Genomic DNA, 72,089 nt, shown 5'->3' on the forward strand with positions numbered 1-72,089 from the left:
AAAATCAACAAGCTGACATCTGGGAAATCATATCTTCTCTTCAGGTGGATGATGTCAAAAAGGGGGAGAAAAGAAAGAGAGTTGATGATGCAGAGGTTGCTGGTGATAAGAATAAGAGAGCTGCTGTTGAGGGGGAGAATCAAATTGAGGGGGAGCACATTGTTGTTGATGAGGTTGTGGTTTCAGAAAATGTGGTTGAGAATGTTACTGTTGGTGATGAAATTGTTGCTGGTGGTGTTAAGGATAAGGGTAAAAATGTTGCAGCTGTTGGTGAGATGATTGCAGAATCTGCTGGTGATATTTCTGAAAATCCTGCGGTCTTGAATGATCTGAGAGCTAAGTTGAATAAAAGGTTTAGATTTAGAAGGTATGAAGGAGAAGTGTTGAAGGTTGAAATTGATAGGACTGAGTATGATGGAGTGTGTTTGTTTCTGACTTTATCTCATGCTTCTGATAAAAGATTAAGGGTGAAGTTGAATCAAATATTGAGGTTAGGATTTTGTGAATGGAGAGGAATTGCATTTGGTTTGAGAGGTTGTGAAGGTGACAGGGTGATTTTAAGTGAGGTGTTTAAGAGGATTTTTATGTTTGTGCATCTGGTGTTTGAAGAAGGGTTTATTAGTTTGAAGGATTATGAAGTTTTCTGTGAAGCCTTTAATTTGAGAAAGAAAGAAAGAAGGGTCAAGAGGATAGTTGATACATATGCTGTTCCTGAACATATGGAGTTTATAGATGATTTTTATGTTGAGTATTTGGATGCATTGCTGGTTAAAACTTCTAATGGAAGGAGAATGTTGATTAGAGTGGATCAGTTTGAGGATGCTAATATTGAGCTGCTATTAAGTTTGATGACAAGGTGTGAATCTCTGCAGACCTTACCTTTTCGAAGAAAGTTGTTGATGCACTTGTACAGCAAGATCAGTATGATGAAGAAGATCTCACACATGAAGCATAAGTGCAAGCTGATTGAAAGAGAGGTCAAGAAGTTGATGGGTTAGTAGCTTGAATTGTTTTGACATCATCAGATAGGGGGAGATTGTTGGGAAAGTTAATCTGATGAGTCAAAGTATTTTGCAGATTTTAGAGTCTGATGATGTTAGAGTCTGAGGAGCAGATGATGTTAGAGTCTGAAGTTTTCAAAAGTCAACTGCCGAATGATTTCTTGTTGATAACGCCATTTGAAGATTCTGGAAGATCTCTTTTATATTTAGAAGATATATGATGATGCGTTTTTGTGTTTATCTTCCAGAATTAATCTCCTTAAGTTTAGCTTTGATCCTTGTATATCTTTTCCTATTTTGTAGAGTAGTTTGTTAAGAAACCAAATCTGGAAGATTTGGTTCTTCTAGTATAAATACACGTTTATGTTTGCAGTTTTCATATATATATCAAAAAACACGATTGTGCTTAATATATTATTGGTTTTCTTCTAATTCGTGTTCTCTTAATTTTCTGCACTTTAATTCCTATTGTTTGTGTGAAATTAAGAGTCTGGTGTTCATAGTTGAATTACTGTGAACTAATACGTTCATTAAGTGGGTTTGAGTGATCTTGATAGAATCACTACTCGGCTAGTAGTCTTGTAGAATTACTAGCGTTGTTTGGGTCCTAATATCCTAACAACTGTTGGAACAGTTTTTTTTTTCTCGTTTTGTATAAATGTCTCCATAATCTAACAAATCTCCCACTTGAAGACTTTGAATAAAACTCCAATCATATCAATGAATTAACCAAGAACATTAAACCACCTTCGATTACCGCCAAATACCATTTGGGACACGCACGCTCAACACATTCTTCGGATGAGTAGACTTTCGATAAAAGGTCTTCAATACTACTTGTTAAACTTGTAACACCATTCACATCTCTAGCTGGGGTCTTCTCTCATCAATTCATGAGAAGACCAATTGAGGTAATGCAAAACCTCAATTTCTCCGTCGTAACCACCTTAGTAAACATATCGGCAGGATTCTTCTTACCAAGGATTTTCTCCAAGAATAAAGTGCGATCATTTATATGTTGTCGAATAAAATGATACCTTATCTTGCTGTGTTTCGTTCGACTATGAAACACTGGATTCTTCCCAAGATGAACCGCACTTTGATTATCACAATACAAGACGCAATAGTCTTGTCTTTTACCCAACTCACCTAAGAAGTTCTTCAACCACACTAGCTCTTTAGAAGCTTCCGCAATAGCCATGTATTCGGCTTCGGTGGTTGACAAAGCAACACTCTTTTGCAATCGAGATAACCAACTAATCGCCGTCTTTCCCATTGTGAAAACATAACCTGTAGTGCTTTTCCCCGAATCATCACATCCACCCAAATTAGCATCCGCATAACCTCTAAGTATGAGATTGTTTTTGGAGAAACACAATCCCATATTAGAAGTACCTTTCAAATAACGAAGCAACCATTTGACCGCTTCCCAATGCTCTTTTCCCGGATTAGACATATAACGACTTACAACTCCCACTGCTTGAGCAATATCGGGTCTTGTACAAACCATGGCATACATAATACTACCCACGGCCGATGCATATGGAACCTTTTCCATATCCTTCTTGTCTCTTTCCGTCTTTGGTGATTGACTTTTCGATAACTTTAAGGTGCTTCCCAAAGGCATAGAACGGGCCTTTGAATCTTCCATGTTGAACCTCTCTACTACTTTCTCAATATATTTGGATTGAGACAAGTATAGAGTACCCTTCAAATGATCACGCACAATACTCATGCCAAGTATTTGCCTAGCACCGCCAAGATCTTTCATCTCGAATTCTCGGGAAAGTAATCCCTTCAACTTGTTAATTTCGGACATGTTTGAACCTGCAAGTAACATGTCATCAACATACAACAATAAGATTATGTAAGAAGACTTGAATTTCTTCAAGTAGCAACAGTGATCCGCTTCACATCTTAAGAAACCAATCTTCTTCATAAACTCGTCAAACTTCAAGTACCATTGCCGAGGTGCTTGCTTCAACCCATACAAACTTTTATTTAGCTTACAAACCCACTTCTCTTTACCCTTTACCTCAAAGCCCTAGGGTTGCCTCATGTAGATCTCTTCAACAAGATCACCATGTAAGAATGCAGTTTTTACATCTAGTTGCTCAAGATGTAAGTCTTCGGATGCAACCATAGAAAATACCAAACGGATAGTAGTCATTTTAACTACCGGTGAAAATATCTCTTTGTAGTCAACCCCTTCCTTTTGTTGAAAGCCTTTGACTACCAAACGAGCCTTGTACCTTTTCTTGCCATCCATCTCATTCTTGATTCTATATACCCATTTGCTTTGCAATGCCCTTTTATCATGAGGTAACTTCACTAGTGACCAAGTCTTGTTCTTCTCAAGTGATCCCATCTCTTCTTTCATGGCAAGTTCCCATTGTATGGATTCTTTTGTTTTTCTTGCCTCAAAGTAACTTTCGGGTTCACCATTCTCGATATAGAGCAAGTAGTTTGCTGATGGAGAATACCTAGGATTAGGTTTGGGCACTCTAGTCGAGCGTCTTGGTGTAGGAGTAACCGGAATGGTTGGACCGGTTTCATTTGTGTCCTCCTCATCACTAGAACTCGCACTATGTTCGGAATCATCACCGCTTTCCGAATCATCCCCATCTTTAGCATTTTCCGACGCCTCACCGTTATTTGGCAATTCATTGTTCCCCGTACTCCCACTAGAACCTGCAAGATCATCAATAGAAACATCGTCAAAAGTAACTTGACTCGGTTTAGGACTCCCCGTTTCCGGTTTGCCATAGACCGAATCTTCATCAAAAGTAACATCTCGCGAATGAATTACTTTTCTAGCTTCGTTGTCCCAACAACGATAGCCCATTTCATCCGACCCGTAGCCTATGAAAGTTCACTTCTTTGACTTAGCTTCAAGCTTGTCTTTATCCGCATCTTTGGTCTTCACATATGCATTACACCCAAAGATCCTAAGGTGACCATAACTCACCTTCTTACCTTGCCATTCTTCCTCGGGAATTCGGAAACCCAACGGTGTTGAGGGTCCCCTATTTATCAAATAAGCCGCCGTGTTAACCGCATCCGCCCAAAACATTTTAGGCAAACCGGCTGATGATGTAGCGTTACACGGACAGAATTTCGACTTACACACTCAAACGATCTCTATCATAAATCTTATTATTATCATAATTTAAAATTAAAATTAAGATTATTGTTATATCTTATTACATTAACATTATGATAGAGATATAGAATATAGATATTGATAATTGATATTGATAATAGATAGATGGATCGAAAAAAGGATAGAAAAAATGATCGAAAAAGGTATCGCTCAAATTACGTTTACATAGCTTTTATAGGCGAATTTATAAATTGAATTTTCACTTATGACCCCTGAACTATGCTCAATTAACAACTTTTTATTATTTAATATTATTCTTATTATGAATTATTTAAATATTATATTTTATTCTTGTGCATAGTTGACTCATAATTTTTACACCGTTGCGTCGAGCGTTGAGAGTTGGTTCATGTCCCGGTTCCGGATTTTCGAACGTCCTTGCGTACTATTTTATATCGTGTACTTTGCGTTTTGTAACTTGTACTCTTGTCATTTTTAGACGTTCCTCATCAATAATTTGAACCTTTTTGATTGTATCTTGTACTTTTTAGCATTTTGGACCTTTTTGTCTTCAAATCTTCGTTTTCGCCTTTTGTCTTCGCACTTATTAAATATAAACGAATATTACTTGAAAATGGAACAATTGCAACTAAAAACTTGTCATTCTTGGGGGATAATGCTATGAAATATATGTTCCTTTTTAGCCTTATCAATATCCCCACACTTGAGCGTTGCTTGTCCTCAAGCAATACAGTCTTGAAATAATATAATACATCACACGAATCACTTCTTTATTCTTCACACTTTGTACATCAGTGATTTCAATACGGCGGTATGAACAATGGTAGTAACCATAGAACCATGGTTAAAGGTGGGTGTGTCATCCACAGTTGCCTCGGGTTTAGGTCAACGACACTTTCAATCAAATAGCCGATTTACTTTCGGTTTCCAAAGCAAAGTGCACATTTGAAAGGTGGTTTACAGTCTCACATGACTATAAAAATTTAGATCCTTTAGGAAATAGGATCTTTATGAAAACATTTGATCTTTTGAAAATTCAATCCCCTAGATAAGTTTTCTGATTTGATCCACCATTGGTGTTGCAAAATATATTTGTGGATCAATATTTTGGCTAAAAACATTTAGGTTCGTGTAATCCACTGCTATCCCGGTATCGGAAAGCACACATCCAGTTTACTTGTTCCGTATATTACCTTTCGGTAAACTACCGTCCGGTTGTAAAGGAAAGCGATGAACAAGAAACTGTTAAGGCAATGTCCCGTGACATGCAGATGATTATGGTCTTATTAACGTGTCGGATGCTAGAACTATCCTTGGTAGGAGCAATAGTAAAGATCATCCTATGATTTTTCGGTCTGGCACAAGGTCCTGTCTCCGACCATGCTATGCAACCACCGTTCTTACGGTTGACACCCGATTTGGTTCAGGTGACCTAATGAATTCCAGATGAATTCCTAGGATTTTACGTTCAATGGTAATGAACGCATTGAAAATGGGTTTTCAGAAAACAAATCGGTTTGTATTTTTGATCAAAATATTTTCTCGTTCAAGCCCGAGTTTAGATATCATTGAATTCCATGAGTTTGAATTCTCAATCTTTAAGGTCAATCTCTAGGACTGAGTATTATCAGTCTTAAAAGCTGATTTTTAATCTTTAAGGAGATTATCCTTTTCTGGGGATCTGATTCATTAGTCTTATCAAGCTAATTTGCACGGTGCCTCCCCATTGTACGAGATAAATCCTTCTCATGGTTAGGATAAATCTGACCACTTGGCGACCCTGTTTGATGCTGAGGTCCGTGGATTTCCTGCTGATTTTAGAGATGACTTTTCTAGATTTTTCGTCAACCTACAGCTGGTCTGGACGACAACTTCATGACCTAAATCAAGAAGCGCGTGTCTTTTTCGGAAGACTTTACTTCCTTTTAATGATGGAATTGATTCATCGTGTAGATCCATCTCTTCTTTTAAATATATTACAGTAAATTGGGTAAAACTGATTAGTATCGTCCAAAGCAAAAGTACCTGCAATAATCTTGTACAAAGATATGTGATAGATAGTTTTTAATTTAATAACTTGGTACATTCTCCCCACACTTAGTTTCTTTCTTTGCCTTTTTATTCTCCTTTATTCCATTTTAAATGAATTCAAGCATTTTAGGTTGTTTCTCAATTTATGTCCTTTCCGAGGTAACGATAATTTCGGTATTATCACCTAGTTTTCACCGTTCATAAATATGTATAAACATGATTTTGACTTCATTTAGTTGAAAATTTTTCAAATTTTCACAAAATTTGGCAATTAAACCAAGTGTAAACCCGAGAGAATTTATAACCCTTCCCCACACTTGAGATCATGCAATGCCCTCATTTGCATGAAATCAGACTATAATTTAAATTCATGAGGGTGATTAGCGTAGAAAAGTGATTAAAAATACCGAGTTTGTAAATACAAAGCTCGTCGAATGATAGATGGCGCCTCATCGTTCATTCCTTCATTTGTTATATCATATTTGTTGTTTTGCGTCTTGTCGTCAAAATTAGTACCTTTTGCTGAACTTTAATGACAGTCTTTGAAAGTGCGTTGTTTTACCCTGTTTTGTACATAAGATAAAATACAAACATATATATATATATATATATATATATATATATATATATATATATATATATATATATATATATATATATATATATATATATATATATATATATATATTTTGAAGTTTGGTTTATAACCCCACTTTTCAAAAATTTATAAAGTATAATATTTTTGGCATACTTTAAATCAATAAAATTAAAAATAATGATAACAAAATTTGTCGCCCCGCCCTCGGGTAAAGTAATTTCGGCTTAATGACCTAGTCTTCAACTCACGACGAATTTTAGAAATCATTTTTTTCAACTTAATGAATTAAAGTAAATTTTGTTTTTAAAATTCATACAAAACTTAAATTAAAAAAAAAACATATTAATTTTATATAAAACCTACAAAACAAAAATTCAGAATGGAGGGAGAAAACTAGTTCTTTAGTGTCTGCTAGCGGAAAAGACCAATCGGATTCCATTCTCGGAACTACACGAGAACAGAACAACTAACTCTCGACAACATTTTCCTTTTAGAACATTTGAATCTCCCCACACTTAGGTAGCTGTGGTGTCGAAATTGTGATTAGCTTCATCGTCAATTTCTCTTGGTCCATAATCAACTTGCATATCTGTGACTTTTTCTTTAAGCCATTGGTCGGATTCATGTGTTATATCCACAATTTCAACTAGCTTTGCCTTTTCTTTAGGCGACAGATTGGATACTAATCGGTTACATAACTTAAAGTTCCCCTTGGTTCTAGCATCGCGAATCCGTTTAATAAGTTTCTTCATTGAACTGTTAATAACGGGGTCATTTAATTTCGTATCAATAACGGGGTTCTTTGTTATCATGTCATCATTAGGTGTTACTTCATTTTCCCCACACTTAGGCGTTCTATTATTGTTAAGCATTACCGTTGGAGTTGGTAAAACCACATGGTTCTTACCAATTGTTTTTACTGGTTCAACGGTTTTGGCTGGTGGAGATTTAGACTTTCGAATCATAAAGGTGATCGATTTGTCACCACTTTTAAGTGTCATTCTTCCATTTCCTACATCAAATAACGCCTTGGTGGACGCTAAGAATGGCCGACCTAAAATTAGAGGAATGTTTGGGTCCTCTTCTATGTCAATGACAATAAATTCGACTAGAAAGGTTAAATTGCCTACTTGAACGGGTAGGTTGTCAGCAATTCCAACTGGGTGCTTAATGGTTTGATCAAAGAGTCGAACACTCATATCCGTTGGACTTAACTTACATACACCTAATCTTTTATATAATGAAAGAGGCATAACACTCACACTTGCACCTAAATCTGCTAGTGCATCATACATGACACAATTACTAAGTAGACAAGGAACAATAAATTCACCCGGATCACCTATCCTAGGAGGAGGTTTTGGTGGAACTGTCTTCACCGGGTTTATATTTACGGCTTTTGTTTCTTGCACTTTCTTATTCTTTTTCTTCTTCTTCTTTCCAGAGGTATCACAATCTTTATTACCTATCACTTGCTCATACTCAACTCCTTTTCTTGGAAACGGGATGGGTGGTTTGTATGGTGCCACCATTGGCTTTACATACTCGGGTGGTGGTGGTGTAACTTCTTCATTGTTACTCTCATCTAAAACCTTCCCATCTTCTGGTGCTGGTTTTTCAGAATTTGTTGACACCATGTTAACATTCTCATTCCGAGGATTTACTTCAGTATTACTTGGTAGCTTTCCTTGTTCCCTCTCACTCATCATGCTAGCAAGAGTACCTACGTGTTTTTCAAGATTCAAAATGGAAGCTTGTTGAGTTCTTAATGACTGATCAAACCTCTCGTTCGTTTGGGTTTGAGTTTCAATAAATTGTGTTTGAGATTCAACTAGCTTGAATACCACGTCTTCCAGATTTGACTTTTTCTCTTCGGTTTGTTGTGGTGGTTTATATAAGACAGGTCTTTGTTGATTGAAAGTGTTGTTTTGAGTTGGTTGGTTATTCGGACCTTGTTGGTTATACCAGTTATTTTCGGGTCCTTTTGGATTGTAAAGAATGTTTTGATTTCGATTTAAGTTTAGCCTTGGCGGTTGATAATTATTTTGATAATTATTTCCCGGCCTTTGGTTCATATAGGAAACATTCTCTCGTTGTTCCATCGTTTGTTCAATGTGACAGTCTTTCATTAAGTGTGGTCCACCGCATAGCTCACAACTGATTCGTATTGCGTGAATATCTTTATTCATCTTTTCCATTCGTCTCTCGAAAGCATCTATTTTTGCGGAAACAGAATTAAAGTTATGGCTAGAATCGGCTCTAGCCACTTTAGATGAACGAAAAATATCTTTTTCTTGGTGCCACTCATGCGAGTGGGAGGCTGTGTTATCAATAATTTTGTAAGCTTCAGTTGCGGTTTTCTTCATAATGGAACCACCAGCTGTTATGTCGATGTCTTTCCGTGTAGCAACGTTGACACCTTGGTAGAATATTTGTACTATTTGATAAGTGTCTAAACCGTGTTGAGGACATCCTCTCAACATCCTTCCGAATCTTGTCCACGCCTCATATAATGTTTCATTTGGCTTTTGCGCGAACGTAACAATTTCTCCTTGAAGTCTCACGGCTTTAGATGCCGGAAAGAATCTTTTAAGAAATTTCTCAACTAAAACATCCCATGTGTCAATCGCCCCTTCAGGTAACGATTCTAACCAATCTTTGGCTTCTCCCTTTAAAGTCCAGGGAAACAACATGAGATAGATCTGCTCATCTTCCACTTCTCGGATTTTGAATAGTGTACAAATTCTTTTAAACGTACGAAGGTGTTCGTTAGGATCTTCATTCGGTGCACCACTGAATTGGCATTGGTTAGTTACCATGTGTAGAATTTGTCCTTTGATTTCATAATCTGGCGCATTAACTTCTGGCTTAATAATGGCGTGACCTTGGCCCGTGCGTGTGGCTCTCATTCGATCTTCCATACTTAGAGGTTCCGTTACTTCCATAATTGAATTTGTTGAATACGAATCACTAGAGGATTCTGATTTAATGGTTTGTGGCTCAGGAGGAATAATTAGTGGTTCAAGATCTTGGAATTGTCCTTGAATATGCTCCGGGTTCTTAATTGTGAAGTCGGGTTCAAAAGATGGATTATCGGAAATTTGAGTTGGAGTTCTTGTTTGACTAGATGACGATTCTAAAGAAAAATCAACGGCGACAATATTTGCTAGATGTCTTGATCGAGTTACAGGTGGTGAACGTATGACCGGCGGCGAACGTCTTGCTCGGTGTATTCACTGAATATCCTATTAGTTTTTTAAAAAGGAAAGAAAAATTATAATAAGTTATCCAATTAATAGACTTTTCTGATTTTGCCCACGTTTCGAATAGCCAAAAGATGCAGCAGAGGGGCAGGATTCGTTTGGTCTCAATATAATTGAGTACTGTTTGGCTCCAATAACCCGGTCCACGTACAAATCCAACTATTACTACGAACCAGAAAATTTTGATGTCTATCAATTTAACCACTTAAAATAAATTTTCGTAATTTTAAGAAATTTAGAGAAGAAGTAGAAAAAATTCTAAGTCCTAAAAACTAGAATGGCGAGAAATAAGAAAGAAATAGATTGCGCGTCGAAAAATGTCGAAAAATAAAAGGTCGAAAAATAGGCGTCGAAAAATAAAAATAAGAAAGTAGCGCGAAAAACGGCGTCGCAAAATTCTAAAGCACCTAAATCTTAGTCTAAGGAATAAGCACTTAAGGGATTTTACGGCAAAGCCTAAAAATTCTAGAAATAAAAATAACTATGGCAAAACTAAACTTAATACTAAAAATTGTAACTATAGTCTAAAAATATAAAGGTAATAAAACAAAAAAAAACAATTTTTTTTATAGACAAAATCTTAAAAAATATATATTTTTTTTAATAAATTTTTTTTTTTTTTACTTTTTTTTTTTTTTTTACGTTTTTTTTTTTTTTTTTTTTTTAAGTTTTTTTTTTTTTTACGTTTTTTTTTTAAAAACGAATTTTTTTTTTTCTAAAAAAAAAACGTTTTTTTTTTTTTACAATTTTTTTTTTTTTACGTTTTTTTTTTTTACAATTTTATTTTTTTTTTTACAAATTAATACTTTTTTTTATAATTATTATTTTTTTTTCAAAACTTTTTTTTTAATTCATTTACTATTCATGAATAGTAAATGAAAAGAAATTAATTAATTTACTATTCACATGAAAGCGACATGATAGAAATTATTAATTACAATTTACATAATATACCCCTGAAGTATTTAATAAATACGACTTTTTAAAACTTTTACGATTCAAAATATATTCTAAAATATTATTATATTATTATATTCTATTTCAATATTATTATATTATTATATTCTATTTCAATATTATTATATTATTAAATTTTATTTCAATATTATTATAATTAAAAATATAGCGTTTTAGCGCTCCCCGGCAGCGGCGCCAAAAACTTGATGATGTAGCGTTACACGGACAGAATTTCGACTTACACACTCAAACGATCTCTATCATAAATCTTATTATTATCATAATTTAAAATTAAAATTAAGATTATTGTTATATCTTATTACATTAACATTATGATAGAGATATAGAATATAGATATTGATAATTGATATTGATAATAGATAGATGGATCGAAAAAAGGATAGAAAAAATGATCGAAAAAGGTATCGCTCAAATTACGTTTACATAGCTTTTATAGGCGAATTTATAAATTGAATTTTCACTTATGACCCCTGAACTATGCTCAATTAACAACTTTTTATTATTTAATATTATTCTTATTATGAATTATTTAAATATTATATTTTATTCTTGTGCATAGTTGACTCATAATTTTTACACCGTTGCGTCGAGCGTTGAGAGTTGGTTCATGTCCCTGTTCCGGATTTTCGAACGTCCTTGCGTACTATTTTATATCGTGTACTTTGCGTTTTGTAACTTGTACTCTTGTCATTTTTAGACGTTCCTCATCAATAATTTGAACCTTTTTGATTGTATCTTGTACTTTTTAGCATTTTGGACCTTTTTGTCTTCAAATCTTCGTTTTCGCCTTTTGTCTTCGCACTTATTAAATATAAACGAATATTACTTGAAAATGGAACAATTGCAACTAAAAACTTGTCATTCTTGGGGGATAATGCTATGAAATATATGTTCCTTTTTAGCCTTATCACCGGCATGTAGTCTCATACTCTTAGCCCTTTCATTTAACGTACGATTCATACGTTCGGTGACCCCATTGTGTTGCGGTGTCTCCGGTACCGTTTTCAACATTCTAATACCGAGCTTTGCACAATGGTCTTTAAACTCAAGACTACCATATTCTCCTCCATTATCCGACTTCAAGCTCTTGACTTTCAAGTTAGTTTCATTTTCAACCATAGCTTTCCACTTCACAAAAGTATTAAATACATCGGATTTAGCTGTAAGAAAATAAACCCATACCTTTCGAGTGGAGTCGTTAATAAAGGTGACATAATAGCGAGAACCTCCATGTGATTCTACATTGGTTGGACCAAACACATCCGTATGAACGAGCTCCAATTTCTCCAACTTAGGTGCATTCCCTGATTTCCCAAAGGTCACCTTCTTTTGCTTCCCATATACACATGGTTCGCAAAACCCAAGTTCTACCTTTTTCAAATTCGGAATTCTCCCACTCGAAACAAGCATCTTCATACCCTTCTCACTCATATGCCCGAGTCTTCGGTGCCATAGAGTTGATTCGGACACAACATTAATCGTAGCAACCACCGTGTCTTCATCAAACACTTCAACCATATAAAGAGTTCCCCTTTTATGTCCACGAGCCACAATACTACTACCCTTAACCACCTTCCATTGGCGGTTTTCAAAAGTAACTGCGTTACCTTCATCATCTAATTGACCAACAGAAATAAGTTTCCTTTTCAATTTAGGAATGTACCTTACGTTCTTCAAAGTCCAATTAGAACCAAGAGTAGTCTTCAAAACAACATCTCCAATGCCCTCTATGTTGAGTTGCTTGTTGTCCGCCAATCTCACCTTGCCTTGATATGAACGAAAATTCTTCATCATGCTTTTGATATGAGTAGCATGAAACGAAGCTCCCGAATCCAAGATCCAAGACTCCATAGAATTTTCACAAAAGTGCATCATCACTTTCCCCATCGGCCAAGTTTACACCTTTCGTGGAACCATTTTTGCAATTCCATTGAAAGTGCCCTTTTTGATTGCAACCCCAACAAGTAACTTCACTTCTATCTTTCGATGGATGCCTCTTCTTAGACTTCTTCCTACCCTTCTTCTCACCGCGTTCAAATTTTCTACCACGGTTGTCGGTACTTAACAAAGAACCGGATGTCGATTCTCCCGAGTTTCTTCTACGAGTATCTTCACCAAGAATCAAATCCCTTATAGCTTCAAACGCTAGCTTAGTAGTTCCCGTAGAACTACTAACCGCGGTAACCGTACCCGACCAACTTTCCGGTAATGATGAAAGCAAGATAAGTGCTTTTAGTTCATCATCAAACTTAATCTCTACCGATTCAAGTCTTGAAACGATATTATTAAATTCATTGATATGATCCGTTGCACTTGTACCTTCCTTCATCTTAGTATTAAACAATTGACGCATGAGAAATACCTTATTTGCAGCTGTAGGTTTCTCATACATGTTAGAGAGTGTTTTCAAGCAAGCAAACGTCGTCTTCTCATTCACAACGTTGTATGCAACGTTCTTAGCAAGTGAAAGACGAATAGTACCCAAAGCTTGACGATCCAAAAGCGTCCAATCGGCATCGTCCATGCTTTCGGGCTGATACCAGTTGTTAGATCGTATAGCCCAAACACAATGTCCTGCAATATAAGCCCAAGAGTCCATCCTTTTCTAAAACCAATTGGTATTAGAGAGACTTCCCCTTAGACTTATATACATACATTTGTTTTTGTCTCCCTCCTATGTGGGATAGGTTTGCACCCCAATAGTTGTCAATGTGGTAGCACCTCAACTCGAGAATCTCACTATAAAGACTTATCAAAGGAAGTGTCGATATCTGGTTTCCGCACCCAATCTTAAATCCTTGTTATGTAAAGGTTATGCTTCCTTGCAACTTAATACAGATGGTTTCCATTTATTGGAGAAGGCGCATCTTTGTGTATCTAGTCCGTTCACTTCAGATGCTTATAGAATTGTGTGGCTGCTTGAACAACTTCACAATGTCAAGTATCTCACACTTAACTTGGAAGTTGCTGAGGTATTTGGTACTATCTACAATGTTTATCATGCGCATCTTTTAATGCTTTAAAAACTAAAACAATACTCTATTAATTTTGGATACAATAAAGTTTTAGATTAAATTAGAACAAAGTTATAAAGAAGCATGTTGAAGGTGTTTATATGGTGTATATTGATTCCATCTGACTACACCACTCACATCTCCAACATATGTGCATTTTCATATTCACTTGATCAGTTTATATAAAATAGTACAAGTTCTAGATAACTAATACATACTTATGAGGATAGATCACACTGAATGTTCTTGGCTTTAATATATAATAATATCTTCTCTTATAATATATTCTGCAGCTTTTGTCATCTTCCATGGAACTAATATCGCATCAACCTGCTCCATTTGCAAACTTGAAGAATTTGTCAATATATCCGGAAAAACTTGAAAAGTGTGAGCTTTGAAAACAACAAGTTACTATATCCACTCTCGTCAATAAGTATTTGCTAGGTGGTTGTCCAGGAGCCAACATTAGAATGGTTTCACGCGAGGTACATACACCAACTACTAACCTTTGTATCTGCTATGAATTATACTTGTTACAAAATATTATGAAGACTAGTATGGCAATTGTTAATAATGTGTCTGTTGAGCCATATACATACGGTATATATTTTTTTGATAGGAAAGTTGTTGGCATCAAATACTCTCATTTGCCACGCACACACCCACTTTCGGGCAGGAAAACCGAACCGCATTACATGGGGAGGGACTCGAACTTGAGACCTCCCCGCCCTCATCCCAATGCACAAGTACAAAGGGGTGAAGCACTGGAACACTAGAGTGGATTCATATACATACAGTATATAACCATGAGCATGCACCTATTCGGAAAGGGCAATCCTTTTATTTCTTATCTTGGTTTTGTGTCATGTTTAAGTGTCTATTTTATTTCTTTACGGTTTAATATAAACAAAACTACACAGATAGTCAATGTGGTAAATCATTTTTCACAACTATTGTCATTGATGTTTGCAAATCTTGCACGTTTAGTCGCTCCATCTAACTACCTTCAAGGGCGGATCTACTTCTACTCCAGTGGTAGCAAGGGCTACCACAGAAATACGCAATGCAGTACAAAATATTTTGGACTTTTAACGAATGATACCACTGGATAGTGTAAATTTTCTTGTATGACACCACTGAATATTGTAATTTTTTTTTGAGCTTTTAACTAGTGACACCACTGACTACGAATCTTAGTTCCCCCACTGACTACCGTTAAATCCAATCATATTGCCAGACATGCGAGGGTAGTTTAGTCCTTTTATTTTTCCCTCTTTTTAGCTCTTCATCTTCTTCAACCAAATATTCACAAAAACAAACCCCTCTAACTAAATATGTATCCACCTTCTCATGCTTACCAACTCCCATTCATGCTTCACATTCTTCTTCATTTATGCCCAAAAATTTATACCCTAATAAAATACAAATCAAACACCAATTTTATCAATTTCTTCACAAAATTGAAGAAACACGTGCAAACAAAATACTTACCCCCAAGATGGATGTCACCACAAAAACACCATTATCAATTGTCAACTTACTAACATCAAAAATTCCACCACCAAGACCGAACACAAGGATGTTTTTTTAACCATATTTTTTTAAAACCGTATACGATTACAATTGTCACACCTTTTCGTGCGTTTCATCGAATCAAGTTGGCTACTTTCTGGCAATGACCAGCAAAACTGTTATTTCGGTAACTTAAATGCTTGCGCAACGAAAGGGTTATTTTACCTGTTTGATCAGAATCAACAAGTGGTGGATTTTGATGTTGATTTTGCTTCCATTATATATTAAAAGCAAAACAGCACAAATAGTCACCAAACATTTTTTTTGCAAGGATAGTCACTGAGGTTTGCAAATCTTGCAAAAATGGTCACTCCGTGTAAAAGACGTTAATTTTATTCGTTAAGTGTCGTGCCAGGCAAGTGAGGGTATTTTGGTCCTTTTAATTTTCTTTTCTATTTCTAACTCATTCATCTTCTTCAAGTACTGAACCTTCATTTATTAGTAATTTATTCGAATAACACCAAACAATTTTTAGATCTGATACCCACCAAACGTTGTTGCACACCTATACCCCATTTCTATTACATGTATTTGTCCTATGACCTTAATTGTTTCTCAGGAAGCTAAATCAGTAAGGAATGCCAAACGTGCAAGAAAGGTAATAACCGACTTACGGGTGTTTCTAGAGGAAGAGAAAGCTAATTATGAGATCAACAGGGCTGAAATAGCTCGAGGGAAAGAACCAATTGGGGAAAGCACGAAGCAAATCGAGAATTCTTGGAAAGATCTGATGATTGCGCAGTTCAACCAAAAGAATGATATAGATTGTTACATTATTTCTGAGTTGCAGAGAATTGAAAAGTTACTGGCCCAGCTGCCTGCATCAAACAGGGCTATGGTTGACAATTTAATGAATAAAATGATGGATGATATGAAGATCAACTGTGATACGAATTAAAGCTGTTCAAGCTCTTGATTTCTTTATGCTCTTCAAGTGATAACTATAATCAGAATCAGAATGCAAACTGTTGGTGTCATATTGTCTTTTTATGTTTTGATTTTACGATAACTTGATGTAATATCAATGCAATAGTTACCAACCGCATGCTGTAATTTGGGTTGTATTTCTGTAAAATATTGCCTTTGATGTGGCCCAACAGAAAGTGGATTGGAAGATGTATTTTTTAACATTTTTTTGTATCTGTCAGATCTTTTCGCTACTCAGATAATTAGTACCGATTTGTATACGAAATTTAGAAGATAACCTGCTGATATGGGTCTGGTAGCAGCCAGTTATACATAATATGCCGGGTAGGTTATGGCTGCTGGATTCAAGATATGACGTTTCGAGTATTTCGTATAATATGCATCTGAGTCACGACCTTTCTCGCCATATATATATAGTCTGTAAAATTCTTGTTAGAAATAGGAGGTTATGTGTATATTATTTGTGGAAGAGAGGATTGATGATTTAGATGTTTGATTGATCTTGAAGGCTTTGTTTATTACTTGATTTGCTTTGCTTTGCTTGATTACAAATGAGGGGTGAAGCCCTCTATTTATACTACTCAATGGAGTAGTCTAGAACTCTCTATCATCTACTAATATCTAGATATTTTCTAAGTATTATCTAGATATTTCCTAAATATTATCTTAGATATTCTACAAGATGTTTCTACTCACTTTCACTACTAGATATTACAAGAAGTTTCTAGATATTGGACTACAATCTTGATTCATATACTTGTATACTTTGCAAGCCCATATCCAAAACACATAGCCCAAAATCAAGTTTAACTTCCAACAGCCCCCCTTAAACTTGATTTCGTCACTTCAAGCATATTCCGTAATCTCTGAAACGTCTCATGTTTTAGAGGCTTTGTGAAAATATCAGCAACTTGGTCAAATGACTTCACGTACTTTATCTGCACCTCTTTATTTGTTACACACTCCCTGATGTAATGGTATTTCGTATCGATGTGCTTGCTTCGATCATGGAAGACTGGATTCTTTGCTAGAGCAATCGCAGACTTGTTATCCATATATATCTCCGTGGGTTCCTTTTGAAAAAACTTAAGCTCATTTAGTAACTTCCTGAGCCATATTGCATGACAGGTGCACGATGTTGCTGCAACAAACTCGGCTTCACACGTTGACATAGTCACAATGGGTTGGTTCTTCGAGCTCCATGTGAACGCCGTGTCTCCCATATAGAACACAAAACCACTCATACTCTTACGATCATCTATGTCTCCAGCCCAATCACTATTACTGTATCCAACTAGCTTGAAGTGAACAGAAGGCGAATAAAATAGGCCATAGTCAATCGTACCTTTGATGTAGCGAAGTATCCTCTTGGCCGCCTTCAAGTGATTTATTGTAGGTGCTTCCATGTATCGACTTACTAGTCCAACTCCGTAGAGAATATCTGGCCTCGTGCAGGTTAGGTACCTCAGACTTCCAACTAAACTCTTATATTGTGTTGGGTCCACCAAGTATCCTTCATCATCTTTTGACAATTTGAGATTGCAATCCACCGGTGTGTTCATTGACTTGCAGTCATTCATCTTAAACTTCTTGAACATTCCAAAAGCTTCCGACTTCTCTTTTAGAAAATAGACCCATGTCTTTCGACTAAAATCATCAATGAATAGAAGAAAATATCTATTTTTACCAAAAGACGGTGGGCTTATGGGTCCACACACATCCGTGTGAATAAGTTCTAGAGGTTTCTTCGCTCTACTTGAAGCTTCTGTTGGAAAACTATTTCGGAAGTGCTTTCCTAGGAGGCATCCCTCACATATTTGATCCGGATGATTAATTGGAGGCAAACCCTTCACCATTCCTTTACTTGATAATAATTTTAAGCCTCTAAAATTTAAGTGCCCGTATCTCATGTGCCAAAGCCAAGAATTATCTTTGAAACATGCTTTTAAACATCTTGGAATGTCATGTTGAATATTTAGCATGAACATCCTATTCGTTGACATTGGCACCTTAGCAATCAAACCTCCTTTTTGGTCTCTTAAAGAAAGGGTATGATTTATCATGTGAATATCATAGCCTTTCTCTAAGAGTTGTCCAATACTCAGTATATTCGTCTTCATATTGGGTACATAATACACGTTAGAGATAAATTGATGCCTTTCATTTTTCAAGCGGATGAGAATCTTACCTTTGCCTTTAACCGGGACTTTAGAGGAATTTCCGAAGGTGATATTTCCACTAATTACCTCGTCTAACTCCACAAACATGTTTTTGTCACCGCACATATGGTTGCTTGCACCCGTGTCGAGATACCACAAATTTGATTCTCCGTTATCTTCACCTTTGCATGCTAGTAACAAAGTGTTTTTCATGGCTTCGGTATCTTCTTACACTAAATTTGCTCTTTCTTGCACGTAATTGTTTGACTTCTCGCATTCCGAAGCATAGTGGCCAAATTTATGACAATTATAGCATTTGGTTTGAGAATTGTCATACCTTGGCCTTCTACTTGTGTAGCCTCTCCCGCGACCTCTAGTCGGGTGAAAATTTTGACTTCTTTTTTCATTTCTGTAAGAACTATAACCTCCACGTTTGATATATCCTTGTCCTCGTCCTCGGCCACGTACTTGACCACGACCTCGTTGACTCATTTGATGAGTATTTTCACTGCTCTCTTCCTTGAAAGAGAGTTTTGCTTGTAAAACTTGCTCCAAAGGCTCCTTATTTTTCTTATTGAACCTCTCTTCATGGGCTTGTAGTGAACCCATGAGTTCATCGATAGTCATTGATTCTAGATCTTTAGATTCTTCGATGGCTACGACTATATAGTCGAATTTTGAATCTAATGATCTAAGAATCTTCTCAATGACTCTTACATCACTTAGGGTTTCACCTTTCCTTTTTAATTGATTGACAACCGCCAAGACTCTTGTAAAATAATCAGAAATTGATTCTGAGTCTTTCTTATTTAAGGATTCGAACTCACCTCGTAGTGTTTGTAATCGAACCTTTTTCACCTTTTCAACTCCCTTGTGAGCATTCTCCAAGATCTCCCATGCTTTCTTGGTGGTGGTTACACTTGCAATTTTCTCAAAAGCTCCATCATCTACACTTTGTTGGATGATGGAAAGAGCCTTTTGATCGTTGGTCTTCAATAGTTTTTTCTCCTTGCTGAGAGAACCTTTTTCAGTAGGTTCCTCATAGCCTTCCTCCACAATCTCCCATAGGTCTTGTCCACCTAGGAAGGTCTTCATTTGGATGCTCCATCGATCATAATTATCCTTTGTGAGGCGAGGAAATGTGATGACATTGTTGGCCATCATCTTGTCTAACCAAGCTCTTGATACCAATTTGTTAGAAATAGGAGGTTATGTGTATATTATTTGTGGAAGAGAGGATTGATGATTTAGATGTTTGATTGATCTTGAAGGCTTTGTTTATTACTTGATTTGCTTTGCTTTGCTTGATTACAAATGAAGGGTGAAGCCCTCTATTTATACTACTCAATGGAGTAGTCTAGAACTCTATATCATCTACTAATATCTAGATATTTTCTAAGTATTATCTAGATATTTCCTAAATATTATCTTAGATATTCTACAAGATGTTTCTACTCACTTTCACTACTAGATATTACAAGAAGTTTCTAGATATTGGACTACAATCTTGATCCATATACTTGTATACTTGCAAGCCCATATCCAAAATACATAGTCCAAAATCAAATTTAACTTCCAACAATTCTCTCTTTAATAAATATAGTATAATATTCAACAACTAGAGTCACTACTAGAAAAGTATAAATTGGGGACGACCTTTTTCGGGACGACATAATGTCGTCCCCAAAAATAAGGAAAACGACAAAAAATGGGCCAGCTTTTTCTGAGACGTTTGACCAGTTTTTTGGGGACGACATTTAGGGACGACATGTCGTCCCCAAAGAAATTACCATTTTTCATTTATTTTTTTGGTAAAAAACTGGCTCCAAAAAGCAAAAAAAATCCCGCCAAACTTTTGGGGATAAAAGGTAACTTTGTTTTTCCAATTTCCACAAATCAATTTTGGAAAATTCTCTCCATCTCCAGCCAATTGCTCCAGTGCTAACCTAAAGTAAGCATTCTCCCTCAATTTGCTCCTTTAATCTTGATTTTTTTTTTTTTTCCTTTAATCAGTTATAGTACGTATCTGCACTCACCGTTTACTCACGAGCTCTGTTTTTATTAAATGTGATGTATATCCTGTTTGTGATTAAAAAACTCACCTCAAATTACTCACATACGAGTTTTTGTTTTTATTGTTACAAAAACGACATGAATTTGTACCAACACGTTGTGGATGTGGATAAAAGTTGAAATATTTAAGATGTAAAATGATATTATCTTCATAGTTGAGGTGGAGTTTTAAGAAGTTAGAGCATAATTTCCTTAATGAATAAGTCTAATTGATGCTGATTTTATATTATGCACTGTAATTGTCATAAGTCTAATTGATGCATAATTTCCTTAATGGATCCTCCGAGTCTTATCGAAAACTTCAAGAACAACCACACTTTTAAGAAAGGTGGATGGAGTGGGGATAAAGCTAGGGTGAACCACGTAAGTACTTACATATATATATATATATATATATATATATATATATATATATATATATATATATATATATATATATAAAGTCAAACGAAGTCAACAAAAGTCAATTGGGTTAAAATTGGGTTAAATTTAGTCAATTGGTCAATATGGGTTAAAATTGATTTAAATGAAGTCAATTGGTCAATATAAGTATATGTATATGTATATGTGGGCCAAATGGTCAATATGGGTTAAAATTGGGTTAAATTGAGTCAATTAGTCAATATGGGTCAATATAAGTATATGTATATGTATATACGGGTCAAATGGTCAATATGGGTCAAATGGTCAATTGGGGTCAATGTGGATTAAAATCGTCCCCAATTGAGTCATTTAGTCAATATGGGTCAATATAAGTATATGTATATGTGTATATGGGTCAAATGGTGAATATGGGTTGTCGTATTGTTATATGATAATACTAATAATAATATTTGTTAACTATGTAGGAAAAAATGTTGAAATTAAAAGAAAAATATCCGGAAAGGAGTGATGAAGTCATTATGTTGGAAGTTTTAGGCAAACGTCGCGGGTACCGTCGCGGAGTGGGTAAAACGTTACCCGGATCGGCTAGTACATCATCTTCATCATCAACTTGTCAAACAAGACGACCACCACCACCGGGTTCCGAAAACCCATTGCTAAAGGAAGCGGTATACGATACTTTTGCCTTTAACAATATGGCAATCCCGCCCCAATGGCAATCTTTTTTCCCAACCCCCAATCAAACTCAAGAAACCGAAGGTGAAGACGAAGGTGATGACGATGAAGACATGGAAGAAAGTGGTGCGTCTCAAAGCGAAAGTGATGAAGAAAATGAAGATGAAGCAAGGTAAGTTTGTAAGTTTGTTTGCTATTCGGATTTGGTTTAAGTTTGTAAACTTTGGATAATGTTTTAAGGTTGTAAACTTTGTGTCGGATTGTAATCTTTTAGTATTCGGATTAAGTTTGTAACGGTTGGATAATGTTTCGGACATGTTTTAATTAATGTTGAGCTTGTGTTTGTGAAATATATTGTGTTTTGTGCAACAGGTTTTGATTTGGTTTAAATGTGCCGTTTTTACGGCTGGAAAAGCAGTTTTTAATCGGCCCAAAAACGATAACAGCTTATTGGGGACGACATGTTGTACCCTTTTGTCGTCCCCAATTACATTTTAATATTATTATTATTATTTAGAATGAAAATAGGATATTTTAATATTATTTTTTTAGAGACGACATGTCGTCCCTAAAGAGTCGTCCCAATTAGATTAAAAATATTATAATTATTAATTCGTTGGAAAAATGATTTTTTTAATATTATTTCTTTAGGGACGACATGCCGTCCCTAAAAGTCGTCCCCAAAAAATGGACAAGATTAACAATTGAAAAGTCAAAGTGGGTCCCACCGTCGTCCCTAAAAAAAAATCAGTCATCCCGAAAAACTTTTCGCGACAGAACACTGGGGACGACTTTATGGGGACGACATGTCGTCCCGCAAGATTATTGAGGACGACATGTCGTCCCTAAAAACAAAATTTTGTTGTCCCCAATTGGGGTTTTTCCAGTAGTGAGTGTGTTAAATCTCTTACAATTAGCTTGGAAATTGTTGAGGTATTTTTATGGTTCATTATGGGTAACTTAAGTTCTAAGTTTCTAACATTCTTCTCAACATGAAAAAAATACTCTATTACTGTAGTTCCGTATAAAAAACTGTCACCAAGCACGGAGTTCGTTTTTCGAGTTCAATGGCGCCATATTGTTTCAGAATAGGTTATTAATAACTACGATATAGTTTCATTTGTTATGGGGTAAGACCATAAGTCTCTTGTAACGTTGGTTAAAAACTTGGAGAACAAAATTGAAGAGGAAAGTTTTAACAAGAAAAGAAAGAATTTGGATATCCCAATATTTTGGGAACATTTATTTATTTAGAGAATAGAAATAAACTTATTTATATTTATGATCTCATAATCGATACATTCTCATTCAACATAATAGAGTACACATGGGCTTTATGGATCGGACCCTATTTTAATAATACAAATACATACATTCTAATACTATTTGAAAAACAATTAACAACTTTTTAAATACCGACCAAGCTCAAACTACGCTTGTTTAATTGTTTATGTAGTCAAACCCCGAGTTTTTTTAACTGAGGCTAGTAGTTTTAAAATATATTTAACAAAAGATTGTACTTCAGAAACTATTTGTTATTTGCTGGTTTTACTTTTTTCCCCGTCAAAACATAACTTTACCATTCTTAGAGTGCTCCCAACGCATGCGCCCAGGCTCCGCCCAAGGTTTAGTCTAGGAGGACACTGATGGCACCATTTAGCCCAGCTCTAGTCCAGGGGTCTAGCCCAGCTCTTCCGCCCAGGTTCTTGTCCATTTACAACATATTTGAGGACGGCTGGACGTATATATTGCTTGTACCATGAGCATTAAAGCTTGTAACATCTTTAATTAAATAATTTAAGTGGGTCCCAATTTATCTGAGGAGGTATGTCATTGTTGGGAGTGTTTAGTCCAGGTTTAGTCCTGTGAAGAAAGTGGGATGGAGGTGCTGATGTGGCGCTAAATGATTGGTTAGTCCTGGAAGAAACTCTGTCATGTTTGGGAGCGCTCTTGTATGTTTCACCGAATTTTCATCTTGATTCGAGTGCCCAAAGTGGTCAGGTATCGATTCCACTAGATTCGATTAACCAAACATAACTTTTACAGTTTTTTTCCGTCAAAACCTTAACTTTCCGTCACCACTTATGAATCAATTACGGTGTCCAAAGTGGTAAGGTTTGATTCGAGATAGATTTGATGTTAATTGTTGAAGTTACGATGTTTAAGCACCGGGGAAAAATAGTATTGTTATCAGTGAAAATTCTTCTTTTTATTGTGAAATACCCTAATGTATGCATACCACTTGAAGGGGCTTCAGTGAGAATACCTCCAAATGTAATACGATTTTTATCACGATATAAATCCATTTGCTAAAATTTCATTGGTATTTTGTTTAATTTTGATGTTAGATAGAAGATGAGTAACAATATTAAAGTTTGAGCATGAATAAATTTTATATGAGTTATATTTTATACTGTGAGATGGGGAGAGATGAAGGTCATCATGATTAGAGGCGATAGAGAAGGTGACCCCATTGTTTGAAGGAAAAAGATTTGTTGTTATTGTTAATCAATAAAACCCGTGAGAATTACTTTATTATTGATCGGCTATTTATAAAGCACAAATGCAAACCCTAGAAACCCTACACTCACAAACGGGCCGGGCCTAACCTATACACTCTAACACTCCCCCGCAGTCCGAACGGCGAAATCGCGAAAGTTCGGACCGGATCAAAACAATAAACATTAAATAAAGAAATAAAAAAAACTAACAAATAAACAAAAGTAACAATTTTTTTTCTCTTTGTTTGTTGCACTGAATAGAATGATATTCGCTGGTTTGGTTGCATTGCTTGACTGAGTTTCCTTTTTCGTAGCGCTTTTTTGTGTGTGTTACGCCGTGGCTTGCTTTGCTTAGCCTAAGGATTGAGCAGAACTTGGGCTTAGAACTTTTATCACCGATATAATCTTCTTCAACGCTGCAAAACAAGATTGTTTTTTTTTCTATTCCTCTTTTTTTTCGGGGTTTGGAACCTAGTCAAGCTAGGCGGCTCATCCCCACGCCGATTTATTTATTTATTTATTTATTTTATAGCTAGGAAAGCAAGATGAAAAACATTCATGAAATAATAAAGAGGCGGGGACTTTGCTGTATGCAGGAGAAAAAAAATAAAAGAAATAGGCTAATAATAATAAGAAATAATGAAAACAAAAGAAGAAAGTATATGTTGATCGGCTGTGAACATGTAGATCTGGGAACATTCAAGCGACATCAACTTGTTATTCGACGGCCGTATATTTTTTTTTTGGTAGAGGTTTTAGAAAGGACAAAAATAGAAGATAAAGGATAGAAAGATTTGACGGGGTGGTATAGAGGCAGCGGCTCATGGCGGCCGACTAGGTCTCGGGATCAAGAGCTTAGGTATTCTCTCTTAAAAAAAAAAAAAAAACCCTACATCACACACATCAAAATCACGGCGCAATACTCGATTGGTTCCACCGTCCATTTCATTCATGTGCAAGAGGGTTTTTAATACACCAACTCCAACAATAAAATATCTCGCGAGTCCTTGTTCAAAGAAAGCAAAGAATATCCAATATCTATCTTGAAGGCACGTGTACATCATACAGGCAATCCTTTAAAATTGATTTTATTAGTTGTTTTCATATTGCAATTTCTGGTTTCATATTGCAATTTCTATTATCACTTTCAATAATCTGCTAATTTTGTCATTGAACGACCGAACGACCGATTTCATCAGCAGCTACTGCAACTTTTATTTCATATTTAATCTATTTTTTTATTAGCTATGGTCCACTATGGCAACAGAATTCGGCAACAATCTAGTAGTTCAATGCAGGCTCAACTACTTGATATTATTGAAGCCCAAAATAATATGTTAGCCCAAGATGACTTGGGACATGTACAACAGGCTCAAACCTATCCAACCACCCAACAACGTTCTATTCTTGGGCAACCACCGTTTACTAGTCGGGAAACTCAAACACCACACGCACTGAACACCACTTTAGAGAATCTTGATTCAGCAGCTTGGCACATGGATACTGGTGCGTCGACTCATCTTACATCTTGCATTAATAATCTTAGTACTATTTTTAATAATTGCAAATATCCGTCAGTCGCCGTAGGTAACGGGAACACTATTCCCGTTACCAACACCGGGCATAGCTTGTTACCTAATATTCACAGACCCTTACACTTGCATAATATTCTCGTTACCCCAAATATTGTAAAAAATCTCATTTCTGTTCGTCAATTTACTCGTGATAACATTGTCTCTGTTGAGTTTGATCCTTTTGGATTTTATGTGAAGGATTATTTGACGCATCGCCTTCTTCTTCGATGTGACCCCACCGGGGATCTCTACCCTGTCACTTCACCATCTCCTAAGCTTGCTCTCACTATTAGTCCAGTTACCTGGCATCAACGTCTTGGTCATCCAGGGCATGATGTTTTTCGCAAACTTCTTTCCAATAAAGATATTATCTGTAATAAAACTATGTCCCCCGCTTTGTGTCATGCGTGTCAACTTGGCAAACATGTTCGTCTTCCTTTTTCTGTTTCTAGCACTAATGTTACCGCGCCTTTTGATATTATTCATTCTGATTTATGGACTTCTCCCGTTTCTAGCATTAGTGGTTTAAAATATTATATTATTTTCCTTGATCATTATACGCATTATGTATGGGTGTTTTCGTTACGAAATAAATCTGAAGCACTACCTAAATTTATTCAATTCCGCACCTTTGTACAAACTCAATTTAAGCAAGAGATAAAAGCATTCCAATGTGACAACGGCGGTGAATTCGATAACACCGCCTTCCATCAACTCCTACAAACCCACGGCATTCAATTCCGATTCTCTTGTCCTCATACTTCTCAACAAAACGGAAAGTCTGAACGCATGCTCCGCACCATCAATAACCTCATCCGCACTCTTCTCTTTCAAGCTCATCTTCCGCCAATCTATTGGGTGGAAGCTCTCCACATGGCCGCTCATCTTCTTAATATTCTCCCCTCTTCCGCCATTAATCATGAAATACCACACACCCGTCTCTACCATCAAAAACCCATGTACACTAATCTCTGCGTCTTTGGATGCCTTTGCTATCCTCACCTTAACACCACAAATAAACTCGTGCCTCGATCCACTCCCTGCATCTTTCTCGGCTATCCATCAAACCATCGGGGCTACCGTTGCCTAGACTTAACCACAAATAAAATCATTCTGTCTCGCCATGTCACCTTCGACGAGACATCTTTCCCTTTCGGCTCAATGACACCGACTCAGCCTCCCTCTTACGACTTTCTTGATCCTCCTCCGAATCTCTTCTCCCGCTCCTTCCATATCTCTGACTCCCCTCCTACTTCGGAGACACAGCTTCCTCCCAATGAGGCTACTGATAATACGCAGCCCACTACTACCTCTCTTCCGGTGACACAACCATCTCCAAATGAGGCTACTGATAATACGCAGCCCACTACTACCTCTCTTACGGAGACACAGCCTCCTCCCACTGAGGCTACCACCTCTACTACCTCTCAGTCTACTCACCCTATGATTACCCGTGCTCGCCTTGGTACGACCAAACCTGTCCAACGACTTAACCTCCACACATCTGTTATATCTCCTATTCCCCGTTCTTACCCTGACGCACTCAATATCCCCAACTGGAAACAAGCTATGACTGAAGAATATAATGCTTTAATTAACAATAGTACTTGGAAACTTGTGCCTCGCCCATCGAACACGAACATAGTTCGCTCCATGTGGTTATTTAAGCATAAGTTTAATGCAGATGGTAACTTAAGCAGGTATAAGGCGCGACTTGTTGCTAATGGTCGCATTCAGCAGATTGGTGTTGATTGTGATGAGACATTCAGTCCGGTGGTCAAACCGGAAACTATACGCACTATTCTTAGCTTAGCGATTTCTCGACAGTGGCCTGTTCATCAGCTAGATGTCAAGAACGCATTTCTTCATGGTCATCTGTCTGAGACGGTCTACATGCATCAGCCTCCGGGATTTCGAGATCCTAGATATCCCGACCATGTCTGCTTACTGCAGAAATCTTTATATGGCCTCAAACAGGCCCCACGCGCATGGTTTCAGCGCTTTGCAGGATATGCTCAGCGCCTTGGATTTCACCACAGCCGATGTGACACTTCTTTATTTATTTATCGACAGGGATCCGACATTGCTTACCTCCTCTTGTATGTGGATGACATTGTGTTGACAGCATCTTCCACTAGCTTGCTTCAGCGGATTATTCAGTCTTTACATAAGGAATTTGCCATGACTGACTTGGGACCCTTGAATTATTTTCTTGGCATCTCAGCATCGCGTAATGCCACTGGTATATTCTTGTCTCAGAAGCAGTATGCCATCGAGATTCTTGAGCGAGCCGGTATGACTTCATGTCAACCGTGCAGGACCCCTGTTGAGCCAGGTGCCAAGCTCACTGCCCACGGTCCTTCTGTGCAGGACCCGACTTTATATCGTAGCCTTGCAGGTGCATTACAGTATCTCACCTTCACTCGTCCAGACATCTCCTATGCAGTTCAGCAGATTTGTCTTTTCATGCACGACCCTCGGGAGCAACACTTACATGCTCTCAAGCGGATTGTTCGTTATGTTCAGGGGACTGTTGATATGGGATTACAGTTATATGCATCATCCCCTACCACTTTGGTTGCTTACTCTGACGCTGACTGGGCCGGTTGTCCTACCACCAGACGCTCCACTTCTGGGTATTGTGTCTTCCTTGGCAACAATCTACTCTCTTGGTCTTCGAAGCGGCAACTTACTCCTTCTCGCTCCAGTGCTGAGGCAGAATATCGAGGAGTTGCCAATGCTGTTGCCGAGACATGTTGGATACGTAATCTTCTTCGTGAGCTTCACTGCCCTCTCACCTCTGCTACATTAGTTTACTGTGATAATGTTAGCTCTGTCTACCTTGCATCTAATCCGGTACAACATCAGCGGACCAAGCATATTGAGATAGACATTCATTTTGTTAGAGATTTAGTTGCTCAAGGACAAGTTCGGGTTCTTCATGTTCCGTCAAGATATCAGTTTGCAGACATCTTCACCAAAGGCCTTCCATATGCACTGTTTGATGACTTTCGATCCAGTTTGAGCATCCGCCGCACTCCCGCTCAAACTGCGGGAGGATGTTAGTAGACATTATTGGCCCACATTTATGTAATCCATATATTGTATCTATTGGGCTAAGCCCTTTTGTCTTAGCTAGGGTTTTACTCTATATATTGATGTATGTTCGTATGAGATGATCAAGCAATAAAACAATACATTTCAATTAAGTTTAACAGTTATAAATGTAAAAAAATTATGTTTTGTAAAATAGTGTTAAAAATACTATCATCTGTTAAATACTTATTAAAATTACTATTGTCCTTTGAAAAGCTCGTCAAACCCCTTCTTATGTTTACGTGGGAACCATTGGTGATGAATTGCTGCCACCAAGTGTAACCACAAGCTAACAGACTTCCATTGAATCGTTATCTCTGCCTTACAGGTTAGGGTTATAAAATTTTAGTCCACGATTTATATTCTGAGCGATTTTTATAATTTTTATTTTGACTTTGTTAAGGATTTTGCTTATGGGCGGTCTTACTGTTTTACTTTGTTGTAGATATTAATTAATATTAATATCAAATCAAAGAGCCTTGACTGTTACGATAACTATTTATGAAATTGAAACTTGCTTTTTGGATAAAAAAAAAACAATATATACTGTTGTTAGGTTATTTGTTGGGATTATCTGAGTTAACCAAAAAATTTGAAAAAAAGCTATTATCGGTGTTGCTCTTATTTACACTGATGCGGTGGCGATTGGTACACTACTAGTTTAGTGACCCGTGAATTCACGTGTTGTGAAATTATACTGGGATGTGACTAATATTTGATGGCGTGCAAATCACAACCTGGATCGAAAAAAAAAACCTGTATGCATGTCCATATAGTAAAGAATGGAAGTTGCGTAGTGATAATGTCATATTCATCAGCCGATATAAAAAGCAAGAGAATATTACTTTTTTCTTTGATATACTTAAAGTAAAACTTATTTTATACACGAAAATATTGTCATATGTATATGTATGTTGTTATTCAAGTACAAATTCACATATAATTTTTAAGCATGTTTTTATTGTTGTATTTATATATATGTTTTTTTTTTTTTTTTTCTCCAATGCAAGAATATATTAAACTTCAAAACAACTTACAATACAAGGGCAGGAAAAACCAAACCCAAAAAACACAAGCAGCAAATCACTACATACAAGCCAAACAAACAAAAAGAAAGACACCCAAATACAGCCCAACTAGGAAAACAAACCACTCAAAAGATCATACAAGCATATACAGCCCAACTGGGGACGTGTATATATATGTTTGTTGCTATAGAAACAACCGAAAGATTCTAAAATTTGTTTCAAGAGATGATATCTAATATATGTACGATGAATACATGTATTTAGGTAAATTGGGAGAAAAAATGGATTCTAGCCGTAAACAAAAGATATTGAAAATTGAAATTGATAGACTGAGCAACTTACCAGAAGAGCTAATTCACAAAATTCTCTCACTTATGAGCACGAAACATGTTGTCCAAACAAGTGCTTTATCATCTAGATGGAAATATACCTGGACTTCAATGCCTTATCTCGATTTTTCAAGTAATGATTTTGCTGAGTTGCTCATATTCTCCAAATTTGTTACCCACGTTCTGTCTGGCCGCAATAATGAGGTAGAAGTGTCTTCTCTCAAACTCAAATTTCGTATAAATGAAAGTCAAGTATTTGTGAAAAGAGTCCTGGACTATGCAGTCTCTCATAATGTCCAACAAATGACTGTTACATGTTTCGTGGAGAAAGATACTGAATTTCCTCTTTCATTACTTAGTGTCCTGTCCGTTAAACATCTTAGTTTGACAACGGAATATTCTGGGAGGGGACGTGATATTAAGTTTTACATGAAACTGACGTCAACTTGGGAACTCTTGGCCTTAACAACATTGCATCTCAATTATGTCACTTTTTGTGATGACAATACTAGTATTTTCTCCAAGTGTGCAAATCTGAAGAATCTCACAATAAAGCATTGTAAATAAAGAGTCCAAATGGTTTAATCATTTGTCATCCTCAACTATCTAATCTCACACTTGAAGATGGACATCGGAGTGTGAAAGTTGTCAATGTAGTTGCACCTCAACTAGAGAATCTCACTATAATGAATTGTCATGAGAATCGCCAGCATCTGGTTTCCGCACCAAACCTTACATCCTTGGTCTATAAAGGTTTTGATCCTTTGCATCTTAATACAGACGATTTCCATTTATTGGAGAAGGCGGATCTTTGTATTTCTCCTATGTGGTGTTCAGATCCTCATGAAATTGTGTGTCTGCTTGTACAGCTTCATAGTGTCAAATCTCTTACACTTAACTTGGAAATTGTTGAGGTATGCCGTACCATCCACGAGGTTTATCATGTGCATCTTATAATTCTTTAAAATCATACTTGGCAAATGGGTCAGGTTGGGTCGGTTTGGTTTACGAGTCAAAACGATTTGGGGTTGAATGTGTCATGGTTCAAACGGTTCAATCTCGTAAATGGGTCCGAATAGGTCAGGTTGGGTGGGGTTGGGTAACGGATCAAAACAGGTCATGGGTTAATTGGGTCATATATTTTTTTTCAGTGTTTCAGTTTCTTGTTTCTATTTGAATGATATAACCATGAATGTTTTCGTGAATGTTTGACGGATGAAACTTATCATGATCTTTATGCTCGACCTATTTGACCAATTAGCAAGCCCCATTAGAACTATCCTTATTTATTGAACTTTAGGAGTTGATTCTCATTGGGCCTCTTCCTTTATATTTTGTATATGACTCAATAGGTTGGAGGGAACCCATTGGACTCTTTTTTAAACGGTTTGGTTTTAGATTGTCGGACTTTTTTTTTTCAAGACCAAATTGACCTTTTTGACCCAAATTTTGGATACAATACGATATATGATATTTAGAACAAAGTTAGGAAAGAGGCGTATTAAAGTCGCTTATATGGGCCTAGACTGTTTCCATTTGACTGTGCCACTTACATCGATCTCCTAGATATGTGCTTTCTTATATCAAGTACTGAGTAATTGTAATTTCATATAAAGTTGATCAGTTTATAAAACAATACAAGCTCAATTGTTTGCGAAATAAATACATAATTATGAAGATTGCACTTGTTTTAAATATGTGATCTTCTCATATAATATATTCTGCAGTTTCTGTCATGCACGCTAAAATCACTTCAACCTTCTCCATTTGTGAATTTAATTAAAGAATTTGTTGATTTATTATCCGTCTAAAGTTGAAAAGTGGGGGTTTCCAAGAGCAAAAGTGACTGCCACTAAAGTTAAAAAAATTTTGCTTGATGGTTGTTCAGGGGTCAACATTACAATGGTTTCACGTGAGGTATATACACCATGAACTATATTTCTATTTTCTATGGATCATACTTAATTATTATGATATATTTTGAAGACTTTTATGGCAATTGTTAGTAATGTGTTTATAGAGCCTTTTTCGTATGGTATGTAATCATGAACAGGTCACTATTCTGAATGAGTAATCTTTTTATTTCCTATTATTGTTTTGTGTTATGTATAAATATCTAAGTAAATGGCCAACCCTAATTTAGTTTGGGCCGGTTTAGGGTTTTATTTAGACTAGGGTTTATTTTAATCCTTGTCTATAAATAGTCTCTCAATTGTATGTACTTTGCATCACCTCCAAATTAATAATAATACTCTCTAGTTTCAAAGTGGATGTAGGTTTCACCTAGAAACCGAACCACTATAATTCTCGTGTCGTGTTCTTTTTTTCTGTGTTTTATTCGGCTAGTGTGTCTTACTCTGATCAAGTGCAGGTTCAAGCCTTAACAACTGGTATCAGAGCTTAGGTTTTAACCCTAGCCGATTGCATCAGGTCTGCTGCTATTACAGACCACGTATGCTGCTCACCTGTTTCAGATCAGGCTGCTGCTGCTGCACAGATCCGGCTGCTGCTATTACGGATCAAGCTGCTCCTGTTGTTACGATCAAGATCAACCCTAGCCGTTAATTATAGCAGCCCTTTGCAGCTGATCCAGACCTGCTGCTGTTTTTTTTTTTCAAAGGTTCTAACAGCTGTTGCTCAGGAACCCTAGCTGATTACAGCTGTTTGCACGTCAAACCCTAGCCGTCACCAACAGCTGCTGCTGTTACGATTAAGCCTATGCAGCTGATCACTGCTGCTGCCATTTTTCTGATCATCACAGCTGCTAATATTTCACAGGTGTGTTTTGCTGCTGTCCATCAGATCTTATAAAGCTTTTACAATGGCAGAAGAAAGAAGAATCAAAATCGACAAGTTTGACGGGCAAGATTTTGGGTGGTGGAAGATGCAGGTTGAAGATTTGTTATGTCAGAAGGATCCGATCGATGCCTTGAATGAGAATAAACCAGAAGGAATGAAAGACGATGAGTGGAAAACACTTGACAGGAAAGCCCTAGCAGTTGTCAGACTCACGTTGACAAAAAGTGTTGCCTTTAACATTGTGAACGAAACCACGACACATGGTTTGATGAAGACCTTAGCAAATATGTATGAGAAGCCGTCTGCTTCTAACAAGGTGTTTTTGATCAGACAGTTGGTAAACACCAGGTTGAAAGAAGGTGCTTTAGTAACAAACCATGTTAATAACTTCAACAATATTATCTCTCGGTTACTGTCAGTTGATATCAAGTTCGATGACGAAGTCAAAGCTCTTCTATTATTATCTTCATTACCTGAAAGCTGGTCAGGTTCAGTCACAGCTATCAGTGGATCCACAGAGTCCTCAAAGCTAAAGTTTGAGAGCATTCGTGATTTTATTCTTGGAGAAGATATAAGAAGAACGAGTTCAGGAGAACCATCAGGAAACTTGTTGAGCACAGAAGAGAGGGGTAGGAGAAAAGGCAGAAATAACACCACCAGGGGCAGGTCAAAGTCAAGAAGGAGGAGTGTGTCGAGAACGAGGAATGATATTAAATGTTGGAATTGTCAGGAGACTGGGCACTTCAGAAACTAGTGCACTAAGCCAGTAACATCATCAAAGCCAAAGGAAGTTAATGTTGCAGTTGCAACAGATGATTATGATAACGTCCTTGTTTGCTGCATTGAGAATACAATTGATGCATGGGTTATGGATTCAGGAGCATCGTTTCATGCTACCCCAAGTCCACATTTGATGAAGAATCTACGAACAGGTAACCTTGGTAAAGTTCGTTTGGCTAATGATCATTGTCTTGACATTACAGGGATTGGAGACTTAGAGCTGAAGACCTCTTTGGGCACTAATTGGACCTTGGAAAATGTCCGAGTTATTCCTGGCCTAAAGAAGAAACTAATCTCTGTTGGACAGCTTGATGATCAAGGATATAGTGTGCTATTTGGTGAAGGTCAGTGGAAAGTAATAAAGGGGAACTTAGTAATAGCCAAGGGTAAGAAGAGAGGCACTCTTTATATGGTAGAAGTTCCAGCTAATGAAGTAAATACAGTTTCCAATGATCGTAGCTTATGGCACCAACGTTTAGGTCACATGAGTGACAAAGGAATGAAAATGCTAGTGTCTAATGGTAAAATTCTTGGTCTAAAGAGAGTTGAATCGGACTTTTGCGAGTCATGTGTTTTTTGGAAAGAAGAAGAAGGTCACCTTTGCAAAAGCAGGCAGAACATTAAAGGCTCAGAAGTTGGAGCTAATACACACGGATGTGTTCAGGCCTACTCCTGTTTCTTCATTGGGAGGAGCACGTTATTATGTTACTTTCATTGACGATTCAACACGCAAGGTATGGGTTTACTTTCTTAAAAATAAATCTGATGTATTTGAAGCTTTTAAGAAATGGAAATCTGCTGTTGAATTATCTTGTGATTTGAAGGTAAAATGCTTGAAGTCGGATAATGGAGGAGAATACATCAGCACCGAATTCATTAACTATTGTGCTGATCATGGCATTCGGATGATCAAGACGGTTCCAGGTACTCCACAACAAAACGGAGTTGCAGAAAGAATGAATCGTACTTTAAATGAGAGAGCACATAGCATGAGACTTAATTGTGGGCTACCAAAGACTCTATGGGCTGATGCAGTAAGCACTGCCGCTTATTTGATCAACCGTTCTCCATCAGCTCCGCTTGATTTCAAAATACCCAAAAAAGAATGGAGAGGTAAAGCAATTAGTTATGAGCATCTAAAAATCTTTGGGTGCAGTGCATATGATATTAATAAAGATGGTGACAAACTCGATGCAAAAGTAAAGAAGTACGTGTTCATTGGTTATGGGGGAGATGACTTGGGTTACAGGTTATGGGATAACAAGGGAAAACATGTTATCAGAAGTAAACATGCCACCTTCAATGAAGCAGAATTGTACAAGGATTTCAACCTAACACCAAAAGGAAAAGAATCAGTTGAATTTGAGGTTAACACAGAGACAACTAGAGAAGATGAAAGAGAAACTCCAGAGTATGAAACTGAAGTTTCAGTGGGAGTTCCTAACAGTGAAAGCTCAGAGTCTGATCACGAGCAGACTTCAGATAGTGGGAGCTCAGATTCTGATGATGAACAGCCCCCACAGCCCCCACCACAACCTGACCAGTCAAATTGGATCAGGAGATCTACACGAGTCACAAGACAGCCAGAGAGGTTTAGTCCAACAGTTAACTATCTTTTTTTGACATAAAATGGGGAACCAGAAAGTTATTCTGAGGCAATGAAGGTGAAAGATTCGTTCCAGTGGGAGCAGGCTATGAAAAGCTAGATGGAATCTTTATTGAAAAATCAAACTTGGAAGTTGACCAAGTTACCACCAGGAAAAAGGGTCTTACAGAATAAATGGGTTTTCAGAGTCAAAGATGAAGGGGATGGTTCTAAACGATACAAAGCAAGATTAGTTGTCAAAGGATTTCAACAAAAGAAAGGAGTTGACTATGCTGAAATCTTTTCTCCAGTAGTGAAGATGACGACTATCAGATTGGTTCTAAGTATGGTGGCAACCGAGAAGTTACACTTAGAATAGTTGGACGTTAAAACAGCCTTTCTGCATGGCGACATTGAAGAAGACATTTATATGTCTCAACCATAGGGGTTTTGTGTCAAAGGAAAGGAGAGTCTTGTGTGTAATCTAAAGAGAAGCTTGTATGGTTGGAAATAAGCTCCCAGACAGTGGTACTTGAAATTTGATAATTTCATGAACAAGACAGGATTCGTGAGAAGTTCTACAGATCATTGCTGTTATTTGAAGAAGTTCAAGAGCTCCTATATTATATTGCTTCTTTATGTCGATGATATGTTAATTGCAGGTTCTGATATGGTTGAAATACGCAATTTGAAGAAGCAATTATCTAGAGAATTTGAAATGAAGGATCTCGGGCCAGCTAAGCAGATTCTAGGTATGAGTATATGCAGGAATAAAGATGGGTCGGTTTTTTTATCTCAAGAAAAGTATATTCGCAAGGTTCTTGAAAAGTTCAGAATGAATGGCGAGTCTACAAAGCCAAGAAACACACCGTTGGGAAGTCATCTAAAGCTTTATAAACATCAGTCTCCTAAAACTGAAGTAGAAAAAGCGGAAATGGCTAAGGTTCCTTATGCATCCGCAGTAGGTAGCCTAATGTACGCTATGGTGTGTACAAGACCTGATATAGCACATGCAGTTGGGATGGTTAGTCGCTTTATGTCAGCTCCGGGGAAAGAACATTGGGAAGCAGTGAAGTGGATACTGCGGTATTTAAAGGGTACTCCCAAAGTTGGGTTATGTTTCAAGGGCAGGGATACTACTCTCAGGGGTTATTCTGATGCAGATCTGGGTAGATGCAATAATACCTTCAAGAGCACCACCGGGTATGTATTCACTATAGGAGGAACAGTAGTGAGTTGGATGTCTAGGCTTCAAAAGAGTGTGGCTCTATCTACTACTGAAGCAGAATACATGGCCTTGAATGAAGCCAGTAAAGAACTAGTGTGGTTGAAGACATTCACGAAAGAACTGGGCAGCAAACAGATAGAATATGTCTTATATTGTGATAATGAGAGCGCAATCAAATTAGCGAAGAATCCAGTCTATCATGCTAAGACGAAGCACATTGGCATGAAGTATCACTTTATCAGAGAACGGATAAGCAATGGAACATTTAATCTGGAGAGCATTCCAGGTTCAAAGAATCCAGCAGATATGTTCACCAAACCAGTAACGCTGGATAAGTTGAAGCTGTGCATAGCTTCAACTGGCCTTCAGGAACATTGAAGAGAAGGCAGGAACTAGAGAGAGAAGAGACGAGCAAAGACTTGCAGAGCAGAAGTACAGAGTGCAGATCGATGGTACTCGAAGCCTCCAAGTGGGAGATTGTTAAAGGTGTAGGCTTCGTATTGCTTAGCTGTCAAGCTAAGTAAATGGCCAGCTGTTTTCTTGGTGACTAAGTTAGGGAATGGCCAACCCTAATTTAGTTTGGGCCGGTTTAGGGTTTTATTTAGACTAGGGTTTATTTTAATCCTTGTCTATAAGTAGTCTTTCAATTGTATAGTCTCTCAATTGTATGTACTTTGCATCACCTCCAAATTAATAATAATACTCTCTAGTTCCAAAGTGGATGTAGGTTTCACCTAGAAACCGAACCACTATAATTCTCGTGTCGTGTTCTTTTTTTTTTCTGTGTTTTATTCGGCTAGTGTGTGTTACTCTGATCAAGTGCAGGTTCAAGCCTTAACAGAAATGCCCCGAAAGCACATAAGGTTACCTTAAAAGCAGTCCTTTTTATCCCATCCGTAAAGCCTGATTTCAATCGTAAAGCCTGATCTTTAAGCATTCGTCAAAGCAGTCCTTTTTATCTAATGGATGTGTGATTGGCTCTTGAATTTGTTATACGTGACAAATTCAACTTTTTGGTTGGATCAATCCATGTGTTGGAGCCTATGCTTCAAATTCTAGCATGTGTGAATGTTTGTGCTTTTGTGAAAAGTAAACGATCACTGCCACATACGTTGTAGGAATTTTAAATTATTATATGTATTTGCCCTATGACCTTAATTCTTTTGCAGGAGGCTGCAGCGAGAAGGAATGCCACACGTGCAAAGAAACCTTATAACCGACTTAAGGGTGTTTCTAGAAGAAGAGAAAGCTAATTCAGACTAAGATTCACCCATACTTTTCTAGTCTGGTCGCGAGCTCTTGATTTTTTTATGCTATTCAAGTGATAACTATACTCAGATTGCCAACTTCTGGTGCTATATTGTCTTTTTATGTTTTTATCTCATGTCAAGTTATTCGTTGCCATATTAATGCAATAGTCACTAACCCCATGCTGTATAATTTTGCGGAACCTATTTAGGGATATTCTACGACGCCACCATAAAAAGTTTCATTGGCTAACCTTGGTTTTTTAGATTAGTTAATTGATTTTAGATCTAGTATATTGAAATAATTTACTTGTGTTGCACATAATGGCCCACAATATATATCTATGTTGGGTGTCGCCGTGTCGGAAACGCTGTTTTTTGACATGCACATAAATAACTAATCAAGTGTTTCAAACTAGCAATAAAACGAACTAAATAGCCTTGGCTCCAAACCGACTAACCATTAGAAAACACACCCACCCAACGCAAACAAACGGGACCTAATCAAACAACAAAACCTCCATCTCAAACTAAGAGACAACACCAACGACCAAGTAGGCATTGCCCGAACGGTGACCCGGTTAATATGGATATTTGGTGGAATTCGACGTCGTTCGATTCTCAAAAGGGGGTTTTATTCAATGCGGTTTTCCTCCGACACGTGCCCCGATATGATCGGGTGGGTGGTACCCTAATGCGGGTTCCGTCAGTGACTCCTAACCTAATGTTCAAAAAAAGACAACACCAACGAACCAAAACAAAGGACACAACAAAAGACAACCACTAAACAAACTAAACAAGTCAAATGCCGACGACGTATAAAGGATCTGAGCGCGTTGTGTTGGGATATTAGGACCCAAACAACGCAAGTAATTCTACAAGACTACTAGCCGAGTAGTGATTCTATCAAGATCACTCAAACCCACTTAATGAACGAAAGATAATAAATGCGTAAATGTAAGAACGACACAAGATATAACGTGGTTATATGCAATCGGTGTGATTGCTTTAGTCCACGGACCAACTAGAGAGTGTTTATTACTGAGAATCTGTATTTTGGTATGTTACAATTGCATACAATGAGTTCTATATATAGGAGAAAACAAGAACACCATGACAACTAGCTAGGAATCTTCATCATGACAAGTAATCATCTTGTTTACCAACTAGCCATGCTTTCCACCTTGTAATGGCATGATCACAACCCTAATTTTAGGTGTAAAGTGATTAACTTTGCACCTAAAGTGAAAGGAGGCCAAAGCATGCTCGGATGTAAAGGTTGCAACTTGCCAACTTGCTGCCAGACACCAGATGCGCCGCATCTGATGTGTGATGCGCCGCATCACTTGCTTTTCACGTTCCAGATTCATGTACCAACACTCGATGCGCCGCATCGAGATGGTGATGCGCCGCATCTGACCCCTGAATGTCTTGGAACAGTTTTTTTTTCTCGTTTTGTATAAATGTCTCCATAATCTAACAAATCTCCCACTTGGAGACTTTGAACAAAACTCCAATCATATCAATGAATTAACCAAGAACATTAAACCACCTTCGATTACCGCCAAATACCATTTGGGACACGCACGCTCAACACATTCTTCGGATGAGTAGACTTTCGATAAAAGGTCTTCAATATTACTTGTTAAACTTCTAACACCATTCACATCTCTAGCTGGGGTCTTCTCTCATCAATTCATGAGAAGACCAATTGAGGTAATGCAAAACCTCAATTTCTCCGTCGTAACCACCTTAGTAAACATATCGGCAGGATTCTTCTTACCAAGGATTTTCTCCAAGAATAAAGTGTCATCATTTATATGTTGTCGAATAAAATGATACCTTATCTTGATGTGTTTCGTTCGACTATGAAATACCAGATTCTTCCCAAGATGAACCGCACTTTGATTATCACAATACAAGACGCAATAGTCTTGTCTTTTACCCAACTCACCTAAGAAGTTCTTCAACCACACTAGCTCTTTAGAAGCTTCTGCAATAGCCATGTATTCGGCTTCGGTGGTTGACAAAGCAACACTCTTTTGCAATCGAGATAACCAACTAATCGCCGTCTTCCCCATTGTGAAAACATAACCCGTAGTGCTTTTCCCCGAATCATCACATCCACCCAAATTAGCATCCGCATAACCTCTAAGTATGAGATTGTTTTTGGAGAAACACAATCCCATATTAGAAGTACCTTTCAAATAACGAAGCAACCATTTGACCGCTTCTCAATGCTCTTTCCCCGGATTAGACATATAACGACTTACAACTCCCACTGCTTGAGCAATATCGGGTCTTGTACAAACCATGGCATACATAATGCTACCCACGGCCGATGCATATGGAACCTTTTCCATATCCTTCTTGTCTCTTTCCATCTTTGGTGATTGACTTTTCGATAGTTTTAAGGTGCTTCCCAAAGGCATAGAACGAGCCTTTGAATCTTCCATGTTGAACCTCTCTACTACTTTCTCAATATATTTGGATTGAGACAAGTATAGAGTACCCTTCACACGATCACGCACAATACTCATGCCAAGTATTTGCCTAGCACCGCCAAGATCTTTCATCTAGAATTCTCGGGAAAGTAATCCCTTCAACTTGTTAATTTCGGACATGTTTGAACCTGCAAGTAACATGTCATCAACATATAACAATAAGATTATATATGAAGACTTGAATTTCTTCAAGTAGCAACAGTGATCCGCTTCACATCTTAAGAAACCAATCTTCTTCATAAAATCATCAAACTTCAAGTACCATTGCCGAGGTGCTTGCTTCAATCCATACAAACTTTTCTTTAGCTTACAAACCCACTTCTCTTTACCCTTTACCTCAAAGCCCTCGGGTTGCCTCATGTAGATCTCTTCAACAAGATCACCATGCAAGAATGCAGTCTTCACATCTAGTTGCTCTAGATGTAAGTCTTCGGATGCAACCATAGAAAGTACCAAACGGATAGTAGTCATTTTAACTACCGGTGAAAATATCTCTTTGTAGTCAACCCCTTCCTTTTGTTAAAAGCCTTTGACTACCAAACAAGCCTTGTACCTTTTCTTGCCATCCATCTCATTCTTGATTCTATATACCCATTTGCTTTGCAATGCCCTTTTATCATGAGGTAACTTCACTAGTGACCAAGTCTTGTTCTTCTCAAGTGATCCCATCTCTTCTTTCATGGCAAGTTCCCATTGTATGGATTCTTTTGTTTTTCTTGCCTCAAAGTAACTTTCGGGTTCACCATTCTCGGTATAGAGCAAGTAGTTTGCTGATGGAGAATACCTAGGATTAGGTTTGGGCACTTTAGTCGAGCGTCTTAGTGTAGGATTAACCGAAATGGTTGGACCGGTTTCATTTGTAACCTCCTCATCACTAGAACTCGCACTATGTTCGGAATCATCACCGCTTTCCGAATCATCCCCATCATTAGCATTTCCCGACACCTCACCGTCATTCGGCAATTCATTGTTTCCCAAACTCCCACTAGAACCTGCAAGATCATCAATAGAAACATCGTCAAAAGTAACTTGACTCGGTTTAGGACTCCCCGTTTCCAGTTTTCCATAGACCGAATCTTCATCAAAAGTAACATCTCGCGAATGAATTACTTTTCTAGCTTCGTTGTCCCAACAACGATAGCCCATTTCATCCGACCCGTAGCCTATGAAAATACACTTCTTTGACTTAGCTTCAAGCTTGTCTTTATCCGCATCTTTGGTCTTCACATATGCATTACACCCAAAGATCCTAAGGTGACCATAACTCACCTTATTGCCTTGCCATTCTTCCTCGAGAATTCGGAAACCCAACGGTGTTGAGGGTCCCCTATTTATCAAATAAGCCGCCGTGTTAACCGCATCCGCCCAAAACATTTTAGGCAAACTGGCATGTAGTCTCATACTCTTAGCCCTTTCATTTAACGTACGATTCATACGTTCGGCGACCCCATTGTGTTGCGGTGTCTCCGGTACCGTTTTCAACATTCTAATACCGAGCTTTGCACAATGGTCTTTAAACTCAAGACTACCATATTCTCCTCCATTATTCGACTTTAAGCACTTAACCTTCAAGTTAGTCTCATTTTCTACCATAGCTTTCCACTTCACAAAAGTATTAAATACATCGGATTTAGCTTTAAGAAAATAAACCCATACCTTTCGAGTGGAGTCGTCAATGAAGGTGACATAATAATGAGAACCTCCATGTGATTCTACATTAGTTGGACCAAACACATCCATATGAACGAGCTCCAATTTCTCCAACTTAGGTGCATTCCCTGATTTCCCAAAAGTCACCTTCTTTTGCTTCCCATAAACACATGGTTCGCAAAACCCAAGTTCTACCTTCTTCAAATCCGGAATTCTCCCACTTGAAACAAGCATCTTCATACCCTTCTCACTCATATGCCCGAGTCTTCGGTGCCATAGAGTTGATTCGGACTCAACATTAACCGTAGCAACCACCGTGTCTTCATCAAACACTTCAACCATATAAAGTGTTCCCCTTTTATGTCCACGAGCCACAATACTACTACCCTTAACCACCTTCCATTGGCGGTTTTCAAAAGTAACCGCGTTACCTTCATCATCTAATTGACCAACCGAAATAAGTTTTCTTTTCAATTTAGGAATGTACCTTACGTTCTTCAAAGTCCAATTAGAACCAAGAGTAGTCTTCAAAACAACATCTCCAATGCCCTCTATGTTGAGTTGCTTGTTGTCCGCCAATCTCACCTTGCCTTGATATGAACGAAAATTCTTCATCATGCTTTTGATATGAGTAGCATGAAACGAAGCTCCTGAATCCAAGATCCAAGACTCCATAGAATTTTCAACACTACACAAAAGTGCATCATCACTTTCCCCTTCGGCCAAGTTTACACCTTTCGTGGAACCATTTTTGCAATTCCTTTGAAAGTGCCCTTTTTGATTGCAACCCCAACAAGTAACTTCACTTCTATCTTTCGATGGATGCCTCTTCTTAGACTTCTTCCTACCCTTCTTCTCACCGCGTTCTAATTTTCTACCACGGTTGTCGGTACTTAACAAAGAACCGGATGTCGATTCTCCCGAGTTTCTTCTACGAGTATCTTCACCAAGAATCAAATCCCTTATAGCTTCAAACGCTAGCTTAGTAGTTCCCGTAGAGCTACTAACCGCGGTAACCGTACCCGACCAACTTTCCGGTAATGATGAAAGCAAGATAAGTGCTTTTAGTTCATCATCAAACTTAATCTCTACCGATTCAAGTCTTGAAACGATATTATTAAATTCATTGATATGATCCGTTGCACTCGTACCTTCCTTCATCTTAGTATTAAACAATTGAGGCATGAGAAATACCTTATTTGCAGCTGTAGGTTTCTCATACATGTTAGAGAGTGCTTTCAAGCAAGCAAACGTCGTCTTCTCATTCACAACGTTGTATGCAACGTTCTTAGCAAGTGAAAGACGAATAGCACCCAAAGCTTGACGATCCAAAAGCGTCCAATCGGCATCGTCCATGCTTTCGGGCTTGGTCTCTAACAAGGGTTGGTGTAGCTTCTTTTGATACAAGTAATCTTCAATTTGCATCTTCCAAAAGCCAAAGTCTCTTCCATCGAATCGGTCGATTCTAAACTTCCCATCTTCCGTCATCGTTCCCTTAACGAAACCTTGTGCTCTAGATACCAGTTGTTAGGATATTAGGACCCAAACAACGCTAGTAATTCTACAAGACTACTAGCCGAGTAGTGATTCTATCAAGATCACTCAAACCCACTTAATGAACGAAAGATAATAAATGCGTAAATGTAAGAACGACACAAGATATAACGTGGTTATATGCAATCGGTGTGATTGCTTTAGTCCACGGACCAACTAGAGAGTGTTTATTACTGAGAATCTGTATTTTGGTATGTTACAATTGCATACAATGAGTTCTATATATAGGAGAAAACAAGAACACCATGACAACTAGCTAGGAATCTTCATCATGACAAGTAATCATCTTGTTTACCAACTAGCCATGCTTTCCACCTTGTAATGGCATGATCACAGCCCTAATTTTAGGTGTAAAGTGATTAACTTTGCACCTAAAGTGAAAGGAGGTCAAAGCATGCTCGGATGTAAAGGTTGCAACTTGCCAACTTGTTGCCAGACACCAAGACACCAGATGCGCCGCATCTGATGTGTGATGCACCGCATCACTTGCTTTTCACGTTCCAGATTCATGTACCAACACTCGATGCGCCGCATCGAGATGGTGATGCGCCGCATCTGACCCCTGATGCGCCATATCAGCTCAATGCTCCGCATCAATAACTCTCGGACTATTTTGCTCTATGAATGCGCCGCATCCATGTCAAGATGCGCCGCATTTGACTGCTTCACGCTTCCCGAAATCTGCAAAATCCGTGCAAGTGTTGGAACAGTTTTTTTTTTTTCTCGTTTTGTATAAATGTCTCCATAATCTAACACGTTGCCCGCGGGTGCCATCTGGACACCTTTAAAAGGAAGTACACTTGACTAGTCCATTCTGGATGCAATTTCTTTTCTCCTTCCAACAATCAACACATCCTTATTTTCCTTGGTTCATGGCGAGAATAAACAGAGTGGAGGCAATCCATTAACAAAGAAAGAGAAGCCAATAAATATCTCGATCGAGACTTGATGAGACGATGTTTGGATAACCAATAGCACACTTGCTGTAATTCCAAATATGTATTGAGCTACTTTATTTAAAAAAAAAAAAAAAGTTAACATGAGCTAATTAAAAAATGGGCCTAAATCAGTCTACAACATGTAAATTTGAACTTGAAAAATGTCGTCCCTTGAATTACGCTGCCAGTGTCGTTGCCCACCTAGCTCGTCATTAGGGTCGACACTTCTTTTCGGCGATGTATGCTATGATTGCCGGTCAGGAGGGCGACATGAAAATAATACTCCATCCGTCCCATAATAATTGTTTTATTTGACTGTTTTGAGTCTTTGGCCTACAACTTTGACTATAATTATTTCGAATTATGTTACATAATACTTAATGAAAATTATACCAATAAAACACAATTAAAAACCGAATCAGTTGATATAAATTTCATCAACTATTGTATAATACAAACCGAAATAATTACAGTCAAAGTTGTATACAAAAGACGAAAAAAAGTCAAATAGGACAATTATTGTGGGATGGAGGGAGTAGTGGACATAAGAGTACATTACATTGAATGTCTTGTGATTTACCCAAAATTACATCGACCATCCTTATATTTTCAAAATTACATCAATCGTCCATGTGGTTTTCATGAATTACATTAATACTTTATACCGAATTTGGTAATCAAAATCGGTCAAAGTCAAAATCGGTAAACATTTTAATATTAATTTAAACTAAAAATTTAGAGTTTTCAAACAAAATGAACAATTTTATACAATTATTTTAAAGTTTATGTTTATATTTATGTTTATAATTTTCTTCTATATTTAAACATATAATTTTTGAAATTAAATAATTAAATTTATAAAGTAATTAATCCCCGAATTATTCCAACGTTCTGACCGATTAATTCACGAATAGTGATTTTTGCAACCTTGCTTATAAGTGTATGTTAATGATAGGTGCAATCAAAGCACGTTATAAGTAATGGATTATCAACTAGCCTTTTAAGTAAGTCGAAAATTATAAGTTTAATTTTGAAAGATAAATATGGATTAGTGTAATTTTATTAAATCAACAGAATAATCGTCGTAAATTTAGAAGATACACGTGATTGATGTAATTCATGTAAATCGGAACAGTTGTGGGTAGGTATATATATTCATTTGAATCCTTAATTTAAATTGAGATTTAAGGGATAAATTTCAGCCCTTGAATCATGTGATGGGGGGACAATCATATATGATTAAGAGCCTTAGGTTAATATAATCACATGTGATTACCATTTTACTCTTCCTTTATTTTTGTGTTTTAATCTTGATCGTTAATCACATGTGATCTAATGCTGGTTAATCACATGTGATTGTTCCACCTATCACGTGATTTAAAGGCTGAGATTTATTCCTTAAATCTCAACTTAAATTAAATTAAGGATGCAAATAAATATATATCTACAAAACATAATCGACTATTTAAAAAAACTAAACATTATTAACTTTATTAATTGAAATTTTCTAAACACACTTTTAACTATTGAATTTGATTATATAACTTTTATTACAAACTGACGTTTATTATTAGTTTTTTTTTTTTTTTTTACATTCTCTTTATTTATCGAATGTTATCGTAACGTGTCTCACATCCCGTCTATCGCCACCGTCACTGCCGTCGTGTCCTCGCTTTTACTCCCAACACTTGCCGAGTAAGTCATACCCCCATAAACCTCTTTAATTGTAGTCGATTGTTGTTGTACCATTACTAATAATTTATCGCATTATGTGTTAAAATGCAATGCAAATTTGATATTATAAAATAATATGGAATTAGTAGATGTATATATGTAAAATATCTAGATATTAATATGTATAAGAAAATATCTAGATATTAGAATATAAAAGAAAATTCTAGATAATTTAGATATTTATAAGTGAAGAAATATCTAGATATTTATCCATGGAAATATCTAGTGTGTAGAAGTTTCCATGGAGTAGTATAAATAGGGGTGAGGATGGATTTCATTTGTGAGTAAGTGAAGTGTGAAGTAGAGAAGAAGTAAGAAGTGAAGAAGAGTTAGAAGTAGAAGTTGTGAAGAAGTAAGAGTGTGAGTTGAGTTCATAATATTGTAATTGTTTCTTTGTATTAATAAAAGTGTTCTTTGTTAAGTTTCCCGGTTAAGCCTTAGTTCGTGTTTGAGTTCTTAGTGCACTTATGTTGTATCTATTATATGGTCGGCTTTGCCGCCTAAGTGATATATGGTCGGTTATACCGCCTGAACGATATATGGTCGACACTGTCGCCTAAGTATTATTGTGCACTAAGGATTTATAAAATTAAAGGCTAACCAACGTCAAAGTGTTGGTGTAGTGAGTGAGTATAATCTAGGTCCTCTATAGTGGGTGTGTTGGCCTCGTCGAAACTTCCAACAATTGGTATCAGAGCGGGTCGTTCGGGACCATTTTTAGTGGAGGAAATCGGTAAACGTTGGACGTTTACATCGGCTTATTTTCACCAAGGCTCTAAGGAAGATTCTGTCGGAGCACAGTTAGGAACTGTGAAAGCTCATCGGTCAGGGATCAAGCTTGTTGGACGTCATGATGGCAGATCTTGCAAGTACGAGCAGTGGAATCAAGAGTCTCAATAACCACAATTATGGTTATTGGCGGACTTGCATAGAATCCTATCTACAAGGACAGGATTTATGGGAAATAGTTGCTGGCAGTGACACAACGCCTCCACCGAAAGAAAATGCTGAAGCTTTGAGAAAATGGAACATCAAGGCCGGTAAGGCTATATTTATATTGAAGACTACAATCGAGGAGGATCTATTGGAGTACATCCGTGACGAGAAAATACCAAAGGCAGCTTGGGAAACTTTTGAAAAATTATTTTCAAAGAAGAATGAAGCACGCCTCCAGCTCTTGGAAAATGAGCTCGCGGGTATCTCACAAGGAAGTCTGTCTATTTCTCAGTATTTCACCAAGGTGAAATCTATCTGCCGTGAGATATCTCAACTTGCTCCTGAAGAGAAAGTGAGTGAAGCAAGGATGAAGAGAATTATCATCCACGGCCTAAGATCCGAGTATAATGGATTTATAGCCACTGTGAGAGGATGGTCTACTCAACCATCATTAATAGAGCTGGAGAATTTATTGGCTAACCAAGAGGCATTAGCTGTGAAGACCCGTCCTAATCCATCCGGACGAAGTCCATATCGATTACAAACGATTCACAACAGTTGATTACATCGCGAGGTAATTGACCTCTATATGATAAATTTTTACAAACATTGCATTCGTTTTTAAAAGACAAACTTTCGTTACATCGACAGTTGACAGGCATGTAAAGCATTTCATAATATATCCAAATATAATTGACTTAATAATAATCTTGATGAACTCAACGACTCGAATGCAACATCTTTTGAAATATGTCATGAATGACTCCAAGTAATATCTCTAATATGAGCAAATGCACAGCGGAAGATTTCTTTCGTACCTGAGAATAAACATGCTTTAAAGTGTCAACCAAAAGGTTGGTGAGTTCATTAGTTTATCATAAAGAATCATTTCATAATTTTAATAGACCACAAGATTTCATATTTCCATTTCTCATAATCATACGTCCCATGCATAAAGACAAAAATATCATTCATATGGATTGAACACCTGGTAACCGACATTCACAATATGCATATAAGAATATCCCCATCATTCCGGGATCCTCCTTCGGACATGATATAAATTTCGAAGTACTAAAGCATCCGGTACTTTGGATGGGGCTTGTTGGGCCCGATAGATCTATCTTTAGAGTTCGCGTCAATTAGGGTGTCTGTTCCCTAATTCTTAGATTACCAGACTTAATAAAAAGGGGCATATTCAGTTCGATCATTTGACCATAGAACGTAATTTCAATTACTTGTGTCTATTTCGTAAAACAGTTATAAAAGCAGCGCATGTATTCTCAGTCCCAAAATATATATTGCGAAAGCATTTAAAAAGGGATTGATGAAACTCACCATACTGTATTTTGTAGTAAAAATACATATGACGACATTGAACAAGTGCAGGGTTGGCCTCGGATTCACGAACCTATATTAATTATATATATTAACACATGTAATGGTAATCAAGTAGTTCATCTACTAATTATATATTATTTATATATACTTAGTGTTGTAGTTATATAATTGAAATTTATTTATACTTTATATATTATATCATCAGTTATGTGTTATATACCTTTATTTTGTAAAATATTTAATATTGAAACATATAGTTATATTCATATTAATATTTAGTATCACATCAAAAATTAATAATTTTGTTATACGTAATATTTATAAATGTTAATATGTTTAATAGAAAGCTTTATGTAATATTAATAAAAATATAAAATATCTATTTGTTATATATAAAAATAATATTCATTATGATACGAATACTGATAATTCTAATAATAATAATAATGATAATTTTTAGTAATGAATGAAAGAAAGAAAAAAAAAATGATATTAGTATTAATATTAATAACTACAATAATAATTGTAGTAATAATAATGTTAATGATAATAATAATACTAATTATAACAATAATAATATTAATAATATAATAATATTAGTAATAATAATAATAACATTAATTATAATAATAACTAAATCATAAGTTCTCTATTAATAATAATAATGATAATACATGAATTATATTAATGTTATATATAATAATAATTTACTTACAATAATAATAATAATAATAATAATAATAATAATAATAATAATAATAATAATAATAATAATAATAATAATAATAATAATAATACCTACATAAAGAAAACGCGTTTGATGGTGGGAGTCCAGATCAGTTCGAGCATAGCAGAAGTCAAAAAGCAGAGGAAGAAAAATGATCATCGCTCAAACCATCAACAATCATCATCATCATCATTAACCGATTTATCATCGGTAATTATCGATGACTCGCAGATCTATCGGTTCTTCTTCACCGGTCTTTTTCATCATCGATAATCTCTTCCCTAATCAATCGATTCATCAATTGATGATGTAGGTAATTGTTTCTTAAATATTCTTTTAATTTTCATCATCCTTCTATGAATTTTCCCGTATCTTAATTTGGTTGATACGAACGGTAACAGTAGAAAGGTTTCAATTGTTATTGATGATGGATCGTGGTATATTAATTAGATGGTGATAGTGAATGATTGGAAGGTTTGATTTGAACGAAAATCCTAAATAGAAGCAGCAACATGTGATTTCAGTTCTGGTGATGGTTGTTGATATCCAGGGCAGATCAAATGCAGAACCCGGAAATCATTACTTAAACATATAGGTACTGTTCTTGATTATCTTTATAAATTAACAAGTGGTGTTTGTCGAATGTTTACAGTGATGAACAACTCAAATAACACCTGTAGTGTTCGTTTGATGGGTCTTGTTTCGATCATAACAGAAATACAATAGTAACAGATAGCAGGGAACAGAGTTTGGATAGCAGTTTGGTTTGGTTTCTTTTCTTTCATTTAATCCCCCACTTATTTATTCATTTATTATTATTATTATTAAAACATAACGAATAGCATTAGCATCATATAGATCAGATTATGAGTTGTAGGTGGTTGAGGGTGATGGTTGAGGGTGATGGTTTCGGGCTGAGTGGTATCCCTCGAATAGGATCAGTAAGCTGGTTGCAGTAGTTTCTATAATGGTTTGATAATTTCGTCAGGAACAGAAACAACAAAACACTTCATCTCCAATCAGGTTATTATTGTCTTCATTCAAATCGCCATCATAAACCTTATTCATGTTTTAATCTTCTACAGCAATATCATTAAAGAAGAAAACAGAAAAGTGCATAACAATTGATCATAATATCCTCGTCTCTATTAATTTGTTACTTACTATATATCATCGTGCAGCAGTGGTAGCAATCGAGTGAAACAGATATATATATATATATATATATATATATATATATATATATATATATATATATGATAATTGTAACAGCACTAGTGAACAACAATTTCACAGCAGCAGATGGTGATGTCTTGTGAGTGTTCTCGATTTAAACAGCAATAAAACATATTAACGAGCAGCTTGCAGGTTATGGGGTTGGTGGTGATCGACGGTTTTGAAATAGAAAAATGGAGATGAGAGAAAGATAAACGTGATGAGTCCATGGTATCTGATCGAACCCAACATAAACTAGGCAGTAGTGGTGTGCTTTAAAAATGTATAACGATGGTTCTTCGTGGTACTCAACAACAAGAAAGGGGTAGAGAAGAGAATTTGCAAGAGTGGTGGTTTTATTTGGAAGTAAGTGGATATAGTTGTAGTAGTAGAATCAATGATATAGTAGTGGGGTGTCGTTGGAAGTGATGGAGTTTTGATACTCGGACAGAACTAGAACAAAACAGCGAAATGGCAGAGTCTATAATTTGAAAACGAAAGTGGTGGAAGATGGCTTTTGATGATGGAAGAAGGAAGACAATGAATTTGTATATAGGTGTATCTCTATGCATATGTATAAGTTTATATATTTATAATAAAAGAAAGAGTGAATGATTGGAAAAATGTAAAACAGTCTCAACTTTTGAAATCCCGTGATTATTTGTTGTGGTTTGTATATTGTAAATCAAATAACAACATAAAGGGATGGATTGATTGATGTGGGGTTGTTGGCTAACAAAAGGAGAGAGACACAAGAAGTGAAAACACTAGTAATCTTTGCAATTATGTGAACATGCATGTATGTATCATATACTTTTAATATAATAGTAATAATATCTTAATTAAAGTAATAAACGTATGCAACAATAGAAGGATCCAACTGCCGTTTTCTATTTATAATATTCCGTGACTAGCTATACTTTTAATTCACGGATAAAAATTAAGGTAAAAGTCATATAGTAACAATTATATTTATGGTATACGTTTGTTACTAGAATTTAAAGAGAATTAAAATAACAACATAACAAGTTTATAATCTATCTATCCACACTTCAAATAATTATCAAAGTAAAAATATAAATGAGACTAAAACAGTACAAGTGGCAATTATATACATATATATACATATATATATATATATATATATATATATATATATATATATATATATATATATATATATATATATATATAATTTATTTAAATAATAAATTTTATTATTTCATTATTATTTTACATATTTACTTCTAATAATAATGTCGTATATTATTTTCAATTATATTTAAATTTATTATATATATTTTATATTTAAATATATATGTATCTATCTACAAATAGTTGTTCGTGAATCGTCGGGAATAGTCGAGGGGTAGTTGATTACATGAACACAGTTCAAAGTTTTTGAAACATCAACATTACAGACTTTGCTTATCGGGTCGGAAATATTAATTCATATAAAGATTAAGTTTAAATTTGGTCGGAAGTTTTCGGGTCGTCACATTAGCCAAGCAGATGAATGAAGTGAGCAAAAAAGGTGAAGAAGAAGCACTCTTCACCAATAAGAAGAAAACTATGTCTCGAAGATAAGAAGTGACGAAAGAAAGCCATACATATGGAGGCAAAAGTCATCTAAAACCAAAAAGCAATGCTTCAGGGGGAGCTCAACAAGGAAGAAGAGATCATCGCCAACAATACGGGGAAAATGATAAGAGAAAGAATGGTGAATGCTTCAATTGTGGCAAGAAGGGTCATTTTGCTCGAGATTGTAGATTTCCCAGAAGGCGAACTTTGGAAGGAAATGTGGCCGCTGCAAGAGATGAGAAGAAAGATGTCACATTCGAAGCAACCATTAATGAGGAAACATGGGATGCAGAAGCTGGACTCTCTGTTGAAGCTGACATAGATGATCAAGCTCTTACAACAACTTTAAAGTCAAAAATAAACTACAAAGATGATTGGATCATCGATTCTGGGTGCTCAAATCATATGACCAACGATGAGACGAAACTGCAAGAAATGGATGATTACAAAGGAAAGAGAGTCGTGTTGACAGCCAACAATTCAAGGTTGTCTATTTCTCACATTGGAAAGACAATAATTCCAAATGAAGGCGACTCTCAAAAGCTCCAACTCGAGAAGGTGTATCTTGTCCCTGGCCTAAAGAAGAATTTACTGTCAGTACCACAATTAACAGCAGAAGGGAACTATGTTCTCTTTGGACCAGAAGATGTGTCCGTATTCAAGAGAGTAAAGGTGGTTGGCAATCCAGTTATGCATGGAAGAAGAATAGAATCGGTCTATGTATTATCTACTGAAACAGCTTATGTGGTTAAGACTCGAAAGAATGAGACGGCTGATCTGTGGCATGAACGTCTTGGGCATGTGGGATACAATAAGTTAAAGGACATGATGGTGAAACGCATAGTAAATGGGCTTCCTCAAATTGATATCCGAATAGATACAATATGTGTTGGATGTCAATTTGGCAAAGCTCACCAATTGCCATTCAAGGAGTCAGCGCATCAGTCCAAGACACCACTAGAGCTCATACACTCAGATGTCTTCGGCCTAGTGAAACAAACATCACTTGGAGGTATGAAGTATATGGTGACATTTATTGATGACTTCTCAAGGTATGTATGGGTTTACTTCATGAAGGAAAACTCGGATACTTTTCAGAAGTTTAAAGATTTCAAGAACAAGGTAGAAAGTGAGCTCAATACTAAGATTCGATGCTTACGCACAGATAATGGAGGAGAATATTTATCAACCGAGTTCAATATCTATCTTGAGAAGCACAAGATCATAAGGCAATTAACTTGCCCCAATACTCCACAGCAGAATGGAGTGGCGGAACGCAAGAATCGCCACCTTGCCGAAACTTGTCGAAGTATGCTTCATAGTAAGAATGTACCAGGTAGTTTTTGGGCCGAATGTATGAGGACGGCGTCGTACGTGATTAACAGACTCCCACAAACAAAGTTGGGGTATATTTCACCTTATGAAAAATTATGGAAGATCAAGCCAACCGTCAACCATCTCAAGGTTTTTGGATGTGTATGTTACGTCTTCGTACCAGATCATCTACGAAGCAAATTTGATAAGAAGGCAATTCGGTGCATTTTTGTCGGTTATGATGAATCAAGAAAAGGATGGAGATGTTGTGATCCAAATACTGGAAAGTGTCATACTTCAAGAAATGTGGTATTTGATGAAGCTTCTTCATGGTGGTCACCTCAAAAGATAGAGCTTCCAGAATCTCATGGATTAGAAGAAGTTCCAAAAAAGAAAGAAGAACATAAAGAGCACATAACGGATCCAATTAAAGAAGGAGATGGATCGTACTCTAAGGAAACGAGTCCATGGAAAACTGGGGTACATCAATCTACATCCGAAGAGGTTCGTCCAAGCCAAATGGATGCCGAGGAGCATGTGCAAGAATTACGGAGATCAACAAGGCCGAGGCAACCTAATCCGAGGTATGCCAATGCTGCTCATGTGGATGAATCAATACCTATTGAGCCTTTCACTTATGAAGAAGCAGCACAAAGTCAAGAATGGCAGAAAGCGATGGAAGAAGAAATTAATGCACTAAAAGAAAACTAGACATGGAGTTTAGTTCCAAAGCCAAAAGATGTAAAACCAATATCTTGTAAATGGGTTTACAAGGTGAAGACTCGATCAGATGGCTCCATTGAAAGGTATAAAGCTCGACTTGTTGCTAGAGGTTTTTCTCAACAATATGGACTGGATTATGAAGAAACGTTTAGTCCAGTGGTGAAGATCACAACAATTCGAGCTCTACTAGCTTTAGCAGCTAGCAAATCTTGGAAGCTGTGGCAGATGGATGTCAAGAACGCTTTCTTACATGGAGAACTTGACAAAGAAATTTATATGGAGCAACCAAGAGGCTTTGAGAACAAGTCTCATCCTGACCATGTCTGCAAATTAAAGAAAGCACTATACGGCTTGAAGCAGGCTCCAAGAGCTTGGTACGGGACGATTGGTGAGTTCTTAGTACAAACTGGTTTCACAGTTGCTCCTTCAGATTCTAGTTTATTTGTGAAACAAGATCAAGGAAAACTAGCCATAGTGCTAGTATATGTGGATGACTTAATCATCACGGGAGATCACTATGAGGAGATCCAAAGAACAAGAGAGAATCTGTCTATCAGATTTCATATGAAGGAGCTTGGAGAACTCAAACATTTTCTTGGACTCGAAATAGAGCAGAAAAGAGAAGGATTATTTCTGGGACAACAGAAATATGCGCGAGATCTTTTACAAAAGTACGGAATGCTTAATTGCAAACCTATCTCAACTCCGATGGATCCGAATACAAAACTACGAGCAGATGAAGGAAAAAGTCTTCAAGATGTTACCATGTATCGAAAGATGGTCAGAAGTCTTATTTATCTCACACTAAGCCAGCCAGACATATCTTATGCAGTTGGAGTGGTTAGTCGATACATGAGCAATCCGAAGAAGCCTCACCTTGATGTTGTACGACGCATCTTAAGGTATGTTAAAGGCACTATTAACTTTGGCATTTTATATAAGAGAATAAAAGAATGTCGGGTGACTGGATATTGTGACGCTGATTTTGCTGAAGACTATGATACACGACGGTCAATAACGGGATACATGTTTAGTTTTGGATCATGAGTAATATCATGGTGCAGCAAGAGACAACCAACAGTATCCTTATCAAGCACTGAAGCAGAATATCGGTCGGCAGCATCAGCAACGCAAGAAATTACTTGGTTGAAGCAACTAATGGAGGATCTACATCAATCAGCAGATTATCAAGTAAAGCTTTTCTGCGATAACCTATCAGCTATACGTCTAGCAGAAAATCTAGTCTTTCATGCGAGAACAAAACATATAGAAGTGCACTATCACTATGTTCGCGAAAAGGTTCTTGAAGGGGAGATCAAGATGGTACCAACAAAGACAGATGAACAGGTTGCAGATATATTCACCAAGAGCCTAAGTAAACTGAAGTTTACAAAATTCAGAGAAGCACTTGGAATGGTCTGCAAGACATCGTTGGAAGAAAATTTGCATTGAGGGGGAGTGTTAAAATGCAATGCAAATTTGATATTATAAAATAATATGGAATTAGTAGATGTATATATGTAAAATATCTAGATATTAATATGTATAAGAAAATATCTAGATATTAGAATATAAAAGAAAATTCTCGATAATTTAGATATTTATAAGTGAAGAAATATCTAGATATTTATCCATGGAAATATCTAGTGTGTAGAAGTTTCCATGGAGTAGTATAAATAGGGGTGAGGATGGATTTCATTTGTGAGTAAGTGAAGTGTGAAGTAGAGAAGAAGTAAGAAGTGAAGAAGAGTTAGAAGTAGAAGTTGTGAAGAATTAAGAGTGTGAGTTGAGTTCATAATATAGTAATTGTTTCTTTGTATTAATAAAAGTGTTCTTTGTTAAGTTTCCCGGTTAAGCCTTAGTTCGTGTTTGAGTTCTTAGTGCACTTGTGTTGTATCTATTATATGGTCGGCTTTGCCGCCTAAGTGATATATTGTCGGTTATACCGCCTGAACGATATATGGTCGACACTGTCGCCTAAGTATTATTGTGCACTAAGGATTTATAAAATTAAAGGCTAACCAACGTCAAAGTGTTGGTGTAGTGAGTGAGTATAACCTAGGTCCTCTATAGTGGGTGTGTTGGGCTCGTCGAAGCTTTCAACATTATGTTTTGTAATTTTTAATCAAGTGTGGTTTTTGCTAGGTATAAAGGTAATTTTCTATAATTGTGTTGTACAGCTTGAAATTCATAATCTGGTAATTTACGCTTGTATGAGAACACGCTGATTCAATAATTTTTTTTTTTTTAACTATTATTCACAATTCTAGGTCTGTGAGTGGATCGATGAAGTTATGAACTGTGGTTACAATCAGCAATTGTGTGATATTTTGTATTTATATGGGATCGGTATTAAACGAAAATAATTGACATGTATCAAATTTGTGAATCAATGTTATAAATTTAATGAATGTTTCCCACACTTTTCGTGGTTTCCGGTTCAGGCTACTCGGCTTGAGTAGGGTGAATAATTTGTTAGATATTTTTGACCCTTCTCCTGGCCACTACAAAAAAATTCCTTGCATAACCTTGGTTTTTAAGAATAGTTAGTGTATTAGTGTATTTTAGATGTAGTATATTGAAACAATTTTACATGTATTGCACATAACGGCCCACGATATATGATGCTAGCTAGCTTCTAAGTTGGGTGTTGGAAAGGCTAATTTTGAAACAAACATTTACATGTCTAAACATTAAACTTTTTGACGTACACATAATCAAACTCTACTTGTATCAACAGTTTTTAATTATATTCTGATTGTTGGATTCTATTAAATTGTAACCTAAAATTTGCAGGAAAGGATATTGCACGTCAATGACCGATGCTTGTTTGGACCAAGTACCAACACAGAGTGAGGAAAAAATGGTTTCAAGTCATGACGGAAAGATAAGTAAGGTAGAAGTACTTGATAGACTAAGCAACTTGTCAGATGATCTTATCCATAAAATTCTCTCTTTTATTAGCCTTAAACAAGCTGTGGAAACCAGTGTTTTGTCATCTAGATGGAGGTTCATATGGAAGTCAATGTCTTACCTTAATATTTCCAATTTTGTTGAAGCGTTTTTCTCTTACCGCATTAAAGACATTGAAGTGTCTTTTGTGAAGCTTAGTTTTTCCACATACTTTACCCAATGGTTTGTCAAGAGTATCTTCAAGTATGTGTTTACCCACAATATCCCACAAGTGACTATTATATGCTCGATTGATTATGATAATATTGTCATGCCCCTTAATTTCTCTGGTTCTCAGTCTCTCAAACATCTCAGTTTGATAAAAGACACATGTACCACTCAAAGTAGATGTTTCATTAGATCATTGTCAGGTTGTGAACTCCCTGAGTTAACTACCTTGTACCTCAGTTCTTTGACTTGTTTCATTTCAGACGTCCGTGATATTGACTTCTTCAAATGTCTTTTGTCTACATGTCCAAAGCTGATGAATCTCACTTTAAAGGGGTTGAAAACTTTCGAATCAAATAGTGTAAGTATATGTCATCCTCTACTATCGAATCTCACACTTGAAGATGGAGACTATAGTGTAGTACTAGTCAATTTGGTTGCACCTCGACACAAGAATCTCACCATAATAAATATGCCTGAGGATTTTCAGCTTGTGGTTTCTGCACCCGAACTTGCTTCTTTGGTCTGTAAAGGTTATTATCCAGTGGAGCTTAAAACGGATGGTTTTCATTGTTTGGAGAAGGCGGATCTTTGTGTTTACAACACACATAATGCAGGGGCACATAAAATGGTGTTTCTGCTTCAGCATGTGTACAATGTCAAATCTCTTACACTTAATTTGGAAATTGTTGAGGTATACTGATATAGTCATTTATGTTTATCATGTGCATCTTAAAAGGCATGAGCAAAATTCCCGAAATACCGAAACCGAACCGAAACCGTACCGGTACCTGCACCGAAATACCGATACCGAACCGATACTGGTACCGATTTTGCATATCGGTTCTTGAATTTGTGAAATTTCGGTATCAGTATTAGCAGTTTCGGTATGGTACGGTTACGGTACTGCTCTCATCCCTACATATTACATACATCTTACAGTGCTTTTTCGCTTATATTATTTACTATAAAAAGATCTTTCGATAACACACTTACACCAGTTCTATTGCAGCGTCAGTCCAATTCGTCAGATGACTTGGACTTAACTGACGAAAACTGACGAACCCTAACCGGGCGTCAGTTTTGGGCGTCAGTCGGGGCAGCAACGCAAAAAAATCGTCAGTTTACTTTTTAACCAATCAATGATTTTCCAATTTTAATTAATAATTATTTTGTATAATTAATTTATTTTTCCCATCCCATTTTCAATCAGATTTTACCACATCACCCTACCCAATATTTAACACAAAAAACTGACACACACGGTTATAAAATGTCAGAAACTGACATTGCCAAATCACAGTCGGATTGCACTTTTTGACCAAAAATTGTCAAAACTGCTCGTGACGTCACGGTTAGAAATGGTCTTAGAAATAGGCATATTGAGCGTGTTACAAGAGTTGCAGGGTGTTAAGGCTAGAACCTGCCTTTTATCAGAGTAGAAACCCTAATCGATCAAGCAATCACAAACACAATAGCTTAAACTATAAACACAGTAATTAAAAGAAACGATACGAGAATTATAGTGGTTCGGTTTCTAGGTGAAACCTACATCCACTTTGGAACTAGAGAGTATATTATTAATTTTTGGAGGTGATACAAAGCATGTACAATGAGAGACTATATATAGACTAAGAAAGAACAATTAAAGTCGGTCTAACCAATTAGGGTTGGCCAGACCCTGACTTGGTCACCAAGTAAACTCCAGGCCGGTTTTATTAGGCTTAAACTACCGAAGCCTACACCTCAACAATCTCCCACTTGGAGGCTTTGAATAACATCGATCTGCACTCTTGTACTTCTGCAATGCAAGACTCAGCTCATCTCTTCTCTCTCTAGTTCCTGTCTTCTCTTCAATGTTCCTGAAGGCCAGTTGAAGCTATGAACAACTTCAACTTATCCAGCATTACTGGTTTGGTAAACATATATGCTGGATTCTTTGAACCTGGAATGGTCTCCAGATTAAATGTTCCATTGCTTATCCGTTCTCTTATAAAGTGATACTTCATGCCATTGTGCTTCGTCTTAGCATGATAGACTGGATTCTTTGCTAACTTGATTGCGCTCTCATTATCACAATATAAGACAAATTCTGTCTGTTTGCTGCCCAGTTCTTTAAAGAATGTCTTCAACCACACTAGTTCTTTACTGGCTTCAGTCAAAGCCATGTATTCTGCTTCAGTAGTAGATAGAGCCACGCTCTTTTGAAGCCTAGACATCCAACTCACTGTTGTTCCTCCTATAGTGAATACATACCCGGTGGTGCTCTTGAAGGTATTGTTGCATCTACCCAGATCTGCATCAGAATAACCCCTGAGAGTAGTATCCCTGCCCTTGAAACATAACCCAACTTTGGGAGTAGCCTTTAAATACCGCAGTATCCACTTCACTGCTTCCCAATGTTCTTTCCCCGGAGCTGATCTAAAGCGACTAACCATCCCAACTGCATGTGCTATATCAGGTCTTGTACACACCATAGCGTACGTTAGACTACCTACTGCGGATGCATAAGGAACCTTAGCCATTTCTGCTTTTTCTACTTCAGTTTTAGGAGATTGATGTTTAGAAAGCTTTAGATGACTTCCAACGGTGTGTTTCTTTGCTTCGTAGACTCACCGTTCATTCTGAACTTTTCAAGAACCTTGTGAATATACTTTTCTTGAGATAAAGAAACTTACCCATCTTTATTTCTGCATATACTCATACCGAGAATCTGCTTAGCTGGCCCGAGATCCTTCATTTCAAATTCTCTAGATAATTGCTTCTTCAAATTGCGTATTTCAACCATATCAGAACCTGTAGTCAACATATCATCGACATAAAGAAGCAATATAATATAGGAGCTCTTGAACTTCTTCAAATAACAGCAATGATATGTAGAACTTCTCACGAATCCTGTCTTCTCCATGAAATTATCAAATTTCAAGTACCACTGTCTGGGAGCTTGTTTCAAACCATACAAGCTTCTCTTTAGATTACACACAAGATTCTCCTTTCCTTTGACACAAAACCCCTCTGGTTGAGACATATAAATGTCTTCTTCAATGTTGCCATGCAGGAAGGCTGTTTTAACATCCAACTGTTCCAAGTGTAACTTTTCGGTTGCCACCATACTTAGAACCAATCTGATAGTCGTCATCTTCACTACTGGAGAAAAGATTTCAGCATAGTCGACTCCTTTCTTTTGTTGAAATCCTTTGACAACTAATCTTGCTTTGTATCGTTTAGAACCATCCGCTTCATCTTTGACTCTGAAAACCCATTTATTCTGTAAGACCCTTTTTCCTGGTGGTAACTTGGTCAACCTCCAAGTTTGATTTTTCAATAAAGATTCCATCTCGCTTTTCATAGCCTGCTCCCACTGGAACGAATCTTTCACCTTCAATGCCTCAGAATAACTTTCTGGTTCCCCATTTTCTGTCAATAGAAGATATTTAACTGTTGAACTAAACCTCTCTGGCTGTCTTGTGACTCGTGTAGATCTCCTGACCCAATTGGACTGGTCAGGTTGTGGTGGGGGCTGTGGGGGCTGCTCATCATCAGAATCCGAGCTCCAACTATCTGAAGTCTGCTCGTGATCAGATTCCGAGCTTTCACTGTTAGGAACTCCCTAACTCCCACTGGAACTTCAATTTCATACTCTGGAGTTTCCCTTTCATCCTCTCTTGTTGTCTCTGTGTCAACCTCAAATTCAACTGATTCTTTTTCTTTTGGTGTTGAGTTGAAATCCTTGTACAATTCTGCTTAATTGAAGGTGGCATGTTTGCTTCTGATAACATGTTTTCCCTTGTTATCCCATAACCTGTAACCCATGTCATCTCCCCCATAACCAATGAACACGTACTTCTTTGCTTTTGCATCAAGTTTGTCACCATCTTTATTAATATCATATGCACTGCACCCAAAGATTTTTAGATACTCATAACTGATTGCTTTACCTCTCCATTCTTCTTCGGGTATTTTGAAATCAAGCGGAGAACGGTTGATCAAATAAGCGGCAGTGCTTACTGCATCAGCCCATAGAGTCTTTGGTAGCCCACAATTAAGTCTCATACTACGTGCTCTCTCATTTAAAGTACGATTCATTCTTTCTGCAACTCCGTTTTGTTGTGGAGTACCTGGAACCGTCTTGATCATCCGAATGCCATGATCAGCATAATAGTTAACGAATTCAGTGCTGATGTATTCTCCTCCATTATCCGACTTCAAGCATTTTACCTTCAAATCACAAGATAATTCAACAGCAGATTTCCATTTCTTAAAAGCTTCAAATATATCAGATTTATTTTTAAGAAAGTAAACCCATACCTTGCATGTTGAATCGTCAATGAAAGTAACATAATAGCGTGCTCCTCCCAATGAAGAAATAGGAGTAGGCCCGAACACATCCTTGTGTACTAGCTCTAACTTCTGAGCCTTTAAAGTTCTGCCTGCTTTTGCAAAGGTGACATTCTTTTTCTTTCCAAAAACACATGCCTCGCAAAAGTCCGATTCAACTCTCTTCAGACCAGGAATTTTACCATTAGACACTAGCATTTTCATTCCTTTGTCACTCATGTGACCTAAACGTTGGTGCCGCTGACTAGTTAAGATTCGATCATTGGAAACTGCATTTACTTCATTAGCTGGAACTTCTACCATATAAAGAGTGCCTCTCTTCTTACCCTTGGCTATTACTAAGTTCCCCTTTATTACTTTCCACTGACCTTCACCAAATAGCACACTATATCCTTGATCAACAAGCTGTCCAACAGAGATTAGTTTCTTCTTTAGGCCAGGAATAACTCGGACATTTTCCAAGGTCCAATTAGTGCCCAAAGAGGTCTTCAGCTCTAAGTCTCCAATCCCTGTAATGTCAAGACAATGATCATTAGCCAAACGAACTTTACCAAGATTACCTGTTCGTAGATTCTTCATCAAATGTGGACTTGGAGTAGCATGAAACGATGCTCCTGAATCCATAACCCACGCATCAATTGTATTCTCAATGCAGCAAACAAGGACGTTATCATAATCATCTGTTGCAACTGCAGCATTAACTTCCCTTGGCTTTGATGATGTTACTGGCTTAGTGCACTGGTTTCGGAAGTGCCCAGTCTCCTGACAATTCCAACACTTAATATCATTCCTTATTCTCGACACACTCCTTCTTCTTGACTTTAACCTGCCCCTAATGTTAAAAGGAAAGAATTTGCATATGTATATGAGTAATTTGAAACTAGAACGAAACTGGATTGACTTTATTAGTCAAAGCACCTTCTTGGTCTCAATCTAGAATTACTTTTACAGTTTCCAGGAAGTGGTACCTTTATGTGCTGGGAATGTGTTTACCCACAATATCCCACAAGTGACTATTATATGCTCGATTGATTATGATAATATTGTCATGCCCCTTAATTTCTCTGGTTCTCAGTCTCTCAAACATCTCAGTTTGATAAAAGACACATGTACCACTCAAAGTAGATGTTTCATTAGATCATTGTCAGGTTGTGAACTCCCTGAGTTAACTACCTTGTACCTCAGTTCTTTGACTTGTTTCATTTCAGACAACCGTGATATTGGCTTCTTCAAATGTCTTTCGTCTACATGTCCAAAGCTGATGAATCTCACTTTAAAGGGGTTGAAAACTTTCGAATCAAATAGTGTAAGTATATGTCATCCTCTACTATCGAATTTCACACTTGAAGATGGAGACTGTAGTGTAGAAGTAGTCCATTTGGTTGCACCTCGGCTCAAGAATCTTAACATAATAAATGTGCCTAAGGATTTTCAGCTTGAGGTTTCTGCACCTGAACTTGCTTCTTTTGTCTGTAAAGGTTATTATCCTGTGGAGCTTAACACGGATGGTTTCCATTGTTTGGAGAAGGCGGATCTTTGCGTATACAACACGCACAATGCTGGGGCACATCAAATGGTGTGTCTGCTTCAGCATCTATACTGTGTCAAATCTCTTACACTTAATTTGGAAATTGTTGAGGTACACTGATATAATCATTGATGTTTATCATGTGCATCTTACATTGCTTTTTAGCTTTATATTATTTACGATAAAAAAAATTATAATAACACACTTAGAGATAGTCATATTGAGGGTGTTACAAGAGTTACAGGGGTAGACATCTTTCATTTGACAGTTCTAGTAAGTGACCAATGGATTTGCATTATTTAATACTGTTTTTCTGTTTTCAGCTTTTATGTATCACAAATCGTAATAACTTTTGTACAACCATATATGGTGCTATAAATAGATATAGAAACATGCCCTGTTCCAGATATCATTCGTTATTGCTAACTTATTGGTACCAAAATGAGTGGGTGATAGAGTATTTGAGTTATTGGTTTATCTGTGGGTATGGAAATGTAAATGCAATTGCAATAGTAATATAAAGATAAAATGGGGTATTGTACATATGATTATGAAGATTATAGTAACTGTATATATATAATTTTCTCCTACAAATGTTTTTGCAGCTTCTTTCTTTGTCTGATGAGCCAATCTTACATGAACCTTTTCCGTTTACAAACTTAAAGAATTTAACAATTTACCCGGAAAAGGTTTTTGAGTGGGAATTTTCTAAAGAGAAAGTAAGTATTTCAACTATAGTAAAAAACTATTTGCAGAATAGTTCTCCTCGGGCCTCCTTCACAATGGGCCTACGAGAGGTACACACTTGAACTATATTCCTCACTTCTATGCATTATACTACTATATCTGCTCCAGATTGTAAGAAATTTAACATTTGTGTTGTATAAACTCTATAATATATATCATGCAGGAGATTATGGTGGTGGAGAATGTGACATCAGCACAAAAACTTCTGACTGAATTACGGGATCTTTTAGACCAAGTAAAAGATGATCTCGAGAAAGAGAAAACAACTACTGAGAGCCGCATGGAAATTGATCAAAAGAAAGCCAGGGCACGTCTAATTATCGCCAAGTTGCAGAACCTTGAAGGATTATTGACTAAGTTGCCGCAATTAAACAGGGCTATGATCCAACCATGTTATTCTAATCTTTGCGCAGAGGCTGACATTATTATAAGTAAAATAACATGCTGATTTTATAAAGATCGAGTGTGATTAGAAACAGAGGCTTTTGTTAGATTCTGACTCTCTATACTCATGGTGGTAACTATCATCAAATTGCTAACTGTTGGTACCTTATAGTCCTTTTGTTTTAGTATTTGGTTTAAGCGGTTTGTTATTACATTACAATTTAAATTTAAATATATAGTCAGCATCTCACTTGTGATATTTGTAGACTCATTCAAGGAGGTGTTTTGTTGCCGTCAGCGTGCAGAATAAAGACGATCAAGTCTTCTATTATTTGATTACTGTCAAAATTTTAAGTTAAATTACAAGTACTTTTTTTTTTCCTCTGTTTTTTCTAAATCCTTACATTCATAAATTTTAATAGTTACTCCGTATAACATCTATCTATACTGATAATAATATATCTATAACATTAACAATCTTTCAAAAGAAATGTCTGGAAAATGATACTGGCATATCACACATAAAATTCACTTTGTTTATTCAGCTTTTTTTTTTTCTAATTTTTTTTTTTCAATTCACTAGAAAGCTCTATACCTGAATAACTTTAGTAAATATTTCGTGAGCGAAGTATTTTTCCAAAAAGAAAAAAAACACTAAAATGTCATTAATTGTTTTCGAAGAAAGAGAATATGTGACTAAAAGTTAAACAAGTTAAATAACACTTCGCTTAGGGTGTTTTTTTTAAAGCCCTTCGCTTAGGGGTTTTGATCACACACTACGCGTTGTATACATGGAACATGACAACGGTCAAGCCTTTACTTTGTGGACTGTCGTTATTTCTTTTTTTTTTTTCTTTTTTTTTTTTTTGATAGTTGTGAGGCGAACCACGAAGCTAACAACGGAAGAGAGAATTATTTGATTGGCTAGAATTTTTTTGTTTTTTTTTTTATCTATTTATTCACCAACTGCCAATAATATTTTACCACATCACCCACAATACTACAACACAACATTTACCACAGTGCCAAATACTGCCCAAAACATTGCCACGTCAGCATAATTCTACTATGTCACCACAACGTTGGTGTTTACCATAACAAATAGTCTTATATTGTATAATTTCTAAAGTATAAGTTGTGATTTGTTAACTATTTTTAATAGAATAATGTCACATTTTTTGGCGAGAAAATACTTAGAACTTTATAACACGAGGGAAAACTTCATTCAAGAGATGAAGCCCGGTATACATCCGAAGATCAACGAAAGCACATACTAGATCAATTACACAAAATACTAAAAGCTCGGGCTCACAACATAACAAATAAACTCAAAAACGAAAAATAAAACAAACAATATGAGCGAAACATAGGATCCGTAACTAAAAGAAGAATAATGTCGTTTTTACTACTCTTTGTTTTTTTTATTGCTCAAAACTATTTTTGATTTTGAGCGACCTAGAATAGAATATGAAAAGACTCAATTGCACCCGACCCGTTTCTTTTATGCCTACGTCTAATACAAATCACTGGTGATGAATTGCTGCTACTGCCGCCAAGTGTAGGCACAATCTAACAGACTCGATATAATTGCCATCTCTGCCTCATTGATTGTTCCTGACAGGTTAGGGTTTCACATTCATTCTCCACATGACTCTCACATGTTGCTCTTAAACGCATCATCAGATACATTCAAGGAACTCTATCTCTCGGGTTGTTGTTTATTTCCATGTCATCTTCTCATGCACTTGTTTCGTATACAGATGTCGACCGGGCTGGTTGCCCCGACACTCATCGGTCCAATTCCAGATATTGTATTTACTAGGGTGATAATTCAATCTCTTGGTCATCAAAAAGACAACTGACAGTTTCAAGATCAAGTGCCGAAGTCGAGTACCGCGGAGTTGCAAATGTGGTTGCCGAATCTTGTTTGTTACGCAATCTATTACTTGAGCTCATGTGTCCAATCATGAAAGCCACCATCGTGTTTTGCGACAATGTAAGTGCCATCTATTTGTCTGGTAACATCAAAGGACTATATATATATATAGAGCTCGACATCCATTTTGTCCGGGAAAAAGTCTCACGCGGTCAAGTATGCACATCGTACACGTTCCAATAAGATTTCAAATAGCCGACATTTTTACTAATGGGTTACCACTGTTACTTTTCAACGAGTTTCGTTCCAGTCTTTGCAGACGGAAACCGATAGCTTCAACTGCGGGGGAGTAATAGTCACAATCAACGTTCAACACACATTAATTGCATAGTTATCCTTGTACAGAAATTGTCTTATTATATGTGCATAAATCACGGCCATATTATCATAATTTCCTTAGTTAGCTAATCACAGTTGATGTATAAATGTACTCTCTTATGTTGAATGAAAGACAAGGAAAATTATCAACTCCCTTAATATAGAACTTGTAAGAGTTGATCACAGTTCATTGTTAAATATGTTTGATATTTACATATGTTTCATTGTTAAAGATGTTTGATATTTATATATATAGTTTCGAGTTGATCCCATGTTCATGATTTGAGTTGATCACAGTTCCGAGTTCATTATAATATGTTTAACTTCAATATTAATAGTTTAGTATGCAAAACGTTGGTCCCGTCGAACGCAAATTTATTGATATTTTGTAATAATTGGTTAATCGAGTTAATTGTGTTAATTCGACGTTAACCGAATTAACCACCGCATTAACAAAACCGTTTAAAACTTGCGGGCATAGCCCAACGGTTCCCCCCATGTACTTTGTGTCATGGGATATGGAGAGATCATGGGTTCGATCCTTATGGATGACATGATTTTCTTTAAACCAATTGAACACCAACAATGGTGGTATATATTGACCCTATAGGGAGGTTTTACCGGATTCGTTCACGGACCTCTACCCGGACCACTGCCCGAATGGATGTGTTCCCGGGTTCCGTCGATCGGGTTCGGGTTTCCGCCCGAACGTGTGTATTACGTGCAAATGATGAGGGTCGTTGAAATAAATGATCTACTGATGCCAAAAAATCGCCGTTCAAAAAAAAAAAAAAAAAAACAAAACGGTTTATTTAACTGAACCGAATGATTAAAAATATTGATTAACCGAAGTTTGGTTATGGGGGGCAGGGTTTGTCCCTAACCGCCCCCAACCACCCCATGCTCAACCCTAGTTTTATGTGTACGGCATGTTAGACGAATTTCGGGTAAAGATGCTTAAAAAGGTGAAAAGTGATGAATTTTGTGAATATTGCGCGTCTCTATCGTTTTGATCATAGCATTCTCATACAAGTTTAGATTTAGGCGATTCAAAAGCCACAAACTCTAGATCTACAATTTATGTTTTGATGACTATCTTAAAAGAGTAATGAAGGACCGATCAGTAACTGACTAACTGGACAGCAACATCAGGTGGGCTATAATTAATTATTTATTATTGGGCGTTTATTAAATTAGGGTTGAATATGGGACATGGAGTTCAGCTATTAGAAGCCAGTCATTGGGCCATTTAACTAATATCGATATATGGATGGGCCGTGAGAGAATTTTGGACAGGAAGAAAAGAAATATAAATAATAAATAAAGATTATTTATACTTATTTTAATTATAATTAATTAAATTATATGGGTGCTGCACTAATTATATTAAGCAAGCCGATATTCAATTAAAAAGAAGAGGGGGCAAACACGCAGTCGAAATCAAAAGCTAACAGACTTGATTAAATTGCCATCTCTGCCAGATCATCGTTTCTTACAGGTTAGGGTTTTTAATTTAAGTTTTCGATTCTGAGCAATTTTCTAGGTTTTATCATTTAGGTAAAGCTTTTTAAAAGGATCTTATTATTCAAAAAGAGTTTTAAGTATGTTCATATAGAGTAATATTTATCATATGTATACATATATATGTTTTTATACCTACATGAATTTACATAAAGAATTTTAAGCATGTTCTTATTGTTTCATTATCAGATTGCAACTTTTGGAGTTAAAAAAAGAAAACATGATAAATTTTGATTATACATGTGAACATTGCTATTAAAACACTGAAAGATCCTAAAATATTGTTTCAATAGACGATATCTAATATATGTATGACTAATTGTATTTAGGTAAATTGGGGGGTAATGGATTCTAGTCGTAAACAAAAGATATTGAAAGTTGGAATTGATAGACTAAGCAGCTTGCCGGACGATCTAATTCACAAAATCCTCTCGTTTATTGGCACGAAACATGTTGTCCAAACAAGTGTTTTATCATCTAGATGGAAATATACCTGGACTTCAATGCATTGTCTCGATTTTTCAAGTGATGATTTTGTTAAGTTCTCAGTATTCTCCAAATTTGTTACCCACGTTCTGTCTGGCCGCAATAATGTGGTACAAGTGTCTTCTCTCAACAACATTGCATCTCGATAATGTTATTTTATCTGATGACAAAACGGAGAAGGACATTGGTGTTTTCTCCAAGTGTGCTAACTTGAAGAGTATCACATTAAAGAATTTTAAAACAAGGAGTTCGAATGGTGTTACCATCTGTAATCCTGAACTATCTAATCTCATACTTGAAGATGGACATTGGTGTGTGAAGGTTGTCAATGTGGTTGCACCTAAACTCGAGAATCTCACTATAAACAAATGCTCCGGGAATTGCCACTTTCGGGTTTCTGCACCCAACCTTACATCCTTTGTTTGTAAAGGTTATGATCCTTTTCATATTGATACTGACGGTGACGGTTTCCCTGTATTGGAGAAGGCGGATCTTTATCTTAGCACTCGCAATGCAAAGGTGGCTACTAGACTTATGTGTCTGCTTCAGCAACTACAGAGTGTTAAATCTCTTACACTTAGCTTTGAAATTGTTGAGGTATTTTTATGGTTTGTCATGTTTACTTAAGTTTTTACAATGCTTCTCAACATTGACCCTATATGAAGATCACATTTACAATGTACTTTTTCTACAGCTTCTTTCTTCACACACTGAATTAATATCTCGACAACCTTATCCTTTTTCTAACTTAAAGAGTCTAGCGATTTATCCGATAGACGTTTCTGACTCGGCCCTTCAAAAGGAGAAAGTAACTATGATGTCTAGTGAACTCAAAAGCTATTTGCTTGATAGTTCACCAAATGCCACCTTCAAAATGGTCTTTCCTGAGGTATTTCCCGTTCAACTAAAAGTCTCTCTATTTGAGACTATAAGTACCCTAAGCTTTTATTTATGATATATGTAGACTTTTTTGCTTGATGCATCCATTTGGTGGAGAGTGTTATGATATATCCTATAAATCCTAAAAAAAAAATATGCAGGAGGTTATAGCAACAAAACGTATGGCCGAATTGCAAGTACTTCTGGATAAAGATAAAGTTAATATTGAGACCAGCTGGGCTCAAATAGGGCGAACGAAAGCACCAACGAAGATGAGGTGGAAAAATCTGAATAGACACTTTAATATAAGGAAATCAAAAGCGCGTCTCATTATTTCAAAGTTAAAGCCCATCAAAAAATTGCTGAAAAGGATACCTGCATCTAACATAGCTACAATTTTACCATCTTATGCTAATTTGTGTGCAGAGGCTGATTTTGTTATGAGTAAAATAACAGATTATGTAAAAAACCAATTTGATGAAGATCAAAGCAGTTTAAGTATTCGTTTTCATAATTTTGCTTCAACATTGCAGCCACAGTTTTAGCAAATTGTAAGTTACTTTTGAAATTTGGATTCACAACTTGGTTATGACTATTATCAATTGCTAATTGTTGTTATTGCCCCTTTGTTTTGATTTCAGGTCCCAGGTTTTTTGTTATTACCCTAAAGCATTAGTGAACAACCTTACTTGTGGAACTGCATGGTATCTTTTTTTGGCACTTGTGGAATCAGTTGATCATTGACATGTTTTTATTTTAATCTTAATAGTATAAAGTATAATGGGATTATCAATTATTATTACTATTGAGATTACTATTACTTATTATTACCGTCATTATGCAGAGTTTGGATGATCAAGTGATTTGGTTTGTTAATTTGTAATGTCTCTTATATTTGATCAAGCAATTTTGGTTTTATTACCCCAAGTCCCTTACACACTAGTATGAACAATGATAATTTCTTCAGTTGTAGTAGTAGTAGTACTACTAGGTGCTTGATTTTCTAGGGAAATTAGTCAAAATACACTTTTTAAAAACTTTTTATAACAAAATATACTTTTTTTAAAAACTGAGTTTAATTTGCAATCATAATTTTTGCTATCACTTATACGGTGCATTACCTACGTACCTCTAATTTAAGAAAACGCTGCCCCTTCTAGAAGATAATGAAAAACCGTTCGTCCCCGGGGCTTTGTTTTCATCAAATGACTTGGTAACATCCAACGTTTTCACTTCCAAAAAACACACTTCCTAGCATCGTGGAAGGTAGCTTTTTGAGACCAGCTGAAAACAAACGTTTTCATTTCCAAAAAAAGGTTTTCATAAATAAAGAGTCAAAGTGATATATTGAAAACAAATTGACAGTTAGAGACGTTATAACAAAGAGAGTCAAATCCGTCTTACTTTCATCAAACTGGATATACTTTCTTTGTTGCAACTTTTAAATATTTATCTTTAGAAAAAAAATATGTTAATTAATGAAAACGGCATCATGTATATCACAGAGGAAATTGTTAACATGTAACATGACATTTTTATTGTTAAAAAATCTGTTAAAATGGTGACGATCCGACCGTACGTCCAGTCTCTGAAGAATATTACTGTTAAACTAGTTAACATGTAACATGAAACTGTTTAACTGTCAAAAAACGTTGACGATCCGATCATTTAATCTCTGGGGATTACCTCTACTCTGGCCAACTATCTTCAAAATCGGGAAATAAATGATGCGCTAATTGAGAAAAAGAAAAAGAAAAAAAGAAAATGAAAAAGATGATGCGCTAATAATACAAGGACAATGTTAACCTTGTATTGGACCTAATTCAATAGGCTAATTAAGATTTCTCATATTTTGAGAAACCCAAATAATTAGGTAATAACCCAACAATATATTAGTTAATTATTAATTATTAATTATTAATTATTATGAATCGTATATACTAAGACCGGTTGTAACAGGAGCTAAGTAACGGGGTTACTTGCTTACATGGCCCAAATGAAACGTCAAAACATGAGGTAATGGTGCGGCACTCTTTGGCGTGTCTGCGGCGTCCGGGAGAAAGAGACGGGAAGAGAAACACCCGTTTCTTGTTTTTTATTTTTTTATTAATTTAAAAATATTATTTTTATCCACTTTTAATACTTAACTCAATTATATTTTGACACATCATCACAATACTCCTAACTAACACAAAAAATAAACACCACCACTACACCAAAAAAAGTAACATGGCCAACTCGTCAAAAAAATGCAAAAAGCAAGAAACGCCACGACCGTTACAAATAGTCTAAAAGGCATGGGAGATTGGTGGTTTTGACCCTCCCATGCTTTCTAAACGACATGCCAAACAACAAAACAAATTCTCCCCCACACTTTAACCAACTTACAAAGTCAGCCCTCAAATTAGGAGTACAAACGGTAAATTTATTAATTTAATTAAAAAACTTAACCAAACTTCACCCAAAATTTCAACGGTTCATATCTTACCGCTCGTCGCAAGCTAAATTTTTTCGAACCCATCGTTCAGCTCGAAAAAATCTTTCGAATACAACGGACTAACTATATGCGAAACGGACATTTCTAAAAAAGCGCTAAATACCTCGGATTATCTTCAATACTATACATACACCTACAATAAACAACTCAAA

At 36.5% G+C, this 72,089-nt stretch overlaps 3 protein-coding genes across 3 annotated transcripts; all 3 read left to right on the plus strand.

Moving 5' to 3' along the window:
* Positions 1-21,013: 21,013 nt before the first annotated feature.
* LOC139850028 (uncharacterized) lies at positions 21,014-22,160 on the plus strand. Its single transcript, XM_071839627.1, has 2 exons — positions 21,014-21,103; positions 21,589-22,160. Exons 1-2 carry the CDS (start codon positions 21,014-21,016, stop codon positions 21,973-21,975), a joined length of 477 nt encoding a protein of 158 aa, XP_071695728.1. The 3' UTR covers positions 21,976-22,160.
* Positions 22,161-30,279: 8,119 nt separating this feature from the next.
* LOC139850029 (F-box/FBD/LRR-repeat protein At1g16930-like) lies at positions 30,280-32,892 on the plus strand. Its single transcript, XM_071839628.1, has 4 exons — positions 30,280-30,838; positions 30,952-31,241; positions 32,216-32,244; positions 32,802-32,892. Exons 1-4 carry the CDS (start codon positions 30,280-30,282, stop codon positions 32,890-32,892), a joined length of 969 nt encoding a protein of 322 aa, XP_071695729.1.
* A 17,964-nt stretch (positions 32,893-50,856) lies between these two features.
* Positions 50,857-58,006, plus strand: LOC139850030 (putative F-box/LRR-repeat protein At4g15060). The gene is made up of 4 exons (XM_071839629.1): positions 50,857-50,931; positions 56,364-56,381; positions 56,454-56,515; positions 56,980-58,006. The coding sequence occupies exons 1-4, from the start codon at positions 50,857-50,859 to the stop codon at positions 58,004-58,006; spliced, it is 1,182 nt and encodes a 393-aa protein (XP_071695730.1).
* The last annotated feature ends 14,083 nt before the right edge of the window (positions 58,007-72,089 follow it).

This window comes from Rutidosis leptorrhynchoides, chromosome 5 (assembly GCF_046630445.1).
Source record: "Rutidosis leptorrhynchoides isolate AG116_Rl617_1_P2 chromosome 5, CSIRO_AGI_Rlap_v1, whole genome shotgun sequence".
Classification (NCBI taxonomy): Eukaryota; Viridiplantae; Streptophyta; class Magnoliopsida; order Asterales; family Asteraceae; genus Rutidosis; species Rutidosis leptorrhynchoides.

Bases quoted from the DNA above. Each gene is read 5' to 3' on its own strand.
- LOC139850028 (XM_071839627.1), top strand. From the start codon at position 21,014: ATGGATCCTCCGAGTCTTATCGAAAACTTCAAGAACAACCACACTTTT. The intron at 21,104-21,588 runs GTAAGTACTTAC...TTAACTATGTAG, and splicing joins ATAAAGCTAGGGTGAACCAC to GAAAAAATGTTGAAATTAAA.
- LOC139850029 (XM_071839628.1), top strand. From the start codon at position 30,280: ATGGATTCTAGCCGTAAACAAAAGATATTGAAAATTGAAATTGATAGA. The intron at 30,839-30,951 runs GTATTTTCTCCA...TCACACTTGAAG, and splicing joins TTTTTGTGATGACAATACTA to ATGGACATCGGAGTGTGAAA. The intron at 32,245-32,801 runs GTATATACACCA...CACCTGTTTCAG, and splicing joins TTACAATGGTTTCACGTGAG to ATCAGGCTGCTGCTGCTGCA.
- LOC139850030 (XM_071839629.1), top strand. From the start codon at position 50,857: ATGGTTCTTCGTGGTACTCAACAACAAGAAAGGGGTAGAGAAGAGAAT. The intron at 56,516-56,979 runs GTATTTATATGG...TAAAATTTGCAG, and splicing joins CAGCAATTGTGTGATATTTT to GAAAGGATATTGCACGTCAA.